This window comes from Hibiscus syriacus, unplaced genomic scaffold (genome assembly GCF_006381635.1).
Source record: "Hibiscus syriacus cultivar Baekdansim isolate YM2019G1 unplaced genomic scaffold, ASM638163v2 tig00111812_pilon, whole genome shotgun sequence".
In the NCBI taxonomy this organism is placed as follows: domain Eukaryota; kingdom Viridiplantae; phylum Streptophyta; class Magnoliopsida; order Malvales; family Malvaceae; genus Hibiscus; species Hibiscus syriacus.
Genome location: NW_024063187.1, coordinates 2,623,465 through 2,695,553, shown reverse-complemented (window position 1 = coordinate 2,695,553; position 72,089 = coordinate 2,623,465). Strand labels below are relative to the sequence as shown.

Below are 72,089 nucleotides of genomic sequence, written 5' to 3'. Positions count from 1 at the left end.
AACAACTATAAAGAATGCATGATAAGAGCTCTAACAGAACTGGCGTAGAGAAGAATATGAGGTCAATATAGTGAGTCTTATTCTGCTAATCATGGGACCAAACCTTATAGAATGACTCGAGAGAAGACTCCTATTGGTGAAATTCCAATTACATATGAAAGGTATGTTGTTAATGCAGTATAGATGCCACAAGGGGAAGCTCGGGGCATACTACAGAGAATTGTGGGGCATTGAAGTGCAAGGTTCAGACTTTGATTGATTCAGGGGCATGGACCCTTAATGAGTGATAGGGCATTCTGATGCAAACCAAGAATGAATCACTACACTCATTAGGAATTTTGATGCACTTGCAATTTTCTTGTTGGATTTATTTTCTTTCTGATTTTAAAGGTTTGTAAGTCACGTGACTATCGAGCATATTATATAAAGTGCTACCTTATGAGGTTATGATCATTGATTAAATTTCAATCTTGAAATTATTTAAGTATCAATTGGATTAAAAACTCTTTAAAAAAATCATAGTTATAGATCTTTGAAAAGTGACGAGATTAAGCCCTCATAAAAGAAGGACCCTTGACCTTACCCCATAAGATACACTCAAACACCATACCCTACTCTTACAGGGACCAATATAGCATTCACCTCATGAGGAAATGATCAAGTGGCTTGGTATTCAGGTATGAATAAGAACTGACAACATGGGGCATCTCTTGTGTATGAAATTGTAAAACTGCCTAAACTACACTTTTGTTGGGGACGTTTAATGATGATCATAATCTTCGCAAATGGAATGGTGGAGTAGACGAATTTAGTTTAGTTTAGTTTTTCATGACCTAAACTTTAAATGTGGGATTTCTTGACCATCAAATACACCTAGGCTATAACAGGTTCTTCTCGATAACCTTAAGAAATTCTAAATCTGAATACTCAAAAGGTTAATAAATTATTATTATTATTATATAGATTATACAATAAAAATGAGCTATTCCACTAAAGCAAATGGCTATAGAGGTAACTCAAAATCCATGGCTTTATGAATAAATTTATTTCAAACCATGACATTGATCGGATACTTGGCAATTCGGTGTTTGCTCCACTATGATTGTCAATTCGAATACTTTGTGATGAGATAAACCCTATAATGCCTGAACAAATTAATAATGAGTTTTGATAATGCCTGAACAATGTAAAACTAAATAAATTCCAATAAATAATGACTATAATGCCTACGGTTAAATTAATAATGAGTTTCGATGGAAATGGACAAAGGGAGTTGAGAAACACATGTTATAGTCGACCTCACACAAGCACTCAGGAATTTTATATTTAGACTGATGTCTCTGCACTACCTTTGCTAAGGGAGTCTATGAAGCTTGAACAAATAGAAGATTTCAGAGAACCGAAATAGAAGTGTTCTAGAAAGTCTAGTAATTGATTATGCTAGTTGTGTCATTTTGTCCGTACTCGATTAAAATACCAAGCCAAGAAAGAGGGGCATGATATAATGTTCACAAGGACCGAGAAAAAAATGACATATTTGATGAATGAAAACTTATGAACTTTAAGGAGCTAACCTGAAACCAACCTATCAATTTTGAAACTTGTCAAAGAGCTATGACTTTGAAAATATTAAAAGAGTTGTTGATTCTTTTGATATTTAGTGAACTCATGTTCTGTGATTTTCTTCGATTATCAGCCTAAAAGAAGGGCACGATTGTTTTCTCTTCAACAAACTTTTCACATTTTTGAAAAAAAGAAATAAATATTTTCAAATAGGACAATCTCTCTAGAGAGTGTATCTTGGAAATGGATAAAAGTCTCTCAGATCTAGAAGCTCAGAATCAGAAACTGAGGTAAAGGATTGGAATGTTAGGGAGTAAGAAGAGCAGGTTTTCACAAAGAAATACAATGGTACACTCTGGTGTGGGAAAAAAATGAAGACGAATAGATCAAGAAGAGAATCAAGATTGCTTGAGCACCTCTTCTTTGCCATTAATAAAAAGAGCATGCATCGGCATACACATACATGATTTTGTATCATTGCATCAAACATCCATCATCTTATGCAATAAAAACTTTGATTTCCCCCTCTTATAAGAATGCATTAAAATTTCTCTCGAAATACTATCATCTTAAGGACATTTTTGCTTTTATGAGGACAAATTCAAAATTCATTTGTAAGTTGTATAAATATTCAGTAGTTACATTCTGGTACACATTCTTTGTAGATCTTTCAGGGAAAAAAATTAAACACAACTAGATGTATTCAACAAGAAGGAGGATTAACTTCATATTCAACATTTTCAAGCAAAGATAAAAATGGATCTCACTTGAGATTGTTTTTCTTAAAATCAATTTCGTATTGTTTAAGACAATTTTCTCTTGAAACACAAATTGTGAAATTGATTCACTTGAAACCAAAATAGATCTCACTTGAGATTATTTTTCCTTAAAATCAATTTCGTCTCGCTTGAGATAGTTTTCCCTTGAAACACAAATTTTGAAATTGTTTCACTCGAAACAAAATTGATCTCACTTGAGATTATTTTTCAAACCAAATTTAGTATTGCTTGAAACAAATTTTCCCTTGAAACACAAAATTTGGAATTTGTTTCACTTGAAAGCAAATTGATCTCACTTGAGATTGGTTTTTTAAAATAAATTTTTTCTTGCTTGAGACAATTTCCTTCGAAACAAATTTTGAAATTGTTTCACTCGAAAAATTACTATCTCATTTGAGATGGTTTCTCTTAAAGTCAATTTCGTCTTTTTGAAGCAGTTTCCCTTGAAAACAAATTTTGAAATTGTTTCCCTTGAAAAAAAAAAAATTACCACTTGAGATGGTTTTTTCTTAAAATCAATTTTGCTTGAAATAGTTCCCATTGGAACACATATTTTGAAATTATTTCACTTGCAATGAAAATTTATCTCTTCTCATATAACTTCTCTTGAAGCAAATTTCTTTTCACACGTTCATTTTCACTTAAATGTTGAGATTTAACAGGAATTCAAAGAGTCAACAAAGATTTCATTTCAAGACTTTATTTCAGCATAAAATCAGTCCATATTTTTCACCGTTGAAAAAATGGATCTCGGCAAAATTGAGGACCATCGGGTCATTACTTTTGGGTGCTTTAAATACAAACCACTAATATGATCATCTTTTTTAGGTTTAAAACTCTTTAAAAGAGGATAATTAGTCAACATTTCTAGTCGAGAGTTCATAATGAGAATAACTCATCCGATGAGGGAGAAGGAGTTCATAATAAGAAGAACTTGTTCAACCTTAGCTCGATTGATCACATATGGAGTTGAATCAGCAACACCTCACTCGAGGGATCAACATTTCCAATGGAGAGTTCATAATGAGAAGAACTCATATGAGGAGGGAGAAGAAGTTCATAATGAGAGAACTTTTTCAACCTTAGCTCGATTCATCACATATGGAGTTGAATCAACAACACCTCACTCAAGGGATCAACATTTCCAGTGGAGAGTTCATAATGAGAAGAACTTGTTCGATGAGGGAGAAGAAGTTTATAATGAGAAGAAGTTGTTCAACCTTAGCTCGTTTCCATCAAATAAGGAGTTGTAACAGCACCAATACATGGCTCATCTATTGCATATAGAGTTGGATCAACACCATCACTTTGTTCGATTCCATCATAGAATGAGGTGGATCAACATTTCCAGTAGAGAGTTCATAATGAGAAGAATTCATCCGATAAGGGAGAAGAAGTTCATAATGAGAAGAACCTGTTCAACCTTAGTTTGTTTCCATCGTATAAGGAGTTGGAACAACACTAATGAAGACAGTGATTTTTCGTTCCACCATATTATTATTATTATTATTATTATTATTATTATTATTAATTATATTACAGGCCCAAATTACAGCCCAGACCTAGTTACATATTTGAACCGGCCCAACCGGTTAAACCCAGGCCCGATAGAAACCCTAAACATATTAGGGTTTCTGGTGACTTTTCCCAATCGTCGCCTTCAGATCCACCGCCAGATCTCTGCAACTGTGATCCACGCGTCCACCGCCCTTGTCTCTTCAGCTGCAGTGGTGTCAGATTCCATCCAAATCTAGAGCATAAAATGATGGTCGGTCCAGAGAAAGTTAGGGGCGATGGACAATACCACACTCGTCTCCAACATGCCAGAAGCCCTATAAAAACACAACAACCATAAAAAATGGGGGATTCGAGTAGAAAAACTCAGAAAAACCCCACAAAGAAACAAGGAGATTCGAAGAGAAAAATAAGAAAAATTGAGAGAGAGGGAAATAGAGAAGCTTACCACTCGAGGTCACACATCTCACTATCGAAGAAAGGAGAAATCACTGAAAATCGAAGGTAACCCCTTCATTCTTATTAGATCTAGGATGATCGACTTTTTTTAGGGGGTTTAAGTTTTTTTGGGTTAAGGGAAGGCTAAGGGTCGGCCGCCAAAAGCTCCAGCGAGCGGTGGTTGGAGACCGTCGGCCTCCCTCCGACGTGGGATTTTAGAGAGAGACGAGAGGGAAAAGCTTTCTCTTTTTAGAGAAAGATAAAAAATGAGGGATTAGGGCCCTTAGAGCCGGTTTTTGGGCATAAATACGGCTCCTCATTCGACGTCGTTTTGGGGAGGGGGTTTCTTCTTATTCAGCGAATGGGTAAATCATCCCTGAAGTCCCTATAGTTTGTAATTTTACATTTTGGTCATTGAAATTAAGTTTTACGCATTATGATTTTGTCTTCAAGTTTTACTTGTGTTCTATTTTAGTCCTTTTATATTTATTATTTTATTTTTATGTTTACTTTAATTTGAGCATTAGATTTTAATAGTTTTCATTTTAATCCTAAAATTTATTTATGGTTAAATTACTTTTCTAGTACCTATTCTGTGTATTATTTTCATTTATTTCCATGATTTTCGATTGTTTACAATTTGATCCTTAAGTTTAATTTTTTTAATTTTGAATAATATTATTAGGTTATTTACGATTGAAGTGCCTAAAATATGAAATGTTTGCATTGGTTGCCTTAATCTTTTGCTAATTTTATAATGTAATCGCTAAAGTTATCATATTTATTATTTTAATCCCTCGTTTACTTATTTATAGATTTCCTGCTAATCGAGGTACTTTTATATATTATTTTATACGAGGGATTCAAGGAAACGCCCTTAACTTACAAGGAGTATGTTTCTAAGAATTGTTCGAATAAAATAATGCCTTTTTATTTTTTAAATAAATTTTTTATCCTTTTAACTTTTTATTTATTTTATTATATTCATTATATAAAAAATAACTCTAAGGGAATATTATTTTGTATGAAATTCGTAAAAATACCCCCTTAACTAACTAGGAAGGTATTTCCGAGGATTGTTATACAAAATAATATACTTTTTTTAATTTATGAATAGGATCACAATTTAAATGTATATTCAAATTTTCCAATTTCAATATTTAGATGACATATAATAGCTTAGGTACCGATTCAGGCGCTATGGGGTGCTAATCCTTCCCCACTCGTAATCGACTCCCGAACCCTTTTCAAGATGAATTTATGGTTAAACGCAGATCATTTTTTATTATTATCTTTTAAACTTATTTTTCTTAAAATTATTTTAAAAGGTATTTTTAGGTATTCGACTTATCTAATCAAAAGGTTGATGGTAACTCCGAAATATATTTTTGTATTTATTTTAAAACCCAACATTTTCCCAAGATTAAGTTGGATCGATCCCCGCAATGAGCCCTAAAAATCTTAAGGATCGTTCTGACAACTTGGCAACTTCACTAGGGACAATTAGAGAGTCATGTCGTAATCGATTATACATCATATTTTTAATTGAAAATGGTAAATATTAATGATATTTAAATTTTGATCCTTAAATTTTGTTTGTATCACATCACATTTGTTGGTCGTACTAATGTGATTGATTTACGTGTTTCAGATTTATAACCTTTTTGGTTTGACTGTTCTTGGATCAAGGAAAAGGATTATGAGTTTCCCCTCACAAAATCATAACCGTTTTATATGCTTTTTCCCGTTACTAAGAGGTGAACGATGCGCTTACGTGAGAAAAATTATCTTTCTCCACATGGGCTTTAGCAAGTAACCTCTGGGGTGCATATGCCTTATGTTTACGAGTGAAACATTGAGTTTCCTCGCATGGACATGGGGAAATGAATCCTCTCGAATTGAACTCGATCCATTTTAAGCCTATAATGGGTTAGGATCGAGGGTCTGGCAGGCTCAAGGGAGCACCAGTAAAGGATAATTCAAGGACCCTGTTAGTAGTACCGAATTTATGCATGTTTTATACTAAATCTCTATTTATGGTTTTTCACAAAGGGGAAACTCATTCTAACCTTTTCCTCGAATCTATTTATTTATTTTTGCAAGAAACATGAGAACTAGAAAAGTATAGGGTTAGGTTTTATATTTTCGTACGAAGCCTGTGAACTAAAAAATGTGGTTAGGATTTAGTTGCCAAATAAAACCATGAGGGTAAAATGTTGGGTAGATTACATGTGGGTAAGGTTTATGATATATTTCGATTATTCATTGTATATACTAACACAATTTTATTTTTGTTTCTATTTTTTTATTTTTTGCATTGCATTATCATTCATTAAGAAAGGTGTTGGTTCAGGAAGTGATCATCAGAGTAGAAGGCGGTCACAAAATAGACAAGAGTTTTCATAACAAGGTAATAAAGAATGTAGAAGTGAGGTCATGGTTTGAAGAAACTCAGATGAAGAAGGGGGATTGTCTGACTGAAGACTACATATCAGTGCTACTAGAGGTCGCTCCGGTTAGCTGAAGCAAAATTATCTGCAAGGGCTACGTGAAATCTGGGAGAGTTGGAAATCTGATATGAGGCATGCATTATGGCAAAAATATGGTGGCATAACTCTTTTTCTGTTGGTGAAAGTAAATGAACCCTTGATCAAAGCTCTGAGCTAGTTTTGGAATCTAGCATATAGTTGTTTCACTTTCAAGAAGGAGGACATGACTCCCATGTTGGAAGAGTACACCTCCCTGTTTCATTTTGAAAAAAATACATTTTGATAGAATCAAATTTAAGGCGACAAGAGTGCAACCCTTCAAAAGTAAGCTTACAAAGATTACTGGAATGGGGGAGAAATGGGTAGCTGACCGAATCCAAAAGAAATGAGAGTTTGATTGTTTTCCTTGGTCGTGCCTTAAAGACCTGATTTTAAACACAGTAATATTGAGAAGAGCATGGAAATGTTCGCCTTGGGAATTTACAGATTGGTGATTTTCTCAAAAGTTCTTTTCCATATAGAATCCGCCGTGGTTGATTTATTTGAGCGTTTGATTTATTGGTGATTTTAATTGAGGTTGATTTCTCGGACTTACAGAAAGATTGTCGAAAAATGAATCGGGCCTGGGAAATTACTAGACTAGGAAAAACTTCAGAGCAGTGGAAGTTGGAACTCAAGGCTGAAAAGGATCGTCGAGTTAAGGACGTCAGAGCTGAAAAAAGAATGATGGGTCAGAGAACTAGAGACAGAAAAGAAGAAAAGAGATCAAGAGCTTGAGATAGAAGATATCTTGGGCTCGTGAACTGAGTGGTGAAAGAAAAAAAGCTAAATAATTTAGACAAATGATCATCCTGAGCAAGAAACGAGAAGAGGAACTCACTTTTGAATTGCAACAAGCTAATATTGAGGAGCTCAAAATGGAAAATCAAAGTAAATTAAGCGACATAAATGAGGGGAAGTAAATAGTAGAACAATTAGAATTTGAGAAAAGTAATATGTTTAAGGGGTTCAGAATGGAGGTGAATAGCATGCTAAGTGAACTTGAAATTAGAAGACAAAGAGTAGAAGAGCTTGAAGCTGAAAAGAGGCGAAGCAGTAAAGAGTTGAAATTAGAAAAATAGCATCGAGATCATGTGCTCCAAGGCAAGCAGGATGAAGTTTTACTTTGGATACAACGATGTGGGACAAAGAACGAGTGAATAGAGGTCCTCAATCAAGAGATGCAAGAGATGGAAGCAAGGCATGAGAAAGAGTTAGCTCAAGCTCAGGCAAAGAATGAAGAGTATAATGCTTAGATTCCCCACCTCAAAAATTCCTTATTTACAGAGAATGGTCAGCTATGGCCAACAGATCTAAGGGTTAGCCTCGAAGAAAAAGCCACTTTGAGAAGAAAGGTTCATGATTTAGAATATGCCTTACGAAGTTGCCAAGTACATATCACTAGTCTTGAGCATACTATCCGAAGCACCAGACGACAGTGGCAGAACGCGAATGATCACTTTGAGGACTGGAAAACAAATGTGAGTCATGTAATTATCGAAACAACGAATCAGTTAAGTAGTGTTTCAAGGTAGTAAGGAGAGATGAATATCCAAGTAAGAGTTATCCATAGCTATAAAAACCAAGCATCAGGTTTAGGAAAAATGGTCACTTGGCTTGTCAATGAGATAGCTAGGTTGAATATTAGGGCTAGGACTTTTTCTGTAATGGATTCCTCTTGTAGCGATGACGTTTTTTCCTTAAATGAAAGTTGTTCTAAGATTGATCACGTTTTATGAACCAATCCCTTTCTACATGCCTTTACATTACACAGTTTGCATTCTCATTTCTGTATTTTGGCATTTTCATTTTTGTATCTTTACATTCACATATATACGTCATACATTGCATAATACACATAGTATATTAATATGAGTCAATCATGAAAACACAAGAGTAACTTTTGAAGGATATTATGACAGAAGTTCTGCAAGAAAATTGAAGTCACCCGGGGTGTGTCTCTAAAAAGGTCGAAGGCAATGAATGAAATATTATCACGTGTTAGTAGGATCGATAGAATCCAAGAGCAACTCATAAAGACCTAACATCAGGATCGAGAGAGAGGGAAATAGAGAAGCTTACCACTGGAGGTCACACATCTCACCGCCAGAGAAAGGAGAAATCACTGAAAACCGAAGGTAACCCGTTCGTTTTTCTTAGATCTAGGATGATCGGCTTTGTTTTAGGGGGTTTGGGGTGTTTTTTGGGTTAAGAGAAGGCTAAGGGTCGACTTGGGGAAATGTTTAGGTCGACGGCAGTCGTCGGTGGCGGTCGGAAGCTCCGAAGAGCAGTGGTCGGAGAACTCCAGCCTCCCTCTGGCGAGGGATTTTAGAGAGACACGAGAGAGAAAAAATTTCTCTCTTTTAAGAGAGAGAAAAAAATGAGGAATTAGGGTCGATTTTGGGCATAAATATCCCTCCCCATGCGACGTCGATTTGGGGAGGGGTTTCTGCGTTTTCAGTGAATGGGTAAATCATCCCCTAAAGTCCCTGTAGTTTGTAATTTTACATTTTGGTCATTGAAATTAAGTTTTACGCATTATGATTTTGTCTTCAAGTTTTACCATGTTCTATTTAATCATTTTATATTTATTATTTTATTTTTATGTTTTTTTAATTTGAGCATTAGATTTTAATAGTTTTCATTTTAATCCTAAAATTTTATTTATGGTTAAATTACTTTTCAAGTACCTATTATGTGTATTATTTTCATTTATCCATGATTTTCTATTGTTTACAATTTGATCCTTAAGTTTAAATTTTTTAATTCTGAATAATATTATTAGGCTATTTACAATTGCAGTGCCTAAAATATGAAATGTTTGCATTGGTTACCTTAATCTTTTTCTAGTTTTATAATTTAATCCTAAAGTTATCATATTTATCATTTTAATCCTCATTTACATATTTATAAATTTTCTGCTAATCTAGGTACTTTATATATTATTTTAAACGAGGGATTCAAGGTAACGCCCCTTAAATTACAAGGAGTATGTTTCTAAGAATTGTTTGAATAAAATAATGCCTTTTATTTTTTAAATAAATTTTTATCCTTTTACATTTTTATTTATTTTATTATATTCATTGTATAAAAAATAACTCTAAGGGAATATTATTTTGTACGAGGAATCCATAAAAATACCCCCTTAACTAACTAGGAAGGTATTTCTGATGATTGTTCATACAAAATAATATACTTTTTTTAATTTATTAATAGGATCAGAATTTAAATGTGTATTCAAATTTTCCAATTTCAATATTTAGATGATGTATAATCGCTTAGGTACCAATTTCAGTCACTGTAGGGGTGCTAATCCTTCCTCACGCGTAATTGACTTTCGAACCCTTTTCAAGATGAATTTATGGTTAAACGCATATCATTTTTTATTATTATCTTTTAAAATTCTTTTTTTTAAAATTATTTTAAAAGGTATTTTTAGGTATTCGACCTACCTAACCCAAAGGTCGATGGAAACTCTAAAAATATATTTTTGTATTTATTTTAAAACTCAACCTTTCCCAAGATTAAGTTGGATCGATCCCCGTAATGAGCCCTAAAAAGCTTAAGGATCATTCCGACAACCAACTTTTCCTCATCCATCATATAAGGAGTTGATTAGCATCATCATTTCGCTCGTCCATCACATAAGGAGTTGGATCAGCATCACCTTGGGTCAACCATCGCAAAAAATAGTGGATTGACATATCCTGCGAAGAGTTCATAATAATAAGAACTCGCCTGATAAGAAGAACTTGGAGCTCAAGATTTCAGCAGTTCATGCCGGATAAAAAAATGGTGCTTATTATCTTTGCTCTATTCCTGTTCCACAGAAATGATTAAAGAGGGGTAGATGTAACACCATCATTTTATTATTTTATTAAAAAAATAAATGAAGAATTGTATTAGTTGGGTTATAATAACCCCCAACCTCCTCGTAATCACCCCCCATTCTCCCCAAAATATTGGAAAAAAATAAAAGGTAAGTTGGTTTTTTGCTCCATTAACTTTCTTTCTCTCTTTCTTTCTTTCTTTCCAACAAAACTTGAAGCATGAAGGGGATTTATTTTCGAAAAAATAAGAGGAAAGGGAGGAGAATGGTTTACCTGAGTCGGGCCGACCTTCACTGGTAAGAGGGTTGTGGTCGGTGGTCATTCGGTCGTGTATTCGGGGTTTAATATTTTATGGGTATCGGTTTAGGCTTTTAAAAGAGAGGGTGGTGGGTTCTGGTTTTAGTTGTTTTTTTGCCACTAGCCACCACAGTTGGTGGCCGAAGGGGAGTAGCCACCCATGAGTGTCATCCGGTGTGTGGCGATGTTGAGCTTTGAAGCTTCGACGAGCTTTTATGCCAAACCGTGCGAAAGTACAGGGTGTTTTGTGTTTTAAAGAAAAAATGTAAATCACGCCTAGGCCCCCTCATTTTACTACCATTTTTGTATTCTGGCCACCTGTTTTAGGGGAAAATTAAATTTTTTTGTTAAAACATGTAAAATCATAAAAATAATTTATAAACACAAAAGTACAATTTACCAATATTCATACATAAAATAGATTTCAACTCGTATATAAAATAAAATACAATCTATATACCCCCTAATCACAAGCACCGTACCCTACAAGCAACGTCAGTGGAACTCCTTTACTGATGTCGATAGATGCACTGATTTAATTCTTTTAACCTAAAATGGTGAGTCAAAGAGTGAGCTTTAGGAAGCTCAATAATACAAAACTACCAATGGATGCAACAGGACATGTAGAGAAATAGAAAACAATGAAATTTCCTTGTTGACTCAGACGTATACATGTTTTTAGGATTAGTTGGGGTTCTACTGGTAGTTTATTGAGTGAAAGTTATGAAGATCTCAGTTCACAGGAAACATTCAGAGTACCATCTTTTCAGGAAATTGGAATAGGATGCCTAGTGTGTTCCAACCAAAACCAATGAAAAGATATAAATATTTTCAAAATAGTAGTGAAACCCTCCAACCGAATAGCTTTATGTAGTTCCACAGAACTACATCCTTAAGGGCTTACCCTAAGCACATAACAAAGGGAGCCACCCTAAGGGAATGCCTTGGGGCCCGAGAGCATACACAAGAAAGTTATTTGGGGTAACAGGGCCTACCCAAGAAGGATCTCGGGGCCTCGAAGCCTACCCAAGGGTCACCTTAGGTCCGTAAGGATTTACCAGTTGGATCAGGGTTGAACCTCCATACTCCAGAATCCTACCCATATAAAAATCCAATATAAATCAGTTTTAACCGTAAACATAATATTTGGATTGTGATCCAGTAAAAGTCTCAAACGTGATAATAAATAAACCATATAATTAACCTCCCCCCGTACGCCATATGTAGTCCCATGATTAACACAAGGGAGTGCTTTGGGGCCTGACAGCTACCCAAGAAAGTTTCTCGGGGCCTCAGAGCCTACCCAAGGGTCACCTTAGGTTTGTAAGGATTTACCAGCTTGATCAGAGCTGAACCTCTATACTCCAGCCTACCCAGATAATATCCCAATAAAACAATTCAAGTAGTAACTAGTGAAAACAGGAAACCATAGTTCATAAACCAGTAAATTCCATGATTCCATAAATCAGGTACTATTATATTTTTTTAGTGAAAATCGTAATCAGAGAACACATATCATGTAGCCATGATTCATAAGCCAGTAAATCAATAAATTTCGGTGAAACATATTTCATAACATATAAAACAGTCATAGTAAATGGGGAACACAATAGAGGATCCAAGTATTTTTCAGAGGCACTTTGCAATTGTCAAGAACGGAAAACATGAAACTTTTGTAATTTGATCGGATTCTAGGAACGAGGTCCTATTGAAAAGGGATCGGTTACTAACAAATATATCACACCATTAAAATTGATACCTTAGGGCCTCTTTTTATTCAGGTGCATTCATGAAGGTGTTCAAGAACCTTTATATCAAAATAATTCTATATTCAGATTTACTGAGAGTGATTCCATTACTCAAACAATCAGGGGTATTCATAATTATGTATTGAATTATCAGGATTTTGAGTCTAATTGAACCAATGACCCCAACTTTGCAATACTTGTCAATCATTTGGACTGTGATACTTCATTATTATTTTTCACTTCTTATTACTGACTACACAGTTGATCTGGTTTTGCAAAGGCCCTTATTACTGTCAATCAATTGAATGATCAGCCCCTTGACCCCTTATCATGAGTACAAATTGAAGGCCCATATTAATATTTTTAACAAAGGTGTAACAACATGTATATATATATGATATGTTTGTTTTGCACGGCGTTTGATATGCATGGTTATAGCCCTTGTTCAATTCACAATGGTTTATTTTGAAATACGGTCTGTGAGCCGTGACTTTCTATATCTTTGTTGTATTTCTTTTCTCATCTTACTCCCTCGTATGTAAAACGAGTTTCTTTTAAAATTGTAAATCCATGAAGATTCACAAGGAGCAGAAGAATGGCGACAAGATGCCTAGAGAGCAGTCTTAGACTTTAGGGTTCTTGGTTCTCCCATTGGCTTGGGATAGGCCACCTTAGTCATTGGTTTGGGCTATAACCATTGCATCTTATTTATTGCTATATTTGTTATGCATGCAATGCATCAAATGATATAATAAGAATAAATATTGATGAGATCAATAAGGGCCTAATATTAAAACAAACAATGATGTTATAATTACGCAAATCCCTCTTTATAATCTAAGTTAACTTAACCGTCCAATATTTACCCTTGTAAGGCTTTGATCGATATTGTGTGGGCTTTGCCAAAGCATTGGCACATAAATCTATCTTGGTTAAACGCGAAGAATAAGCAAGTGATATTCACCGGTTGAAATATTGGTAATAACTTAGCTAGGTTATTCTAATAGGATTAGAAACCTAGAGGTTAAATATTTGGATAAGTCATGAGATGACTTGAACAAAAGTTGTTCACCAAAATGAGGAGTTACATGAGATGTAACTAGTCAAGTGTTACTTACCTAAATAATCACTATCCTAAAAGAAAATCCAAAGCTGATTTAGGAAATTAATGTATTATGGATCCTCACCCACTAGAAAAATTTTCGTTGATTTATTTTGAAATTAAAACAAAGAGGGTTTTTAATTTTGAATAAAATAGTGGGAGTAATTTGTAAATAAAGTCCTATTTATAAATTTTAATTCGGTAAATTTACTGACTTTAATATTTCCATTGTTGTAGATTTAATGGAAAACAACACTTTATCACTGCGATCACTCCTTGAGAAGGATAAACTTAATGACATAAACTTCCTTGACTGGTTTCGTAATTTGAGAATTATTCTCAAATAGGAAAGGAAGGAATATGTCATTGAGGAACCTATTCCTGATGAACCGGCAGTTAATGCTTCAAAAGCTGACAAAGACAAATTCAAGAAACATATGGATGATATGTTAGATGTTGGATGTCTAATGCTTGCCACCATGACCCCTGAGCTTCAGAAGTAACATGAGGACATGGTTGCATATGAGATGATTCAAAATCTCAAAGAAATATATGAAGGGCAAGAACGTTAAGAGAGATATGAGGCCTCTAAAGCTCTATTTCAATGTAAAATTGTAGAGGGAACTCCTGTTGGAGCTCATGTCATCAAGATGATGGGCTACATCCAAACGTTGGAAAAGTTGGGATTTCCTCTCAAAGATGAATTGGCTACCGATGTTATCCTGCAATCGTTGTCAGATAGCTTTATCCAATTTGTCCTTAATTTCAACATGAATGAAATTAACAAAACTTTGCCACAGTTACTTGGCATGTTACGAACCACTGAAAGTAACATGAAAAAGGTTGGACCTAAGCCCATTCTGATGATCCACAAGGACAAAGGAAAGGGAAAGAAAAAGGTAGTGGCAAAGTCTAAGGGAAATGGTAAGACCAAACCAAAAGGGAAAAATGCATTGAAACCCAAAGGGGGAGTTAGCAAAGAAGGAAAATGTTTCCATTGCGATAAGACCAGACACTGGAAGAGAAATTGCCCTGTTTACCTTGAAGAGGTCAAGAAGGAAAAAGAAAACAAAATATTTGTTTCAGGTATTTATGTTATTGATGTTAATTTGTCAACATATACTTCTTGGGTATTAGATACCAGTTGTGGTTCTCATATTTGTACTTCTATACAGGGACTGCAAAAGAGAAGGAATCTGGCTAAAGGAGACGTGGACCTACGAGTGGGAAATGGAGCAAGAGTTGTTGCATTATCTATAGGGACATATGTTTTATCTTTGCCTAGTGAACTTGATTTAAATTTTGAGGATTGTTATTATGTGCCTAGTTTGACTAAGAACATTATTTCTATTTCTTGTTTGGACAAGATTGGCTTTGAGATTATTATTAAGAATAATTGTTGTTCTTTTTATCTCGATAATGTTTTTTATGGTTCGGCACAATTGGTTAATGGTCTCTATATTTTGGATCAAGATAACACCATTTATAACATAAATACTAAGAGATCAAAAACAAATGACTCGAATCAAACTTATCTTTGGCATTGTTGTTTAGGTCATATAAGTGAGAAACACATATGAAAACTTCATAAAGATGGATTCTTAAATTCATTTGTTTTTGATCAATATGATGTATGTGAATCTTGCTTGTTGGGAAAAATGACAAAAGCTCCTTTTAATAGTAAAGGTGAGCGAGAAAATGATTTATTGGGGCTAATACATAGTGATGTATGTGGACCAATGAATACACAAGCCAGAGGTGGATTCCATTACTTTAATACTTTTACCGATGACTTCAGTAGGTATGGGTATATTTATCTTATGCGTCATAAATCTGAAGCCCTTGAAAAGTTTAAGGAATTTAAAAATGAAGTACAAAATCAACTAGGAAAGAGTATTAAGGCACTTCGATCAGATCGAGGTGGAGAATACTTAAGCATAGAATTTGATGAACTCCTAAAAGAATGTGGGATTGTCTCAAAGCTTACGCCACTTGGTACACCACAGTGGAATGGAGTTTCTGAAAGAAGGAATTGAACACTGTTAGACATGGTTCGATCGATGATGAGTCATAGTGATCTTTTGACTTCTTTTTGGGGACATGCACTTGAAACAGCCGCTTTGACACTAAATCGTGTTCCATCTAAATCGGTTCAAAAGACACCATACGAGATATGGACTGGAAATGTCCCAGTATGTCTTTTATGAAGATTTGGGGTTGTAAAGCTTATTTAAAACATCATATGTCTACAAAGCTCGAACCTAAATCTCATAAGTGTATATTTGTTGGATATCCTAAAGAAACTAAGGGATACTATTTCTTCAACCCTAACGAGAAAAAAGTATTTGTTGCTCGAACATGAGTTTTTCTCGAAAGAGAATTTCTCTCAAAGAAAGGGAAGGGTGGAAATATTGAACTTGGAGAAGTTCAAGAGCAACAAATAAATGAACCTAAAGATGAGCATGTTTCACAAGTTGTTGAGGAGCATTCAACAGATTTAGAAACACAATCACTGCTTAGATCCACAAGAGAACATCGTGCACCTGAGAGATTTGGATTTCTCGTTACGACACATGGAGATGTTCTTCTTATGGATCAAGATGAGCCCAAGACTTATCAAGAGGCAATGTCTAGCCCAGACTCTGAGAAATGGCTTGAATCCATGAGATCTGAGATGGATTCCATGTCAGTAAACTAGGTATGGACTTTGGTTGAACCACCTGAAGGGGTCAAACCTATAGGGTGTAAATGGGTTTTCAAGAAGAAAACCGACATAGATGGTAATGTACAAACATACAAGGGGCGATTAGTCGCTAAAGGTTTTCGACAAGTTCATGGTGTAGACTATGACGAAACATTCTCCCCTGTAGCTATGTTTAAGTCCATCTGAATCCTGCTCACAAAAGTTGCATTCCATGATTATAAAATCTAGCAAATGGATGTCAAAACCACCTTCCTTAATGGAAAACTTGAAGAGGATGTGTATATGACACAACCAGAAGGTTTTGTCTTTCCAGGAAATACTGGAAAGGTTTGTAAGCTATAGATGTCTATTTATGGACTAAAGCAAGCTTCTCGAAGCTGGAATCTTCGTTTCAATGATGCAATCAAAGAGTTTGGTTTTATCAGAAATGAAGATGAGCTTTGTGTTTATAAGAAGGCTAGTGGGAGGCATTGTTTCTTTCCTAATCTTATATGTAGACGACATACTCATCATAGGAAATGATATACCTACTTTACAGTTTGTTAAGACTTGGTTAAGTAGTTGTTTTTCTATGAAAGATTTGGGTGAGTCAGCGTATATCTTAGGATTTAAGATCTATAGAGATAGATCAAGACGACTTCTAGGTCTGAGTCAAAGTACATATATAGACAAAATGCTGAAAATGTTCAGTATGGAAGAATCCAAGAAAGGATTTTTGCCTATGAGACATAACACTTCTCTTTCCAAGGAAATGTGTCCTTTAACTCCACTAGAAAGAGAACGGATGAATAAGATTCCATATGCTTCGGCTATTGGTTCTATAATGTATGTCATGATATGTACTCGACCAGATATTGTATGCTCTAAGAATGACGAGTCGGTATCAAGCAAACCCTGGTGAAAATCACTGGGTTGCGGTTAAAAATATCCTTAAGTACTGAAGAAGAACTAAGGATAAATTTCTTGTCTATGAGGGGAGGAAGAGCTTAATATAAAAGGTTATACTGATGCCAGCTTCCAAACTGACAAGGATGACTCACGATCGCAGTCAGGATTTGTGTTTTGTCTTAATAGAGGTGCTGTGAGCTGGAAAAGTTTGAAGCAAGACACAGTAGCTGATTCTACAATTGAGGTTGAATACATTGCTGCCAGTGAAGCAACAAAAGAGGTTGTTTGGATCAAGAAGTTCATATCGAAATTAGGGGTTGTTCCCAACATATTAGATACTGTAGAACTCCGTTGTGACAATAATGAAACCATTGCACAAGCAAAGGAACCAATATCTCATCAACGATCCAAACATATTCTTAGGCGCTTTCATCTCATTCGAGAGATCATTGATCGAGGAGATGTGGAAATATGTAGAGTACACACGGATGACAATATTGTTGATCCCTTGACAAAGCTTCTTACACAGCAGAGGCATGATCGTCACACTGAGTCACTCGGTATTAAATATGTGAGTGATTGGTCTTAGTGCTAGTGGGAGATTGTTAGAGTATGCTCAAAGACCAATATATGATGATTGTAATAATACTTTTATTTACCGATTTTATTGAATAAAGGCATTGCCACTATTATTTTCATTTATATATATGTGTTTAACATAAACTCGAAGATAATAAAGTCCATATAATGACATAATTGTTATTATTAAAAGATCCCTATTCAAGTATTATTATGGGAATGGACAATAATAATACGTTTAAGACTAACATGTTATTGATTGATGACAATGAGTTGTCATTGACATAGAGATGTCAGAATTGATACATGATTATATTGTTAGAGAACAATGTATTGGATTGATTGACCATGAGCATATGTCTTGGATTATTATGTAACAGTCATAACATTGCTCATGGTGATGACTATATGTATGATCCTCAGACTTGAGATCAATACTATCCCAACATATATGCAGGTAAACAAGCTCTGTAAGGTAACTCTCTGTTATTGAATATCTCTATATATGTAGTGGGTGTGTATGATTAAGATAGGATTTGTCCTTCCTACATAATAGGAAATATATCACAGGCCACTTGATTGAGTAAGACTAGAAATGCATGGCCATGCTCGAATAAGTTGATATGAGATATCATAAACTATTCGTTAATTAAAGTCTACTCTAGATATCAAGAAACAATAGATGGGCTATACAAGTGTGACTATTCCAAGACTTGTGCATATTCTAGATATAAAGGACATAAGGATGTAATACATAAAAGAGTAATCACCAAGATGATATGTCGAATCATATTTTCTTGTAACTTAGGTGACAATGATATATTGCTAGATGTCACTCATTGTATGTAATATTAGAATTGTTCTAATAATTACTGCTAACGTTACAAGAATCTACAAGGACACACCCTAGGATTGAAACGAGCAAAGTTGTACAATTTGTTGTACGTTACAAAAACATATGTTTTAATAATCATGAATATTTAATTTTAATTAATTAATAAATATATATTTAATTAATTTGAAATAATAAAATCCCCAATATAATTAGGGTAACTTGGATATAAGAGGATTATTAAATTCCAATTAATTAAATATAGATTTAATTAATTTGAAATAATAAAACCCTAATATGATTAGGGTAACTTGGCTATAAAAGGGTGTGTTAGGTCTAGCAGCCATTTTTGCAACAAACACACAAACCCTTCAGCCATTTTCTCTCAAAACAGTTTTGGGGAAAACAAATATTGCTCCCAATCGGGTGAACTGAATAGAGGCCGAGACGTGATTTCGTGGAGGCTTTCGATTCGAATCAATCTACACCACCGTATTCACTTCTGTTCTTGTTGTTTTCAAGGAACCCACTGTAAGTATTCGCATCTCTTCCTCCCGATTTCAATTTTTCGTACTTGGATCGCTGGTGAGATCGTCGAGTTTTGTTTCCGTTGTGCCATGGGGTGCGCCGACAGTCCCAACAGTGACAACCGGTATCGATTAGCAGCAGTCGACAAGGGGTTTAACGCCAATCAGATGAAGAAGCCACGGAGGCTTTGAGTTTTATGGAGGTCGGTCGTTTGTGAGGGTTGAGAGAAATGGAGATTTTTTTGGAGGCTAGAGTACAAATGAACCCAAAACCAAAAAAAAGGTTTTATATCAGTAGTTTAAGGTCAAATTTCCCATTAGTAGTCCTATATTTGTCGTGAAATTAAATATTAGTCACTAGATTGAGGCTATTTTATTTTTAATTCAAAATTTATGTCGTTAGGATGTTATTTTACATTTTGAATGTCGATAGTTTTCTAGGATTAAAATTTAGGGTTATTTTTGCTTAAGTCCTCAAACGTTTAGCGTGTTTTTACATTTTAGTCCTCTATAATGTTCTTTTTATTTTTTTTTCGAATTGCATGTCCTTATTGTGTTGTTTTACATGTTTGTGAATAGGTGGTCATTTAGAATTAAATTTCTGGTTTTTTTTTTTTTTTTGCATTTATAGCCTCCAATATTAGCCGTGTTTTTGTATCGTAGTCCCTGATCTTGTGTTTCATTTTTTTATGTGCTTATTGCATGATTTTCCTTTTTTACCTTTTGTTCTTTGCTCTGTTTGGATATAAATGGAAAATTTCCTTAAGTGCCTATACTTTTAAAGTTTTTCTTACAAAATAGTCATCATTTTTTATTTTACCTTATTTACTTATTTGATACGATTCTAAACATTTAATCCTTATTTAATTAGTCAAAGTTACTATTTTTTTATCGTTTTCTATTCAAATTTCATTTACTTAGTTACCACTTTTATTTTGGTTTCCTTTTAGTTTATGAGTAATTATTAAATAGACTTACTTTCCATGCCTTTTAGAATCATGAGAGCATTTATATTAATTTTCTTCAATATATATATACATTTCTATTTATAATTAAAGAATACTATTTATGTTTACCCGTATGCTTACTTGATCACAATGTATATATAACATTCGTTGCATACTGTATATATACATATATATATATATATATATATATATATATATATATATACACACACACACATACGTGAGTTTTTATTTAATAATGTGTTGATAACCCCTTTTGTTCTTGGATTTGTTTGGATAGAAATGGAAAACTTTCTTTTTGTCCCTATCTGCCTGTTGGATTATATTTTATGTTTTTCTTAAATTGGATGCTTCTTTCTAGTATATTTTACTTTGACCCTGCACGACATTAATGGTCTTATTTCATTTTCGATACTTGTATGTTATGTTATTTACGTTTCAATCCTTATTCTTGTCATGTTTGTAATTTTACCTTTAAAGCTTCTTATTCTATTCATTTATTTAATCATAAACTTGTACATTTGATTTGTGTAGTATTTCATAAATTTATTATATTAGGTATATTTATATGATCTTCGTATAATAGGTTTATTTATATATCTATATATATTTATACTAAAATCTATACTATTTTATAATCTTTCCATTTCCAATTTATATATGTATAATATTTTTAAAAATTTATATAAATTATGTGTATATAATAAAATTTAAATGTACGTTTTTCAATTATTATCTTATTTATATGATATACTAAAGTATAAGATATGAATTAATTTTCATTAATATTTTTTATATATTTTTATGTTTATGATTAATTATTATATATTATTATATTTATATGATGCATGTACATATAGGTTTAAGTTTTAATTTGAATTAATTTGTATGATTTCCTTCATTAACATTCTTTGACTCTAATCAAATAACTTGACTAAGGGTAATTCCCATTTTATTTTGAAATTGTGGGAAGTGATTGTCTTAAGGTAGAAGAATGTCACTCTCCATGATTTTAAAATAAAGGGGTATCCTACTAAGTGAAACCATAATATTTATTTCACTTAAAACTTGGGACTAAGAAAAAGATTATGTTCTTTTAATTAAATTCACCGAGAAAAGACTGTTAGATTGGATCTAAGGTCTTGTCTCGGTATTTTTAAATCTCATTAAAGGTTGGTAAAATAATTAATTAATTGTATTTGTTTGATGTATGTATTTAAGCTTCACCTTACTTTGTACATGTTTAAAAGGGGTCTCAAATTAAGTTATATTTGAACATATAATTTTTTTTGCAAAGACAACTAATCAATTAATTAGGTACCGATTTAAGACACTGTGGGGATGCTAATCCTTTCTCATGTGTAACCAACTCCCAAACTCAAATTTTTGGTAATGCGTACCATAAAATTGTTGTTTTAATTCAAATTAATATTTTATTAAAATGACAAATATATTTGTAGGTTTCCAATCACACCCTAATCAAATATTGGTGGCGACTTCACGAACCGATTTTATTATTTTTAAAACTCGAGTCCCAAATTATTTGAGGAGAACATTTTTATAAAATCTCGATTTTTAATCGACCTAGATTTTTAAAAAGGAATGTCTCGACACATGCCATCAACTATCATGTATATCCAAGTTCAAACAAAAGCGTGTTCTCAAACAAGCATGACATTCCAAATTATTCAATAAAAACGAAGAATGTCAACAGTAATCGTCACAAGTTCAACTACGGCATACTAGAAGCAAAGAACAAAGATAAGTAAGGGAAAATTCAACCTAATATTCTACCCCTCACTTAAGTCGTATTACCCCAATACATAAAATTAAAGTGCAAGAGAAATAATAGAGAAACTCCCCGTGTTTAGTGGCGACTTTGGCCGTGATCTCGGTGATGGATATTGTTCCCAAGAGACACCGTCGAAAGATGTACCTAAAATTTACTTTTTAAAATGTTCATGATCGACAATGGATATCGGTTGTGGTGAAATGGCAGTCTCGGCGTAGGCAGGGCCGGCTCTGGGCAGGGGCAAGAGGGGCACTCGCCCAGGGCCCATAATTTTAATTTATATTAATTTATCATATTTTAATAAATTAAATTAAAAATAGGGCCCATAAATATTAATATAATATTTTCTTAATTAATGCAAGAGGGCCCATAAACTTATTTCTACTTATTGTTCTCATAGTCATCGTTAAAAACTATATTAATATACTAAATTAAAAGTAGGACCCATAAATATTAATAAACTAAATTAAAAGTGGGCCCATAAACTTATTTCTTATTGACTTATTATTCTCATAGTCATTATAACGTTAAAAACAGGGCCATAAATATTAATAAACTAAATTAAAAGTAGGGCCATAAACTTATTTCTCATCCTAACGTGTATGTCTAGGTTAATCATAATGTTTATTACGGTTACTTTTTATTTCCTATTGTTGAAAAAATTTTGATATTTCGATATAACAAATTAAGTTAAATGAATTTTAAGATTTTTCCAAATGATTTTCTAAGTATATTCGATATAACTATTTGAACATCAAAACATTACTCCAAATCTTTCAAAGATCATTTTTAATCCTTACTCAAGTGTAAAATTAAATTTTAATCCTAAAACAATTTCAAAATAATTTTACAAAGTATTTCGAACCATTTCAAAGCCAAAAATTCCAGATTGCTCAGAGGGAACCGATTCCCCCCAAGGGGATACCGATTCCCCCTGAATGGTTTGGCTCCGAGAATTCCAGTATGCTCGGAGGGAACCGATTCCCCCCCAGGGGGTACCGATTCCCCCCTTGTATAACGGTTGAAATATTTGAATTTTACACTTAGGGAACTGATTCCCCGCACGCTCCAAACTGTTTTATTAATTGTTTTCACACTAAAATGGCTATATTATTTTCTCTAATCATCCCCAACATTCAGAAGTGATTCAAGGTGTATTTAAGCAATCTTAGAAGCCATTGATCAACAACAAGAAACATCAAGCAATTAGAATCAAGAGAGAATCAAAGAGAAAGCATCAAACCTCAAGTTTGAGCATTTCAAGCCTATTTTTCATTCAATATTCATTTTGCTTTCAAGAACACTTATTGTGCTCAATTGTATTTATTCTTGAGTGTTCTTTCTTTGTTCTAGAATTGTGCAAACATATTTGCCTTGTGAGGTTTTTCTTGTAAGTTTGCAAATTTGTATTTCTCTTTGAGAAAAAAGTGTTCTCAAGAATTGGGGTATATTCTTGAGGGAGTTGTAAGGTTATCTCTTTGGCCTCAAAAGAAAGAACAAATTAGTGAATTTGTTGGAAAATCCTTAGTGTGGATAGCTAAGGTAGTGGACGTAGACTTTGGTTGATAAAGTCGAACCACTCTAAATCGCTGTGCAATTTCTTTCAATTTTCTGCAAAAGCTTCCACCAAAATTTTTATTGCCAATTCACCCCTCTTGGCCGATTCAGTCAATCGATTAACTCAACAATTGGCATCAGAGCCTCACTCATTTGAAGGTTTAATCGCCTCTTGAGTCGATCCGGGAAGAGTTAAATCGATAAAGATGGCGTCTACTTCCGGTTCATTCTCCATGGAAGAATCCAGACCTATTGACGTGCCTCCACACTTCAATGGAACAAATTATCGTCATTGGAAGAGGTGTATGATGATATTCATCAAAGCATTTGAATGGGTTAAAAGCATAATCTTTTGAAAAATAAATTTGATAAAAGATACAATGTTTTATTTTAAATGATTGAAAAATTGATTAACATTGCATCTATTTTCGATTTTGCTTGTTGGTCATAAAATAGGGATATATATATATACATGATGTATTTAGATTTTATTAATATGACTATTTTGTGCCTAGTTGATAGGGATGAGCATGATGATTTGTTATGGCATAGGAGACTAGGACATGCTAGTATGAGTGTTTTTGCAATGGTTAATTCAAGGAGACCTAGTAAGAGGGTTGTCTAAGCTTAAATTTGATAATAATAAAATCTGTGATGCTTGTGCTAAAGGAAAACAAAAGCAAGTTTCTTTTAAATCCATTAATGATGTATTAACTAGTAGAGTTTTACAATTGATCTAATTAGATCTTTTTGGGCCAACTATAACTACTAGCTTGGGTGGAAAACAATATGCATTTGTATTGGTAGATGACTATTCTAGATATACTTGGGTTCTATTTTTAAGTACTAAAGATGAAGCATTAGAACAATTCATCACGTTTTCAAAAGTAATCCAAAATAAAAAAGGTTACTCTATAACTAGTGTTAGGAGTGATCATGGAAATATTGGATTTACTGAATTTTGTAAATCTAACGGTATTAGCCATAATATTTCAGCACCTAGAACCCCTCAACAAAATGGAGTTGTTGAGAGGAAAAATCGAACTTTAGAAGAAATGGCTAGAACCATGCTTCGTGAAAATAATTTACCAAAATATTTTTGGACGGAAGCCACAAATATCGCTTGTTATGTTGTAAATCGAATAATGATTAGGCCAATTTTAAAGAAAACTCCATATGAAATTTTCAAAAATAAAAAGCCTAACATTAGTTATTTTCATCCTTTTGGATGTAAATGTTTTGTTTTAAACAACGGTAAAGAAAACCTTGGCAAATTTGATGCTAAAAGTGATGAAGGAATTTTTCCGGGTTATTCCTTAAATTCTAAAGCTTATCGTGTATTTAATAAAAGAACTTTAGTTGTAGAAGAGTCTATACATGTTGTTTTCGATGATAATCCCCTTCCGAGGAAGGATTCTTGTGTGAATGATGATGTAGGTGTTATAAATACAAATGACGTTAGACATGACGTTGAAGAACCATCATCAAAGGAAGAAACGAAAAATGAGGAAACTCATGATCCTCTTGAGAATCCAACCATTGAAGAAAGGGAAGTATCTTATCCAAGAGAGTACAACTATGTCAAGGATGGTGAAATTATAGGTGATCCATCCAAAGGGGTAACTACTCGATCTTCTCTTAGAAATATTTGTAATTATGTTGCATTTATCTCATGCATAGAGCCTAAGAATATTAAAGAAGCATTAAATGATGAACATTGGATTATGGCTATGCAAGAAGAGTTAGATCAATTTGAGAGAAGTAATGTATGGACATTAGTTGAAAGGCCTAGTAATAAATCTACTGTAGGTACTAGATGGGTATTTAGGAATAAGCTTGATGAGAGTGGTAATATAGTGGAAGCAAGGCTAGACTTGTGGCTCAAGGGTATACTCAAGAAGAGGGCATAGACTATGATGAAACATACGCTCCCGTAGCTAGGATGGAAGCAATTAGAATGTTACTAGCATTTGCATGTTTTCATGAATTTAAATTGTATCAAATGGATTTAAAAGTGCATTTTTAAATGGTTTTATAAAGGAAGAAGTGTATGTGGAACAACCTCCAGGTTTTGAAGATTCAAAATTTCCAGACCATGTTCTTAAATTGACAAAAGCTCTTTATGGCTTAAAACAAGCTCCTAGAGCTTGGTATGAAAGATTGTCAAATTTTTTAATTGAAAAAGGTTTTTCAAAAGGGAATGTTGACACTAAATTGTTTCTAAAGAATAAAGGTAAAGATTTATTAGTAGTTCAAATTTATGTTGATGATATAATATTTGGTTATACTAATTATGTTCTTTGTCAAGAATTTTCTAAGCTAATACAAAGTGAATTCGAAATGAGCATGATGGGGGAGCTCTCATTTTTCTTGGGACTCCAAATCAAGCAAAGAAAAGAAGACATCTTCATCAATCAAGCTAAGTACGTCAAAGATATGCTCAAGAAGTTTGGACTGGAAAATGGGAAACCTCGTGACACTCCAATGAGCTCTTCAACAAAGCTTGACTTAGATGAAGGAGGTAAATGTGTAGATGTCAAATTATATAGGTCAATGATTGGCTCTTTTCTTTATCTAACTACAAGTAGACCGGACATTATGTTTAGTGTTTGCTTATGTGCTAGATTTTAATCATGTCTTAAGGAATCACATTTACTAGCTGTTAAGAGAATCTTTAGATACCTTAAGGACACTCCTAGTTTAGGACTTTGGTATCCTAGAGACTCTAGCTTTAGCTTGCATGCTTTTTCTGATGCGGATTATGGAGGATGCAAATTAGATAGGAAAAGCACCTCGGTACTTGCCAATTCCTTGGAAATATGTTAATTTCTTGGTTTTCAAAGAAACAAAATTGTGTTGCATTATCTACCACTGAAGCCGAATACATTTCAGTTGGTAGTTGCTGTGCACAAGTTTTATGGATGAAACAACAACTTTTTGATTATGGAATTGAAGTAGGTACCATTCCTATCAAGTGTGACAATACTAGTGCTATTTGTCTCACTAAAAATCCCATCCAACACTCTAGAACTAAGCACATTGAAATAAGACATCACTTCATTAGAGACCATGTCACTAAGGAAGATGTAGTTCTAGAATTTGTTGATACTTTGCACCAATTAGAGGATATCTTTACAAAACCCTTAGACAAGGAAAGATTTTGGACACTTAGGAGAGAATTAGGTTTGACCAGCCTATCTTCACTTAGTGTTTAAAATAATTTTAGCACTTTTAATAATAAATGAAAAATGCTTATAATAGTAATTTTTGATTGCATTCATTGCTATTAGTTAGGGGGAGTTTATGATTCTTAATGAAAAATTAATTTTATGTTCAAATATCGTTTAAAGATTAGTTTAATTATTTGAACATGATTAATTTTCAATATATGAGTTGCTAATACCACTAGAGGAAATTAATTTAGCATTTTGAGTGTTTAAAATCGGATTTTAGCATTTTGGTGCAGAGGGGAACCGATTCCCCCTTTGAAGGGGAACCGATTCCCCCCACAGGGGAATCGATACCCTTGGGGTTCTGGTTATACACGGGTAGAACCCTTATTTTTGTTCAAAACCCTTTTCTCTCTTCCGTCGTTCCCTCTCAACTCTCTCCCTATCTCCATTCTTGCCTCAAATCATCGATTTTAATCGGAATTCACTTCAAATATCATCTCCTAAACTTGCAATCATCATTAAAATCATGCAAACAACATCAAAATCCACTCAATCTCATCCTTCAAGGTAAAATTTTCTAAACTCCCTATTTTATAGATTTTGAACATAGGACTTGTTTTAATTAGTTCTAGGATGAACTTTATTGATTATTTAGTGATTAGAAACTAGATATTACAACCAATTTCATCAAAAACACAAGAATTTTCCAAATTTTTTTAAATTTTCGAAATTAAAAAAAATGTTAATTTTCAAATTATTGTGTTTTGATTAAATTATGTTGTTTTTATGAAAACTATACATATATTGTTTCTCAAAACCATATTTTTCAAAAGTTTTTCAAAAACTTTGCCCATTAGGATTGATTTAGAACCTTGAAATATTGAGGACTCAATTGAGTTTTGGGATTGATTGAATTGCATACATGTGTTTTCTAAATTACAGGTTATCAATTCTATTCCGATTTCCTAAACCATGTCAAATCCTAAACGTGCTAGGTCATCATCTAGTCGCTCACACTGTCAACCAAATCCACCTACAAATCCTCTTCCTATTCCAATTTCTAATCCTAATCCCATTGATCCTAACTTGACTATCCAAAATTCGTGTTTCAATCATCTTGGTCCTAGAAATCATCGTTTTTGGTATTATCAATATTTCGACTCTTACAAAATCCGGGAAGAACGTATTCCTTCTCGTCAAGCTATGTTAGCTATCAATTTTAAATATCTTCCTCTTTTACAAGAGTGGAAATTTGATAAACTCTTTGACCTTGAACCCATCGTTTACCATCAACTTGTTCGTATTTTCTATTATAATTTGTTTGTGTTAAAAACCAAACTGAAACCGAAACCATAGGAATTCGTTCCTACCTCCTAGGACAATTCTTATATATTGACTCGGCTTACATAGCCAATACATTTGGATTAGATAATGATGGTATTTCAAATGAAAAACAGGTTTTAGGATCTCGTTATAAAAGAAGGGATAGTGCAAGTGTCTTAGACCTTCATGAATGTTTTCGTCATCTAATGATTTCTTGGTGGTTTCGACCATCCGGAGGTCGTTATTCTACTCTTAGAGCCTTAGATCTTTGGTGGTTACATTGTTTTGAAAACAATATTAAAATTAACCTACCTCAGATTATTTTTGCTGAAATTGTTGAAACCGTAAATATTGTTCCTAACAAGAAACTCTATTCATCTCTTGTTTACGGTTGCATTTTGAGTAATCTGTTTTCCAAAGCTGGGCTTAGAGTCGGTCTAGATGTCGTTTTTCCCCTTAAGAAACAAATTAACCTTCTTTCCTTAACGAGAGCGGGATGGATTAAGGATAAGGAAACCGGTGAATGGGTTCGATCTTCTGCAAATACTCCGGGAGCTAGTTCTTCACAAGCTCCACCTGAAGCTGACGAAGATCTCGAGCTTGAGCAATTAATGCGAGACATCGATGAAGCCGAAGATGAGCCTGAGCAGCCCGAGGAGCAAGCACAACAAAAGCATCAAATGCCTCCATATTTTCAATCCTTTATGGAGACATTCGATTTCCGATATGATACCATGGATTCGCGCTTTACTTCTATAGAATCCCACTTATCTACAATGGGAGCTCAACAATTAGAAATTCTTCGGGAGATGCGTGCAAACAACGAAGCAACCAACGCGCGTATTAATGACCTCACTCATGAAATGGCCGCTATGCGAGCTCGTTTTCCTCCTCCTGATCCTGATATGTGATTCTATGTTTTGCTTTGAACTCCAAACTTATTGTTTTAACATTTTGAATGTCTTGGAATGTTTGAATTTGTGGATTGATTGACTTTGAATTTGTTTGGATTTATGAATGGTTAGAAATTATCTATTTGGTGTGATTAAATTTATTCATTATTGCATCATTTACTTCATGATTAGATATATGACCAATTTTGCCATTTCACATTAACTATGAATATTGATTATGAAACTAATGGCTAATGTTTCTCTTGCTTGTGATCTTAGCAGCTTAAAATATAATCAATTGGCTAAATGATTTCAAAACCTTGTTTAATTCTTTAAAATGTCTTTTTGATTTAACAAAAAGGGGGAGAAGTGTTAAATGTGTTTTAAATGATAAATGGGAGAAGTGTTAAAGTAAGGGGGAGTAATTTCAAAACTTGATTTCAAAATCTTAAAATACTAAAATGTTTTGTTATATAAAAAAGGGGGAGATTGTTGAAAACATTTTGATATTTCGATATAACAAATTAAGTTAAATGAATTTTAAGATTTTTCCAAATGATTTTCTAAGTATATTCGATATAACTATTCGAATATCAAAACATTACTCCAAATCTTTTAAAGATCATTTTTAATCCTTACTCAAGTGTAAAATTAAGTTTTAATCTTAAAACAATTTCAAAATAATTTTACAAAGTATTTCGAACCATTTCAAAGCCAAAAATTCCAGATTGCTCAAAGGGAACCGATTCCCCCCCCAAGGGGGTACCGATTCCCCCCAGAATGGTTTGGCTCCGAGAATTCCAGTATGCTCGGAGGGAACCGATTCCCCCCAGGGGGTACCGATTCCCCCTTGTATAACGGTCGAAATATTTGAATTTTACACTTAGGGAACCAATTCCCCCCACGCTCCAAACTGTTTTATTAATTATTTTCACACTAAAACGGCTATATTATTTTCTATAATCATCCCCAACGTTCAGAAGTGATTCAAGGTGTATTTAAGCAAGCTTGGAAGCCATTGATCAATAACAAGAAACATCAAGCAATTAGAATCAAGAGAGAATCAAAGAGAAAGCATCAAACCTCAAGTTTGAGTATTTCAAGCCTATTTTTCATTCAATATTCATTTTTCTTTCAAGAACACTTATTGTGCTCAATTGTATTTATTCTTGAGTGTTCTTTCTTTGTTCTAGAATTGTGCAAACATATTTGCCTTGTGAGGTTTTTCTTGTAAGTTTGCAAATTTGTATTTCTCTTTGAGAAAAGAGTGTTCTCAAGAATTAGGGTATATTCTTGAGGGATTTGTAAGGTTATCTCTTTGGCCTCAAAAGAAAGAATAAATTAGTGAATTTGTTGGAAAATCCTTAGTGTGGATAGCTAAGGTAGTGGACGTAGACTTTGGTTGATAAAGTTGAACCACTCTAAATCGTTGTGCAATTTTTTTCAATTTTCTGCAAAAGCTTCCACCCAAATTTTTATTGCCAATTCACCCCCTCTTGGCCGATTCAGTCTATCGATTAACTCAACACCTATAAATGATAGGAGAACATTGAAGTAAAATTAACTTATTTCTTATTGTACTCAATTTTCAATTTCTCATATTTCTCACGATTCACAAACACAAAATCATAATTACTTATCATCAATTGTGGTCATTGAAGATATTTTTAAAATCCTAAGTAAATTCGTGTTTCCAAATTCTTTTTATTTTTATTTTTATTTTTTATTTTTATATATTTCTAAATTATAGAAAATTATTCTCTTTTTTTGTTTCATAAATTTTGGATATGAAATATCAAACGTGGATATGCAGATACTTCATCTTCCTTCTAAGTTCAATCATTACGGTGTTGCGAATTTGGCGTATAAATACTTCGATCGAGGATCTTCCCATTTCAAGTGTTATTGTTCTTTTCTACATTAGTTGCATTGTTATATAATGTTGCCTAAAAACATTTTTCTGGTAGTGAAAAAAGAAAAAAAGGAAAAAATAGATGATTTAATAGAATCACAAAAGGGAGCTCTTGATAAATTCTTTAAAAGTGGAGTAGGAGAGCCTTCTAATGAAACTTTAAATGATATTGCTGGGAATTTAAATAATCTTGATAGTTCTTCAAATTGTACCAATCTAGGTGTTACTGATGCAAATTACCATGATATTAAATGTCATGCTCCTAAAATAAGGTTAGCTTTGTTAAATTATATGAATATTGTGGTAATGATGCAAAAGCAAAAAGTGAAACAGAAAGTTTAGCTAGTGCCCTTCAAAGTTTTGAATTCTTACTTGGAATGGTTATCTGCTATGATATTTTATTTGCTATCAACACGGTAACTGAGAAATTACAATCTAAATCAATGTGCATTGATACTACCATAAAGGAGTTGGAAGGTGTAATGTTATATTTTGAAAACTATAGAAATAAGGGGTTCGAAGCTAGTGTAGATATTGCTAAAAGTCTTGCATTAGATATAAACATAGAGCCAATTTTTCCGACTAAGCGTCGTATTTTAGAAAAAGACAATTTGATGAGAATGACCATGATGAAGAAATGCAATCAGCAAAGGAGTCTTTTAAAGTTAATTATTTTTTTGTTTTTGTTGATATGGCGGTCACTTCTTTGAAAGATAGATTTGAGCAGTTAAAGATTTTTGAAAATTATTTTGGATTTTTAATGGATTCTATAAGGTTGAAGTTATTGGATGACAATAAATTAAAAGAATGTTGTAATAAGTTTAAGATTGTTTTTTCTCATAATAATTTGTCGGATGTTGATGCAAATTATTTTTTTTCTGAAATGAAAGTGTTGCAATTGACTTTACCAAATGTATTCATGTCAGCGCTTGAAGTTCTTGAGTTTGTTAAAGCTAGAGATTGTTATCCTAATGTTTCAATTGCTTATCGAATCTTATTAACAATGCCGATAACAGTAGTATCCGCGGAAAGAAGTTTTTCAAAGCTGAAATTATTGAAGAGTTACTTGAGGTTAACAATGTCACAAGAAAATTTGAATGGGCTAGCTATGTTATATATTGAGAAAAATATGTTGGAAAGCATTGATGTTGACACTATCATCAATGATTTTACATCAAAAATGTTCGAAGGCAATGTTTTTTATAAGTACTAATATGCTTAAATATGTTTTTGACATTTTTGATATTGTAATGAATTAATATTTATTTAATATAATAAAAAATTAATCAAAATTTTATATTACATATTTTTTAATATTCTTTTAAATTAGGACCCATTTTTTAAAAATAGGTTGTCTCTCATAAAGCGTTTTGTTTAACATCGTTTAGCTCGATGACATGATTTAAAATAAGTTCCTTCATTTTATCCTAGTAGATTCAAACAGTCTCATAATCATTTCTTCAAATCTTTTTTAGCTTTGAAAGCTTATCTGAAATAGTGGCCGACAATACATAATTTTTGCCAAAAGATGAGTTCTTCAAAAGTTTCGACAATTGTTTCGGCTCCATTTCTGGTTCTACAAATGGAAGATAACAATTTAGTTTTTGAATGAGTTAAGCACAAATCTGATTCAACAAACGAAATATTTTTCAACTCCCTGATATCTCATTGTCGTTCTCCAATTCCCTGTAAATATCAACAGACAAGTTAGTCTCTACAAATTCATTCACTAGGAGATCAAAGATATCAATAAAATTAACGCTCAATATTATCAGGGTATTTTATGGCCTTATATACATCAAATTTAACGGCCTTATTGTTTCACTACATGGTAAGAATACCTCTTCGAATGTCAATTTTCGTATATGTTGTCCTCATAAAAGAACGACCAAGGATAATTTCCAAATCAATGCTAGTACGACCATTTTCCATGTCAATAACATAAAAATCTGTTGGAAAATTAAATCTTTTACTTTTACCAGAACGTTTTCAAGGGATCCTTAAGGATAGATAAACGATCTATAGGTGAGCTAAATTGTAACCCTTGTTTCCTTCAAAGGCACAATGGTAATCAAATTATGGATGGAGAGAGGCATTACATTAATAGAGGCGCCAAGATCGCACAAAGTGCGCTTAATTCCAACCTTACCAATTTCACAAGGTATTGCAAACATACCTTGGTCCTTTATTGTTGGAGGGAGCCTGCGTTGGAATAAGGTTGATACGTTTTCATCTAATCTCACCTTATCGCTTCCGGTAAGTCGCATTTTATTAGTGCAAAGGTCTCTAAGAAATCTGGCGTATCTCGGTACTTTCCATATTATTTCAAGAAGTGGTATGTTTATTTCCACTTTCTGAAAGACATCAAGAATCTTCTTCTCCTGCACTTGCTTATCACATTTTGTCAGTCTTGAAGGTAAAGGAGGTGAAACTTCATATGGGGATGACGCATGAATTGACATAGAAAGAGCTTAAGTGAATGAAGATGATGTTTCATCTTTCTTCTTTGTCTGCGATTGTGCGACCTCCTTCTTTGGGATCTCTGGTGCGACAATTGTTCCATGTTGAAGGGTAATGACACTAATATTTTCCCTCAAATTCGGCTCAGTTTGAGATGGAAACCTTGTTTGCAACTCTAATCTCCCAACAGTTTGAACCAATTGAGTCATTTTCTTTTTAAGTTCTTGGAAGAGAGCTTCAGTGTGATTCTGAAAGCTCTCCTAGGATAGAGCCAACCGCTCGACAATGGACTCCAATAAAAATTTCGTTAGTTGATACTGTTGTGGTAGAGGTGGGCTTAATTGATAAGCTTGATTTGGTCCGAGATTTGGTCAATAACTAAAGCTCGAATGGTCTCTCTTCCCTGAATTATAAGTATTGTCGTATGGGTTGTAAGGCCTTTAAGGAGGTCCCGAGAAAGTACTCACTACATTCACATGAGCGTCTTCCTGTAACATCAGGCAGCGATCCTTCGAGTGGTTTGGCATGATGCATATTGTAACACCCATTTCCCGTATATGTTTACGTACACACGTCATAAGTGTCACATGACTTTTAAAAACATTTCTTTATTTGTAAACTCATAAAATTTTGTTTCATTAATAAAACATTTTTAATATCATAATAATAAAACGTTTATTGTAACATATTACCAAAAATGATAACTTTAATACATTCCAGAGCATTTTCTTAAGTCCAAATACATGCCATATAATTTATCAAAAGTAGACACAATTGTCCTACAGTTATTGATGAGTCAACCTTGGATTGATGATCTCTGCTGCACTCCTTACTCTACTAGTCTTTGTTATTTCGTACATGTGAAATCAACACATGCTAAGTATTTACTTAGTGAGGCATAATAATGTAAATGAACTGTAAGTCGTACACAAGTACATAATGACTATAAAAAAATGGAATAATTCGTATACTTCATAAGAATCATTTAAAATCATCTCAGCTAAACCAAGTTTCTTTCATATAGTCATCGAAACTATTCTTAGTATGCCCAGCATACATATCTATCAGTATTTTTCCAATTATCTTTTATTTTGTCCAATGTATGTCAACTAAGAATGCAAGGTACATGCATTGCACCGAAGTGCCGAAATGGTAATTCACCTCATTATGAATACCATGGGTGGCACTTTTTATGCTGAAAATGCACCGTTATGCATTAAGCAAAATCAATCGATAACTTTCATACATGAAGTATGTCGAAATGGTAATTTACCTCATTATGAATACCATGGGTGGCACCTTTTATGCCAAAAATGCACCATTGTGCATTAAACAAAATCGATCGATACTGTCACACACAAAGTATGACTCTCAATGCACCTATAAATCTCAATGCACATACAATGGGCTTTTAAGTCAAATCCACATATTTAAACATTTATTTCTGCAACATCGATAACTATTGAACAACATCAACATTCATCTATTTATTTTAAGATGTTAATACTCTAAGACTTATTCATAATATCATTCCCAAACACATTATGAAAATATATCAAAATACTCTAAAACATACATTTAACAAAACCTTCGAGGTTGACTCATCGCGAGTCTTCCTCATCTCATATAAGTACAATAAATGCACTCACCTGATATGCATCACTAGTATGCTTAAAGGATGTCCAGCTATTCGACAACTTTAACTTTTCCCTTTTCTTGCTTGACTTTGGAGCTTGGTTACGATATATACAAGCATTCATTATTACACATACCATACAAATGTTAGTATACTTTCTAACATTTATTCTTTTGATAATACTTAAAAAGTACTATTATTTTCAATTTCTATTAAAATTCATCCTATCTTAAAGTTCCAGGCTCAATAGTATAGGTACCCCTACTATGATATTGATACTTATATAATATGGTACCGATACTCCTTTCAATATCGATATCATTTTTACATTCTGGAATCCATAGTATCGATACCTTCCTATTAGTATCGATACTACTTACATTAGTATCGATAATGTTCATCAAATTTCCTCAAAATTAAACTTATAGTATCGGTACTGTTCTTCCAGTATCGATACCCTTACCCATATTTTTCATTTTGAATTTTTACCAAAATTTCGTTTAATTCTTTCTTTTACCTCCAACAATACCCTTAAACTTATCATCACTTAACCCAACTAACTTTCCTCCATTTAGCTTCTTATAACTTTCCTCCATTTACCAAAAACTCATATTTCAACATATCACTCAAAAACCATTTTCTTCAATCTTAAATAAATCATTCATCTCTTAGTTTTAATCCTTTAAACCTTCAATAAGCTTCCACATCACTTAAGGTTTCAAATCCAAACCAAAAACTAATGGAAAGCTTAACTTTAGGAAAATCTTACCTTAGTTATGGGGAAAACGGGGGACATGGGAAGAATGAGAAGAGAACCATTTACTAGTTTTTCTCATTTCCCCTTTCCAACCATATTAGATATCCCCATTAAATGAACATTAAATTCATTCACTCAAAAAGACTAAATTACCCTTCCATTATTCCATTCTTAATAATTAGTCTTAACCAAATTTCCTAATTCATTTCTTATACTTTTCAATTTACTCACTTTAACCCACCAAATTTTAAATTCTTTCATTAAGGTCATCGACCCGATATTTGGGGTATTACACATATTCTACAAAGAATTGATGTTATGATTTTACCTAAAATAAGAAAGTTAACCACATTAGTCAACCTATCAATTTTACTTTCTAAAGAATGTGTACTTATCTCGTGAACTCATTGAATGCATTCACTAGAAGGGTGAAAATATTGGAAGTTAGCGGCCATAGTAGAAATCAGGTTCCTCGCCACATTCAGAGTCATATTCACAAGTGCCCCTCCATTGGCTACATCGATCATCTTCATTTCTAACAGGAGTAAACCTTCGTAAAAGTATTAGAGGAGTGATTGTTCTGAAAGTCCATATTGTGGGCAACTAGCACATAGCTTCTTAAATCGTTCCCAATAGTCGTAAAGTGACTATCCATCTTTTTGTCAAATTTTAAGGATGTTTCTTTTAAATTCACTTGCCTTTGTCGTAGGGAAGAACCTTTCAAGAAAAATATGAGTCATGTCATACATGTTGTCACATAATTGGGAGGTAAATAAAATAACCATTCTTAGCCAAATTGGCTAAGGAAAATGGAAAGACTCGAAGTTTGATTTGATCTTCGGATACTCCCTGAGGTTTCATGCGTAAACAGACTATGTGAAATTCCATGAGATATTTATGCGGATTTTCACTTGGTAATCCATGGAAGGTAGGGAGAAGATGTATGAGTCCAGTTTTCAATTGGAATGGAGTTTCGCCATGAGTAAAGGTGATGCACAATGATTGTTGAACTGAAGGTGCCTTAGCCAATTCCCAGATAGTTTGATCTACCATCAGAACGATCTTTTTTGTGTAAAATTGATTTTTGCATCAGAGGTGGGATCGGGTATCGGATCCGATTGTTGGCTTTAATGTTGTTACTACTTTCTCTTTTATCGAAACATTTGTCCATTAATTATGCATCCTCTTGCTTCAATTTCTGGGTCACAGTCAACTAATTCGCCCGAGTTTCTTCTGGTCATAAATCAAAAACAAAACTAAATTAGTAATTTGTCGAAGTCCCCAGCAACGATGCCAATTTGACAAGCGTTATTTTACTGTCAAATAAAATCCCTTTAATCTCAAAATAAATAAATAAGGAATAAGCGTATTAAATAGAAGAAAGGGTCGATCCACTGGAACTTAGAAATTTTCAAAGTATAAGTGAGACGATTCTGATCCAGGTAACTTATAACTTCAATAAAAGAAAATGAGGGTTTTGGTGAAATAAATATAAAAATTGACTAAGTAAAAATAACTAAGAACGAGAGTAAAACGTTGAAAATAATATTGATGGAAAATAGCCTTAGGCTTCGCATTGCCTCAATTAGCATTGATCATCAAAATAAATTTTACTTCAAGATTTATGTCGGTTACATTATACAAGGCTCAACCCCTGTAACTTGCTTTACTCTTTAGTAAACCGATATTTCCAAGACAAACTTTAAAATTCTGTCCATGATTGGACTAACTGCGGCTATCGTCGTTAGCACAAAAATAATTTAAAGTTTTGGAAAAGCCCGACTCGGATTATGTTGTCTCAATGAGAATTTAATCCTATCTCAAATTCCCTTAGAGGACGTCGCTAAGTGTGTTCCCAGAAAGTCAAACTTGCTACCGATCGATTCTTCCTCCCAACTTTAAATTCGAATAACATCCAGACCAACGTAGACATTTTGAAATGAAAGTTTTTTGATTTTTAAAAGTAAGACTAATTGCCAAACTAATTTTGCAAAAAAACTGAGAATGATATTCGAAGATATTAAGTGTTGTTTCAATTCTCACTATATGAATTAAGTCATCGGTAAGCCATTGGCTAAATGAAGAAATTAGCTATTAAGCATGATAGAAATCATTCTTAGCATATTTTTAAAAGAAAATAAAATAAAGTAAAAAAGCAAAAGTAAAAAGAAGAAGAACTTTTATAAAAAAATAAAAACTAAACTTAAATTAAATTCGAGTATATTAAAGCTTTCCCCAAAGAGGGTATTTATAACTTTCTAAAACCTTAAAGATAGAACAAAATAAATTCACAATATAATCTAAAAATAAATCCCCAAAGTATTTTAAATTCAAACTAATTCCTATGATAAATTCATTTGAAGCAGCTATGTCTGTCCACCTTCCAGAATTTGTTGACTGGAACTTCTAGAAGTTGTTGTATGCTAGATCTTCTAGAAACTGTCAAGTCAGACTATGTTATGCCCCATGTCATGCCCACTTATCCAATCATGATTCTAGAAAAACTGCAGAATTGTCCCTTTTAACATCGTTTCTGAAATTAAAGTTCCTGCACAAAAATGATTCAAAACAGTCGAAATCAGTAGCATGAAATAAATAACGATGAATATTTATCAATATAATATATTTCCTTTGTCCCATTAAATCTGTCTACTTTTGATTTTTTTGGTTCATTTTTTTAACTTTGACTCTTTACTATTTAAAATTTATTATTGATAAAAATATGAAAAAATATATTTTAAAATTCTTAAATGTAGTTGTTTTCAAATATATATTTGATAAAAATTAATTGATTAAAATAATAATTGTCAAAATTTTAAAAATTTTGACTTTTTAAAAGTTAATAATAGACACATTTAGTGTGATGGAGGGAATATACAAATTAAAACACTCATCAAATGTGTAAGAGAAAAGGGGGAAAGACAAAACGCGTGAGTAATGACAATTTGTCTGAAGGAAAAAGAAGGGATATTTCTTAATATTTGTGATGCAACCACAATCCCAGATCTTCAACAAAAGGCGAGTAGTGAAGTGATGGCAACATTAGCAGTTAGAGCAGTCGTAGGCATGGAGTTTTGTGCGGTCGTGGAAGTAGTAGTTAGCAGGTTGGAGGAACTTGATGCGTTGGATAAATCATAATCGATCTGGTAAGGCTATGTATTTTATATGTGTTTTGTAGTTCTAAATATGTTTTGTTTAGTTCTGACATGAAACGTTAGGGGGGTGGCTAAATCAGAAAAAGTATATGTTATTAATCTTGTGATTTCGTCTAGCAAAGCTCTAGTTGTTTTTCTTCAGGAAACGAAATTATCAAATGATAAATAGTGGGTAATACGTCGTTTGTGCGAGAGGAATTTCAATGATTCCGTTTTTATTCCGTCTGAAGGAGTGTCTGAGGGTATTATAGCATTATGAGATTCTAAATTCTTCATAGCGAGAAGGAAAATAAATCAGAGAAGAGTCACGGTCTTTGTTGGGCATTCTCCCCAACTTAACATGCAAATTGGTCTTGTGAATGTGCAAGCACCAAATGAGCATGGTAAGAGGCGAGATTTCTTCATCCAGCTTAACGATTTAATCAAGAAGATAGGTGTTGGTAATATTTACTGCAAAATTACATTGTTAGCACTGATTGGAAAATAAATAAAATAAATAACTTGAATCAACCGAAATCGTGTCATGGTGAAAACCACTACCTTAGAAACGAATTCGCCCCAATGTGTGTAATCGCTCCAATAGCCAGATTGTCCCCTAAGGTTAGCATGGTCGCTCAAAATTCCGTACACTCGGAACCGGAGTGGACTGTTGGTGGTATTGCTCCTTTGATCGTCGGAAATTTCTTAATAGTTGTGAGAGCTTTTTAGAGAATTGTTTGCTGAATGGGTTATTGTGGGATGAGTTGAGAAGCAAATGAGCTCTCTATTTGTAGGATGCATACAGGGGTAAAATCATCCAACGTAAATCAAATATAAAATTTGATTTTATTTCTGCATTAATTCTTTGTCTTAAGTTGTTATACATACGAATGAATATGGCCTCAATTTTATCCAGGTTCGCGGATTTAAAACCAGTCGTTTGTAACTCATGCAATAAAGCTTTGCAACTCTTGCATTCATTCTGTAAAACGTCCTGAACATAGCCTGATATTAGTCCAGGTTCATCCAACATTTACATATTTGAATTCAGACATTGTCTGTTTGAATTTTAAATTTCAGAAATTAAAAGACAGCTAATTAATCTCAGTTGTTACTCTCTGCAAATATAAAATTCGAACAGACTTGGTATCTTATAAGTACCACACAAATTCTTTCACATTTTCTTCATTTGTTCTTTCAGAGAAAAATTTCTTACAAATTTTCTCTAAAAATATAGTTTCTGCGCGACGTGTAAAAGACACGTATTGCCACGACCACAACCACGAGCTGAGCCGAGACAAGACGAGACGGACGGACAGTGGTGGCGGCGATGCGCGAGAAGCCCTTTTGTTCTATATCACTCAACAAGGAATTGGAGAATGTAAACCTTAAATATCCAATCCCAATGTATTTCCCACTCAGGATTGAGCATTACCAACATGCCCCACTAATGCGAAAGAATTCTTCTGAAACTCAAAAACAATCTTTCCAGAAGAGCAATAGCGAGATTAGTTGCTTAAGCACTAGTGAACGTATTTTGAACTAGTAAATAGTGATGATGAGCAATCCTTCTCTTAAACAAGTGAAACTAGTCTTGAACTTTCTAAGATAGGGGTAAACTAATAACAGACAACTAAACCCTTCATCCAACTGAGCCTTGATGTGTAAGATATATATATATATATATAAAGTATATATTTGGCCATCTTACCTCAGGATTCTAGTACATGTACTAGAAAAATGGCCAATTGTTTTTCATAGAATGTGGCTAACCCTTCTCACTTACGTAGGTTATTTCATCAGGTTTATCTCGACATAAACTACCCAAAATCAGACTATGAAATAATTAAGAGCTTATACAACATCTAAACCTTGCAAAGGTAGGGTGATTTTCTTCAAGTTTATTATAATAAACCACTCAAACTCTGGGATAAAAAGTTATTAAGAATAATATTCAACCTCATTATTTGGTAAATCCAATAAGTCATTCTCACTAGAACCATCCAAACTTTTTGATTTAAATTCAATAGAGTTTATATATAACTTAACCTTTCTAGAAGTAAGTTAATTATGTCCTTCTCAATAGGACTACCCACTGAACTTTGGGTTATGAACTTATTAAGAATAGATATTCATCCAAAGCCGTTAAATTCATCAAGCCTTTCTCACTAAGACCACCCAAAGCCTGGATTATGAATTTATTAAGAGCAATTAAGCTCAACCTAGGCATGTACGTTATTTTTCATAGGAATGGATAGGGAGAAATGTACATATGAGTATTTCCATGGTTTCGTTTGACCACATTGAACTTAGATAACTAAGTTGGGTATCAACCATGAATTCCTCAACCAATGGGCTTTAGACTCATCCCCTCAATTAATCTAGGACTAGCTTCGCCTTAACCCTTTGGTAAGCAGATCTGGTAGATTTCTTTTTGACTTCACATACTCTAAGGAGAGTACTCCATTCCTTATCAAGTGTCTAATAGATTCATGCTTTATGTGAATGTGTCTTTCTTACCATTGTAAGCTTGGTTTTTTGCCACACATATTGCATCTTGTGAATCACACAATAAGAAAATAGGAGGAGTCGGTCTTCCCTGCAACGGAATTTCTGCTAACAAATTTCTGAGTCACTTAGCTTATTGCCCAGCTAAGTCAAGAGTTATAAACTCTGACTCCATAGTGGAATGAGCAATACATGTTTGCTTTGCAGATTTCCATGAGATTGATGTTCCACCCAAAGTAAAAACATACCTGCTTGGAGAGCTTACTTCACTATTGTTAGAAACCCAATTGGTGTCACAATATCCTTCTAGTATCACAGGATAGCCAAAAAACTCAAGTTTTTAGTCCATTATACCCTTAAAGTACTTAAGTAAGCATCTGAGAGCAAATCAGTGCTTACACTCGAATTATGGGTATATCTACTAAGTCTACTCACGACGTAGACAATATCATGTTGATTATACTTCATTAAGAACATTAGTTTCTCGATCACTTTAGCATATTTAGTTTGGGAAACGCTACTTCCTTTATTCTTAAAGAGATGTATGCTAGGTTCATAAGGTGTTCAAACACTTTTGTATACTTCATATGATGTATTCTTTAACACTTTTTCAATATAGTGTGCTTGATTTAAAGAAAATCCATTTTCAGTTCTGGTAACTTTGACTCCTAAGATTACGTCAACTTCTCCCAAATCGGTCATCGCAAATTTAGTAGACAAGAAATCTTTTGTTTTGTTAATGAACTCAATGCTAGTACTGAAAATCAACATGTCATCAACATACAAACTTATGATGATGCAATCAGCACCAACATCCTCAAAAACATGTATGCATCTGAACCATTCACAACAAAACAAAAACTAAGGATAGTTATGTGAAATTTCTTATACCACTGTTTAGGAGCTTGGTTGAGGCCTTAAAGAAACTTTTTAAGTCTGCATACTTTGTCTTCAATGAAATGCGCCTCGAAACCAAGAGGTTGCTTAATATAGATCTCCTCGTCTAGGTCTCCATTCAAGAATCCATTCTTTACATCCATTTGATGTACTTGCAACTTGTGAATGTAGGCTAAAGCAAATAATACTCGGATCCTTGAGCTTTTTATTACGGGAGAGTAGGTATCGAAGAAGTTATACTGAACTTTTGAGTGAACCCTTTGATGACTAGCCTTACTTTGTACCATTGAATAGAATCATTTGGCCTCAACTTCTTCCAAAAGACCCATTTATTGCTGATAGTTCTAAATCCCCTAGCCAAGTCAACCAATTACCAAGTATGATTAGACATTATCAATTCAAGTTCATAATTGATAGTGGTTTTCTAGAAACTAGCATCGATATATCGTATAGCTTCCTTATAAGTCTTAGGATCCTCATTAATATAAATATTTGAGCTATAGGATCAAAAAGACAACCTAAATCATTTATCTCAAAAATAAAGGAAGTTATGAAATCTGGTCCAAAAGAGGTTTCGGTTCTTTGTCTTTTACTTCTTCTAAGTTCGAATTCAATTTCTTGAGTAGACCTATACACTAGAAGAAAAAGATGAAAAGTTTTTTATTTTTGTTTATTCATTCAGTTTAGGTTTCTTTAAAGGAAAAAAATCTTCGAAGAAAATGACATCTCTCGACTCACAAATACAATAGTCTTGTAGAAGCATGAATCTGTATGCAACGCTATTTGTATCATACCCTATGAACACTGCATCAATGGTTTTAGGTCTAACGATGGACTTCTTAAAATATGGCAATCCTAATTTAGTCAAACACCCCCCACACTTTCAGGTATTATAGATTTGGAATGTATTCTTTCCACAACTCGTATGGAGTAGAATCTAATTTCAGATAACCTAGAACTTATCAACAATGAGTTCATATCTCTTTTAAATTTCTATTTTTCCTTTCGACTATACCGTTTTGTTGAGGAAAATAAGGGGTTGAAGTTTCGTGAATTATGTCATTCTTCTCACACACCTTTTTTAAGAAATTTGATTCGTATTCACCACCTCTATCAGATCTAAGTTGTTTGATTCTCCTATCTAACTTATTTCAGCCTCCTCCTTATAAATAAGGAAGAAGTTTTCAGCCTCGTCTTTAGTTCTAAGGAGATAAACCTTTGTGTATCTCGGGTAATCATCTAAAAAGGTTATTAGTAGTTTTTCTTCCTTTACTTTCAATGTTTCTAAAGTCTGCTAGATCAGTGTGAACAAGTTCTAATAATTCAGTCTTTATGTTAGAAACAGTCTTAAAGTGGGGTTTAGCATGCTTGGCTTCTACACAAATTTCACATTTGTTAAAGCTAGTTAAGACTAGTTTAGGTATAACATTCATTTTCATCAATTTCTTTAAAGCATGAATGTTAACGTGTTCTAATCTAGCATGCACATATCAACAGATTCAATGATATAAGTAAAAGTGGTAGCTTTATTCTCATTAAGTTGAGTTTCTATGAGAAATAAACCCCCATTTAAAAAACATTTCCCAAAAAAATAATCATTTCGGGAAAGTACAAGTTTATTTGCTTCAAAAACTAACTTAATGCTTGTTTTATTCAGAATTCTACCACTTATTAAGTTTCTACTATATAGGTACATACAGAACATTGTTTAAAGCTAAAGTTTTACCAGAAGTTAGCTTGAGTAAAACTTTGCCTTTACCCAACACTTCAGAACTGCTAGAGTTCCCCATGTACACTCGTTCACCTCCATTCTCATCCTCAAACTTGGTGAAAAAATCCTTCCTTGCGCAAAATTGTTTGGAAGTGCCAATATCAACCAGTTACTCAAAACTATTCTCCACCAGGTTGACTTCAGAAACCACCGCAGCAATGATGTCATCATCCTTCTCTGCAACATGCATCTATGGCTTGTTTTCATTCTGGCGGTCTAAGCAATGTTGCATTAGTAGGATTTGTGACCAGCTAGACCATAACACTTGAGCATCTTTCCATCAGATTTGGTCTTTCTTGGCTTCTTGAAATTCATGCCCTTTTGAGGTTTCACCTTTTTATTCGGATTTTGTCATTTCATGGTCTTTTTGAACTTATACCCTGAGACACCACTAGTTGCAATCAAGTTAGACTTAAAAGACATATTATTAAAGGAACCTATAACCTTACCCTTTCGACAATTGGCCTCTTCGATCTTCATGTGGGCCACCAGCTCCTCAAGTGAAATATCTCACTTCTTATGATTGAGAGTGTTTCGGTAGTCAGACCAGGACTTGGATAGCTTTTCGATGAGCGCATTGTCCTGGAGTACTTCACACATTTTCATTCATTCGGCAATGATGTCGACCACCAGATTCTTGTAGTCATGGACTTAATCTATGATTGGTTTATCGTCCTTCATCTAGAATTTGAGCCATTCTCTGACAACATATTTCTTTATGCCCATATCATCAGTGTTGTACTTCTTCTCCATAGTGTCCTATATCACCTTGGCATTTCTTTCTCTCAAGAACATGCCGAACAATTTCTTATACATGTGACTGAGAAGATGTCCTCACACAGTCTTGTTGTCCTTTTCATATTTTTTCAGTAGTAGCGGCAACCGCAACAGCGACTAAGGCGGCATCAATTGGGATCGCATCGGTATTATCTCCAACAACTAGGGTAGTAGGCGGCATGACACGTGGTTGCAATCTAGGTCAAGCTGCTCGAAAAATATTAGTATCCGCTGGGACCAACTCCGGTAATTTTTTCCATCAAGTGTGTTGAGCTTGGGAAGGTCGGGGATCAGCTTGCTCAAAGGTGATGACATATTTGTAATATATGAATTCGTTTCTAAATTGTTGGTAATATTGACTGCAAAATCACACGTTAGCACTGACTGGAAAATAAATAAATAACTTGAACCAACTGAAATCGTGTCGTGGTGAAAACCACTACCTTAAAAACTAATTCGCCCCAATGTGTGTAATTGGTCCAATAGGCCCCGAAGTTAGCACAGTCACTCCAAATTCCATACACCATAACCGAAGTGAACTACTGGTGGTATTGCTCCTTTGATCGTCGGAAATTTCTTAGTAGATGTGAGAGTTTTTTAGAGAATTGTTTGTTGAATGAGTTATTGTGGGATGAGTTGAGAAGCAAATGAGCTCTCTATTTATAGGATGCATGTAAGGGTAAAATCGTCCAACATAAATCAGATATAAAAATTTGATTTTATTTCTGCATTAATTCTATGCCTGAAGATGTTATACAAACGAATGAATTTGGCCTCAATTCTGTCTAGGTTTGTGGATTTAAATCCAACCATTTGTAACTCATGCAATAAAGCTTTGTAACTCTTGCATTCATTCTGTAAAGCATCCTAAACATAGCTGATATTAGTCCAGGTTCATCCAACTTTTATAGATTTGAATTCATACAATGATGTTTGAATTTTAAATTTCAGAAATTAAAAGAAAGCTAATTAATCTCAGTTGTTACTCTCTGAAAATATAAAATTCGAAAAGACTTTGTATCCTATAAATACCAGACAAATTCTTTCACATTTTTTATTTGTTCTTTAAGAAAAAATTTCTTACGAATTTTCTCTAAAAAAATAGTTTTCACACAAAGCAAATAGCCACAAACAACAGTGGCAATGCTTAAAAGTCCCCTTATTCTCTATCACTCAATATGAAAGTGGAGAATGTAAACCTTAAATATCAATCCCAATGTATTTCCCACTCAATGTGGGATTGCGAGTTTCCAACAATAGGTGTTCCGTTATAATCGGAGGTGACTTTAACACTATCAAAGATGAGAATGAGATGACTGGGCTGAGTGTCAACTCTGGTGCGATGCGAATCTTCAATGATTTCATTTCGAATTGGAATTTGGTGGATCTTCCTTTATCAGGGAACTGTTTTACTTGGTTTAAAGGATGCGAGTCAGTGGCAGCAAGCAAACTGGATAGGTTTCTTATCTTGACTGAAGAGATTAATATGTTCCTGTTGTTGATTCAAAAAACCTTGGATAGAGTGCTGTCTGATCATAATCCAGTGTTGTTGAAAGAAGAAAAGTTGTTGATGGGATCTCGTCCATTTAAATGGTTCATCTATTTGGGGATGATATAGGGTTTGTTAAAAAGGTTAAATCAGCAAGTTCTAAGTGCCAAGGGAAATGAATTAATGTGATGCTCAAAGAGGTAAAGTATGCAGCGAAGGAGTGGTGTAAAGTAGCTCGTGAAATGAACCAAGAATCAATTGAAGCAATAGAAAGGAAGATTTCTGAATTAGAAGGGGTGGCATTATCTAATGATAATAACAGTGATGTCCTTAGTGAGATTCATGTCTTGAAGGCTAAATTATGGTCGAAGCTTAGACGAGAAGAAAGAGAATGGTTGCAGAAGTCGAGATTCAAGTGGTTTAAGGAGGGGTCAGAGATATGAAGTTCTTCCACTTAACTTTCGTAATGAGAGGTAGATGCAATCATATCTCGTCATTTCGGGAGGGGAATATGATGATAAGTGGGCAGTAGAAAATTTCAAAGACGTTTGAAATCCATTTTCATAAAAGCTTTAATGACGTAAAAACAATTCAAGTGTAAGGATTTGATCTTCATTTCAAAAAGTTGAGCTGCCAGGAAGCACTATTTTTAGAATCGAAAATTTGGGAAGCTATTACATCAGCCGACCAGTCACGCGCTCCTGGCCTGATGGATTCAATATGGATTTCTTTAAACAGTTCTGACACTTAATCAAAGGAGACATCTTGGATTTTTTTTCTGAGTTCTATAGGGGTAATTTGAACGATAAGACTCAATCATTCATTCGTCAACCTTATCCCGAAGAAGAGTGCTCCGGAATGTGCATATGACTAAAGACCCATCTCGCTCGTGGGGAGTGTATATAAGATCCTAGCTCAGGTTCTATCAAGAAGGCTAACAGGGTGCATTAATTAAGTCTTGAACAATTGTCAGTTTGAATTCATTGCAGGGAAACAGAGTACAGATTGCTCGTTAATTGCAAATGAAATTATCGATAAATTTAAGCGAAACAATAAAGAAGCAATCATTTTCAAAGCAAACTTTAGGAAGAGCTGTGATTCGGTTGATTGGAATTTTTTGGGATTTGTGTTGAAGAAGATGGGATTTGACAAGAAATGGAGAAAATGGATTAACCTCTACGTTTCAACTCTATTAATTTCTGTTTTGTGAATAGGTCCCTGTCGAATAGGTTCACTATTCAGAGATGGTTAAGGGTTTTGGTATCTCCTTGCTATTCAACCGAGTTAGAGAGGCGTTGAATGGGTTGTTAGTTAAAACTACACTAATGTAGGGCTTTATAATGCGGTGGTGGTTGGTAAGAGGGAGTTGTGTATTTCCGATATCCAATTTGCAGATGACTTAATAATTTTCAGAGGCTAATGTTGAGATGGTAAAGAACATAAAGAGGTTATTGAGAGTCTTCGAAGTTATTGTGGGTCTTTCGTTAAACACAAAGAGACTAAGCAATATGGTGTGAATATTGAAGATAGCTGCATTAAGCTATAGCAGTTATTGTTGAATGTTTTGGTTTAAGGAGCTTATTGTCTCTGTGTTTTCGACATTTCATTCCTTGATTTGTGATTTTCGCATGGTTTTTATTGTGACTTATCTTCACTGTGTATTTTTTTCTTAAAGTTGTTTGGTTGTCGATTGTTTGTTCTGCAGAATCGGAGATTCTAGACCGCTAGCTTTGGTGTGGTTTTTGCTCTCTTGTTGCCTGTAAAGTTGTTTTTGGATGATAACCGTAGCCATAGCGCACTCTTTTTTCTCCATTCAAGATTAGGGAAGTTTTTTAAAGAGGTCTATGATTGCGTTTTGGGACGTACGAGTTAATTCAATAAAACCACACAAATCTTTTCTCTTTTTTTTAAAGGAAAAAAACTCCCTAAATTTGTTCTAGATATTATAATCAAATCTAGAGGATTACGAAGTTCATGAATGACTAAGTTTAAGATTAGAAACTTAATAACAAGAATGAGTGTTTTTACTTCTACAACATGATGAGTTTAACAGTTAAAAGATATAGATAAAAAAGCACTATTAAAGTATTGAAGATAAGCTTAGTTTGACAAGGTATGATTAAATAAGCAATTTAAGGTTTGAGGTCTTTTATTATATAAATTTTGCCCATTTATAGAAACATGGAATTATGTAAAATCTTTGCTTATTAAAGGTATGAAAGATATGCTCGCAGTTTAACGAACATATGGAATGTAAATCTCCAAAACACAAAAATAATTCATGCCACAGTCTACTAAATCAATAGAAGGGAAAAAATTAAAAAAAGTACCCAAAAAATGGTTAAAAAAGTTTAGGGTTATAAGCTATCGAATATTACAGTGAATTAATCATTTTTTCTTAATTATTGTTGGTACAAAATATATGCCATTGTTAATTGAGGAAAGTATTGCTAAGCCCTATTGACCATTACTTACACCATAAATCATAATATTATATTTAATGCAAAAAAAGTAAAAATAAATAAAAATAAAAACCTCGATTACATTACAACCTGCATTTATTTGAAGACAATATAAGGTGTAAAAGATTTTTGATCTCTAAAGCTGTTCCTTATATGAATATGTCTTCTTCATGGGACATAGGCAAACCTTTTAGCACGTCTCGTAAAGCGTACAAATGGCTATCGCACCTGTGATCCGATATTAAGTTGTTCGACAGTACTATCCTCTGGAAATGTTCCCCTGGATTTCTCCTCCAAAGTGTGAAGTACTCTTGGCCCCTATTATCACCGCTTCCGGCATCGGTTTCGACGTTTCTCTTCAGGTAGTAAACGGTCCCGGGAACAAATAATGGCACGTTATAGGCACCTTTTAGTACGGCAACGTTCTTCGTTTCAAATTTAGACGCCTGAGGAACAGATGTTGCTTCTGTTTTTGTGGCACCATCTGTTTTCAAATAGTGCATTTGTTAAAGGAATGCACAAAATAGTAACTGAAATATAAAAGCAAATTCGATTTGGAAATTCTTTGGCCTAAAAGTTACAAAGATAATGCATGTTAACTTCATAGATGTAAATAACCTGGCACTTGAATCTTCTCTTAAAAACTATTAGAGCTTGCTTTTATGTGTTATAGATGGGTATAGAATAGGTAATGTGATATCCATTGTACTTGGTTGCTACAAATGGATAATAGTTTCCAACACTTACCGGAAGATTCTTTTTTACTATTAAAATGCGCATAATCAGAAAGTTTCCGAGCTACGTCTTGTACGGAAGACACAACCAGTTTTGCATTTGTAACAAAATCTACTACAGTTTTCCAGTCTGCTTTCTCCACTACACTCATCCTGTTAAGACAGAAGCATGGGATTAAATTCTCATTGTGACTAAATCGAAGTTTGCATATCAATCTATCTTGAAAAACCAAAATACCTTAATCCGAAAAAACAAATGTCACTCTATACAAGATATGTAATAAAAATCGAAACATAACAAGAAAGATCAGATTCTAGCTGTGGGTTATTCTACTCTAGCTATACTGTTACATTTGAGTACTCTTTCTTCCAACATCGACAATGTTATTTAGCAGCATGGTTATTTGTCGGACCAAGTTATCCAATCGAGTGTTTAGGGATAGGACGTCAATTTTAAAAACTGACACACTTGAGTTGAATTAGCATAAAACTTGAGGAATTTTGTGGAACTTACCCCAAAATGTGAAGAGTTTGCTAACTCTAACAATTTGAATTCAAGCTAATACATAAATGCAAGCACTTTTTATGAAAAATTTTCCCTTGACATCAATGATAAATTAGGTTGGTAACATTTCGGTTACTCTGAAAGCTTTTGTCCTCCAAGTACCTTACATGTTTGATCTCAAACTCATTAATGTAATTTAAAGAGGAAACTTCACATGTTCATTAAAAGACATTTGCCTGCTTACCAGTCTGTTTGAAGAATTTCATTCCTCAGCTGTGCTAGAGATGCTGCACTTAATCTAGGCACGATGTCATCCTTTATGGAACGAGAAACAAAGAGCATTGGGAAACAGAAGTCGAAAGACATACAATATGGAAAACTACTGAACTGGGGAACCCAATTAATACAAGGAAACGTTCCAGTGCTAGAGAAGCTTCTTCAATGTACAAGTAGAGGAGTTGGGTTACCTGCATTACAATGGTTGTGACAAAATCAGAGCAGGTCTCAGCAAGTTCTTTGGATACACAAGGAGGAGTCGCAAATCCAACAGCAGAGACGATGTCAGGGCTAAACCCAAGTTCCTTTTTTGACTTCTTCCGAAGCATAATTGCCAGTAAAGAAGCCGTCGCAGCTCCAAGTGAATGCCCCACCAGCCTTAACCTATATCCCTGTAAATGAAGTAGGTTCACTACGACAACAAAAATAGAACTTGGGTTTAAAATTAACAAGTATATCGGTATGGGAAGCAAAGGACAGGAACGCTTAGAGAGGCCTAAAATGGATTAAATCTTTTATTTATTTTTTTTGCGGAAGTCAAGCAATTTATTATTGCCGTGAATGGTTTGACGTTAAAAGAAAGCAAAACCATGATTGAAATACCACAATAAAGCTATAACCCTTAGGTCAAAGCTTAGAACCAAATTGAAACTCTCTAAGAAAATGATTCTTCAATCCACTTATGGAATCCCTAATTTAGCACATCAGCCCTTAATTAGCAAGCCAAGAAAACACATCGTTAGATAGGGAGGAAAAAAAAAACAAAAATGAGACCTAACTACAGATTATACATTATAAAACGTCCATCTATAAACGCTGTTCCTCGGTACACTACTAAACTCCAAACCATAAATTGTTCACAAACTGGTACTAAAAAAAACACCGAATAGAAACAACAGAGATATCCAAAACAGACCAATTAAAATCATAGAGAAAAACTTAACTGTTGCCTTAATTGGAAAGAGATGAATCACCGCAGATTTAGCATCACCAACTATTGATGCTCCTATCAAAGAGGCTATTCAATTTCAACCACCCGCCCAGCCCCCATATTGATATTGCTCATCACTCCTAAGAACCACAGCCTTATATTCATGGGGGTACTACTACTTTACTGATCTAAATTAATGCTTGTAAGCCGAATTTTAAGTTTATATACATATAAATTGAAAGAGAAACAACAGGCAAGAAAATTCAAAAAGAGCTATACAACAAATGAAGGTTAGGCGATGATACTTTTCCAGCATCATTAAAATGATCACATTTACAAGCTCATTAAAATTTTGAATGGCTTAAACACCCTAAATGGCACTAAAAGTAATCACTACACACATTATTACCACTTAAGAATAACATCTACTGATCCAAAAATTGGACAGAATCCGGATCTGTCTGCCTACTGCTTATTTGCGTGTGCGTTTCATTCATTCATAGAATCTAAAAACAAGAAGATTTATAGGTACACCAATCCTTATAGGCAAAGGTTTTCCCCAACAACAATACAAAACCTTTAACTTCAATTATTTTCTCCCGATAGTTGATTATAGCCAAAGAACAAGAAAGGTTGGGAAGAAAACCAGCCCAGTTAAATGTAATGCTTTGTTTATAAACAAGTATCTTCCATAAAATGAGAGCTAAATTCTCTGTATCTTCTACTAAAGTTTTCAGAATGCAAATTGTAAAGGGCTAGAGTTTCGCAGTAGAAACGTTATTCATAGTTCACTGAAAATGTAAGCCACAAAAAAGGGTACAATGACAGAATCAGAATGCAGAGCACCGTGATGATAGAAATAAAGGACACATTTAATCATTCATTATGAACCAAAAAACAAAACTAGGGTCTCCAATGATTCAAAGCTGAATGAGTAAAGCATAAGGCCTTACAAAGAATACAGCAAAAATGAGTAGAGGTATTTTCATGTCACTTAGCAGAAACAATAATGATGGTAAACCACACAAGTCTTGGAACAGGAAATTTTCACCCATAATGCTTAGTATATTTTGAAGAAGATAAAAACAGAAGAAAAAAGAATGTATTTGAGGAAAGAAATGTATTTCAGCAACTCATTAAGATTCAGGGGTACCAAAGTATGGTACAGAGCAAAAGTAGAGGAATTTTCATGTCACTTTGCAGCACCAATATTTTTGGTAAACCACACAAGTCTTGTAACAGAAAATTTTCACCCTTAATGCTAAGTACTCGAAATATATGTTTCCATGAAAATTACAACAGAAGCACAGGAAAGTATTTAAGAAAAGAAAGACATGTATTGCACATGGCATTTATTTATTCAACAATTCATTAAGATTCAGGGGTAACCAATTAAGGTAGAGTTAAAGTCAAGAGAGGAGGATGCTTTGAGATTTATAAGACAGTAAGTTAATCACCTCATATTTCTCCAAGCACTTCCTAATTGTCCCTATTTCATGCTGAAGAAACCATCCAGCAGATTCAGCTGTGCCAAAGTGAGTTGAGTAGCCTTCAAATGTAACATCCCCATCACTTGATGTAACAATATCAGTAAAAAGGTCATAAGCGGTATGAGTTCCACGGATTCCGAATATTACAAGTTTCCTTCGAGGATCAATTCCTATATAATATCCGGGCCTCATTACACTAGAGTCCTTTACGAATTTCAAAACATTGCTTTCTCTAAGCATGCTGGTCCTTGCAAGGATGGCAGCATTGCTCTTATAACATCCTCTTGCTAATTCCATATGGTATATCAGATCTTGGACCTGCATCACAAAACCATCTTAATAAGACCCTTTATCATATCTACTAAAATAAAATAAAACCTTCTCCAGATACATTTAGTGTGTTCAGCAATTACAATGGAATCTGATGTTATCTTCACACCCTTAACATCCTCGAACGGATTCAAAGATGCCTGACGAAGGTAAATAAGATATAGGCCTAGAGTAAGATCACTCAAGCTCCAACCTTCAATGACAGTCTTACTCTTCTGAATGCTAGATATGATTTCTGAGACTGATCGAGTGCTGGACGGGAGCTTATCTCCTACGTCATTTCCTGCATATACATGTTCGATATAATCGACCCTTTTAGCCATAAAACCAAAAAACCAATTGCTACTCAAGATGCAATGAAACTTCATAGCTACCTAATTTATAATTCGAGTATGATCTTGAGTTTCGAAAAAAAACTAATAATGACAATGCAGTGATCAACTTAGCTAAAACAAGATTCTGGGACAAGAATCGACATAAAACAGACCTATTGGCAGAGCCCACCTACACAATTGTAGAGCTGGTTCAAGAGCCTTTGTGAGCCAAGCAAGCTCTAATTTCCACTTGGTATTATCAACATTATCTTCATCACCGGAACTAAACTTGAAAAACCTGGTATCGGCATCGGATACGGCCTTCTTATCAACTTCAGCCTTCAAAGAAACTTGAGCCACTGTTTTTGCCTCTTTCTCTTTATTGAGTTCTTTCATTCCATCTGAGTTTGACCATTGTGACTGACAGCGGTTAAGTATACCATTCACAACTCTACCAAAAAGTTTCTGCCTTCTAATCAAAATGTTCGTATTATCTAAATCCACAAATAAAAAACCAAGAAATACAGTATCAAAATAAGAACAAAAAGATTGAAATTTTCCCTGTAAAGTTTCAAGAAATTTTACTCTGTTTGCATCACAACTGCAGAGAAAGATGAGATTTTTACTAAAGGTCTGGTTTTTAAAGAAGAAAAAAACAGGTAGAAAATGCATTAGAAATGACAAAAGTGTGAAAGGTTTAAGTTTTAAATAATTGATAAAGAAGAGGTGAAGCATACTTACAAAGCTGGCGAAAGAAGCGTTTGCAATATTGATTAGCCATTAATGAAGATACAGTTAAAGAGAGAAATGGGATGTTCTGGTAGTGAATTTAAACAGTGGTTCTGGACGAACTTCAGAGGCGGCGCTTGGCCATGCTCCGTGGCGGCGAGCACGTATTTCTGAGACTGATTTTGGGCCCATTAGTCTTTTTTAAATCAGAGAGTTTGGGCCATAAGTCAAATAATACTTTTGGACCTAAAACTACATTCAACAGTCTTCTAAAGTTTCAAAAATAATTTGATCGATAATCTTTTAGTAGAAAAAATAAATGGGTATGTACATACAATGATACAAATTATTCAATGACATGGCACCATACATGAAGGGATGGCATGGGTTGGGTCGAATCAGATATTTGGTCGATCAGACCCGAGAAAAATAACTCCTCCACCCCAAACCAGATATGCATGAAATAAGATTTCAGCCGATCCGAATCCAACTCTATTTATAGTTTATAAACTCGAACTGAACCCGATCAGATTTATTTTTTTATTTCAAAAAAACAATAAAAATATTTTTTAAATTAAAAAAAACAACCAAATTATAATAAAAACAGTATGCAATCTTTAGTGAAGGTAAAGTGATGGTTTAAAGCAATAGAAATTCGAACCCTACAAAACAAACTGAAAAAAGTTCTCCGATCTCCGTAGCAGTTTATGGGTTCCATAAATAGTATATTTTTCACATATTCAAAAGAGAAAATAATCTCAGTGACCAAAAATCCTTTATAATATACGATTTTAACCATTTTTTTTTTTTGGATTTGCCAAAATGACCAACTAAATCGCAATGCGATCGATAATTCGCAACGCGATCTCCGGTACGCAAAAGTTTCCAGATTCACAAACGCGATTCTGACTATCGCATTGCGATTTTCCAAATTCGCGTTTGCGATTTCCTAATTCGCAATGCGAATACGTAAATCGCAACGCGAATTTGGAAAATCGCAATGCGATTACGTAAATCGCAATGCGAATACGTAAATCGCAATGCGAATACGTAAATCGCAATACGAATATATAAATCGCAATGCGAATCTGACTATCGCAATGCGATTTACATAGCGCCATTCGTATCCAACGCGTATTTTTTTTTCAAATTCCAAACACGAATATATTAATATATCGGAATACTGAACAGTCCACAGTATATCCGTAATCGCAACTCATAACCTAAAACCCTAAATCACAACTCAGTCTCATCTCCATCTCTCACTCTCTAAGGCGACATCCGTCCCCATCTCCGACGAAATCAGTCCCCATCTCGACGATATCAGTCTATCTCCGCGAAATCATTCACGGTCAGAAATGGAAAATCAATCAAATCAACCACCGAGGGTTAGTTTTTTTAATTATTTTTTTGAAATTTTTGCATTATTATTAGGTTTTTCATATTGAAATTGATGATAAGTTTACTGGTGTTTTCAATAATAGATTAACCATTTCACTTAGATTGCTTATTATATTCATTCGATTGCTGTCAATACTGCTAAACTGTTAGTCTTTAACCCTGTGAAGTTAGTATTTGTCTTTGTTTTGTCTTTGGTTGAAGTAATACAATCCATTCAAGTTTCTTCAATTTTAGTATTTGAAACCGAGAATGACTATCGCAATGCGATTCTGTCGTTGTGATTTCATTTCGCGTTGCGATTCTTGCGTTGCGATAGTCAAATTCGCGTTGCGATAGTATTTTCATGTTGCGATTTTCATTTTCGTGTTGCGATTTAAGTTTCAGAAAATGTTCTTCTTCTGCAAATGAAACTTGAATGAATTGCATTATTTCAACCAAAAAACAAATACTAAATTCACAGTGTTGCAAATTTAAGTTTGAAGAATAAACTACTACTCTTTATGTTTATTGTTCATATCTTCACAGTGTATTTTTGGTATATCTAAATTGGTATGTTTATTGTTTTTGCAGAACTTTTATTCGGCTCAATTGACCTTAGAAATAAAGTAAGCCTGGCCTAAACAATTGCGTCGAAGCTTTCACCTGCACAAGAAAAATATTTGAGGATACTTGCTTCGGGCCATGGCTGAAAGTACAACATCCGGGTGGAGATGCTATGTTGACCCATCTGTTTCTTCAAACCACGCCTATCATGGTTTTCCTGGGTTTTTCCTGAGCTGTCAACGGGAGTCGAATTTACACGGGAAGACTTGACGAGATTATTGAATAAGAAAGATGGTTTTACTCGGATGGGATGACGTCGATGTTGTCCGAGTATGCCTTCTAATACTTTTTGCAGTCGGCTTTTTAGGCAGAGAGGCCCAACCTATTCCTAATGATCTAATTAAATTGGTAGAGGACCTAAATGCATGGAACTTGTTTCCGTGGGGTTCGTATCTATGGAGAGCTACATGAATAAGTTGTCGTTTGCCTTTAATGATCGGAAAAGTTTGCATGGCGATGGTTCCAAATACACTTTGTCAGGCTTTATTGGGCCTTAAGGTAATAATTTTTATAATTATATTAATTCTTTAACAATTACTAATGTTTGTATTATATTGTTTGTAGATTGGATATTTGAGGCCTTTCCCGCCATGCAGACATATGCATTAAAAACTTCTAATGATATCCTAGGGCTATTTACTGGAAGAGGAAACGATCCTTGCAGCAATGGGAAGATTTACTACCGTATACTACAATAAATAATGTAAGTTAACACAAATACTACCATATGTTTATAAACAGTTATTACTAGTACGTTTAACTTTGTTTGAGCTTTTATATTGTTAGGAGGCCAACACTCCTTACAGAGGCTGACACCCACGGAAGCTGAGCTTGCCACTGATTGGTGGCAAGCTATAAGTTTTTTTTTATGGCACGGATGAGAGACAGCCACCAATTCGAGAGCCGTCACCTCACCTAAGCCATCACCTGATCGACCCGAATATACACCTCCACAATGAGAGTCATCACCTATTATGTCATTACATCGAGCCTCTTCTCCACCATCACCTCATGATAGGCGACCGGCAAAGATGCCACGACGTTTATCTCCCTGTTCTCCACCTCCACATCCCGGGATGAGTTAGGGGAGTTTACGTAATGAGTCAATGCCTTACGTGAGAGGTCGGTACTTTACGCGATGACATGGTGCTGGCGTGTTGAGGTGTCTACTTTACGTGGTGAGGTAGCAGCTCTACGTGAGATTGTAGCATCGTTGTAGAATGAGGTTCATACTCTATGCAATGAGGTAAGTTTAATATTTTTCATATTTAACTTGATGATAAATTTACTCGTAATTTCACTTAGATTGCTTAGTAAATTCATTCGGTTGCTGCCAATACTGTTTAACTGTTAATTCTTTAACCCTGTGAAATTAGTATTTGTTTTTGGTTGTCTTTTGGTTGAAGTAATGCAATCCATTCAAGTTTCAATTTGCAGAGAAGAATAGTTTACTATCGCAATGCGAAAATGACTATCGCAACGCGAAAATGACTATCGCAACGAGAGAATCGCAATACGAAATGAAAATCGCAACAACAAAATCGCAATACGAAAATGACTATCGCAATGCGAAAATGACTATCGCAACAAAAGAATCGCAATGCGAAATGAAAATCGCATTGCGATTCTGGTTCGATAGTCAAATTCGTGCGATAGTCATTGCATTGCGATAGTCATTTTCGCGTTGCGATAGTCATTTTCGCGTTGCGATAGTCATTTTCGCGTTGCGATTTTAAGTTTCAGATTCTATTCTTCTTCTGCAAATTGAAACTTGAATGAATTGCATTACTCAACCAAAGACAAATACTAACTTCACAGTGTTAAAAATTTAAGTTTCAAGAATAAACTACTACTCTTTATGTTGTCATTGACCTCACTAAACCTATATGTTGTCTTTTAAATGTTTATATAAGTGCTTACTTCTGGAATGTTATCTGATGCATTTTGTGAACAATGATATAATAATGACTTGGGTGAATACCGTGCAAGTTTGAAATATATTTGTCTTTGTTTTCATTGTTTAATATCATGTCTGTTTATTTACTGATTTATGTATTAATTTATTTTTAGCGGCCCGCTAAGGTGGATGCTCTACGTCGGGTTTTTCTTACAAGACGGAGTTTACGTATCAGACGGCGTGCACGTGCCATTACATCTCCGTTCACCCCAATAGTGCGAAGAATCCGTAAGAAAAAGCCCGACTCACCTGTCATCGTTCAAGAGGCCTCCCCTATCGTTCAAGAGACCCCTATCATCCCTCAAGAGTCCCCTCCCACCGTTCAAGAGGCCACTGTCATCGTTGAAGAGGTCCCTCCCAACATTCTAGAGCCCGATTAACACGGCGTAATATATCGAATTATTGAGAACCCCCTCACGTACCGGACATGATGGATGACTGTTGGCTTTCATATAAGTTACCGGCCAGTACCATTCCGGCAGATGAAGTGGAGAGGAAACAACTACCGGAAACAATTCTGGATAATACTCTTTGGGCTAAGACCGCAGTTGATTTTTATCTACATGAGCGGAGCCAAGGGTGTTACGCTGACATATACAAACTCAACGATGATATGCATTTGTTGATTGAACGGTGAACGGTCTTGGTGGGGTGTATTATTAGGGGTTGAAGACAACGACTATTTTGAGGGGGGGTAAGTCTTATATTTCTTCTTATATTTCAGTTTAATTAAATTTTTTTAAAATTTATGTAATTCACTAATATATGCCTTTTTTTGTAAAACAGCATATTGATGCATGGGTGACACGTCTTCTAATTGTAAGGAAATTGAAGAAAAATATAAAAAAAATGTGATATACAATTATGCCGACATCTTTTCACGTAGTTCACTTGAAGAATCAATGACAGGAATCATATGTGTTGGCTAATGGACAAGCTACACTTTATCCTGCATGGTGGGAGGTCGATAAGGTTAGTATATTTTTTTAAATATTTTGAAGGTGTTCATAAATAAGTACGCAATTTGAATTATTACATTCGATACAGGTGTTTATCCCTGTTTTGGACCGTACTCATTGGCTTCGTCGAGCTTCAGCTCCCATCCCTAAAGACAATAGTATATGACAGCATGATAAATTACATATCATTGTCTGATTTGAGAGATATTATTAAGGGATGGAGCTCTCATTTGGCTAAATTCTTAGATGCAATTATTATTGGACTAAGTCTGGAAACAAGAAGCCAAAGAAGTTCAATGACAGTTATCAGAGACGAGACCGCGCCACAACAAACGAAGGAAGCCAGAGGGGATTGTGGTCATCTCATATGCATATGCTTGGAGCGTTTGACGACAGGAAGTACACAGTTTCTACCTCCCACCGATAGAGATAGAGGTGCAGTAGGCTTGTGGTTTCAGCATTTTATGGCTAGAGCGATATATGCGAGACGCTGCCTACCTGCATCCGCGTTATGAAAGTGTCCATAAACAATTTGTAAGTCAAATGCAAGTGTTGTTAAACATATACTCTTTTTGGTTTGAAAATGTTTGGTTAAGTAGCTAGAATTTAATAATTTGCTGTTTGTAGGTTTTAGATGTGTAGAAAGTGTTGTTGATTCAATGTTTGGTTTCTGCAGGTTAATCCTGAAGTGAGCTGCTTGAAATGGATGTATGGGTGCCAAAGTTGATTCAATAATTGATGAGGAAATAATTCATTATTATTATTTGATTGTTTAATTGATTTGTAAAAGATGATTTATAAATGTTGATTTGTTTAATTGATGTGTACATAATTATATTTGTGCTTGTTTAATTGATTGAAATGTATAGTTGATTTTGTTGATTTCAATCTGTATTATGTTGAATGCAAAACAGACTATCGCAACGCGAAAATGACTATCGCAACGAGAATCGCAATGCGAAATAAAATCGCAACGAGTGAATCGCAATGCGAAAATGAAAATCGCAACGTGAAACTAATTTCGCGTTACGATTTTCATTTTTGCATTGCGATTCACTCGTTGCGATTTTCATTTCACATTGCGATTCTCTCGTTGCGATAGTCATTTCCGCGTTGCGATAGTCAATTCCGCGTTAGGATAGTCATTTTCATGTTGCGATAGTCATATTCGCATTGCGCGCGTTGCGATAGTCAAATGAATGTCTAATAAGTGATAACAACTGAACATATCATAGCAATGTCAAACTCAAGTTACTAATACATGCCTAACTGAAAATGTTAAAAGTTCACACATAATACAATGTTTGCATATAAAAATCACCTAAGTTAACATCCCAAAAGGTGAAGTCGGTGTGATTGGGATTTGATGAGGATCCATATTTTGGTAGAGGAAAGATGATTGTGATGGCACTGGTGATCCACATGTCAACCTTGTATGACCACTTTCCATGCACCGACTACATGTAGATCTCTTCTTCTCTTCACCCTTAGACGGTATACGATCGTGACTTTTTGTTCGGCTAGGTAGCCTTCTGTCCATGGCTGGTGGCAAAACTGTTTGTAAGTCTCTGGTATGTCCCACTCAGAAGGATGTGGAATAGGGTAGACAATCTCGCCATAAGTCTGTCGATATACTTCTGTAGTGTAGCATCCATAGCGTATGCGCTTGAATCATCTTGGTTTAGATGAAGAGAAACTTTTATAACATGGCCACACGGATAACCAGATGTTTTCCATTTCATACAACTACACGTCTTTGCATTTAGATCGACAAGCCCATTTAAGTTATTATCCAGTACTTCAAACAAAGTGTTTGAACATGGTTCAACTCTCCATGACGTTGACTTCACAACACGTTTCGTTATCTTTTTTTCAGTCCATGGTGTACACACGATGTTCCAATGTTCCTATAAATTTAAATAATAATACTTAGTAAAATATATGATAAGTTACGAATTTAAAGAAAAATACATGCATGGTTTCTTTTCTTGTAGTACCACTGTTGAATAGAGGCTTGAAAAAACTCCATTAACATAGAAATGGGTAATTTCCAGGAATGACGACTTAGAGCGTTGATTGATTCTGCACTATTAGACATCATGAAACCATATCTTTCTCCAAGTTGATGTACTCTTGACCATCTTTCAAACCCGACATCTTCTAGTGTTTGAGCACACTGAGGCAAAACACGTCTTAAACAGTTATATGCTTATTAAAATCCACTTCCCGATAAGCTTTTACAGCCTTCCAGTATGTCCATTTGTGATTTTTTATACCAGCAGACCTTGATTTTAGATTTCTATACAAATGAACACCACAAAGTCCATGAAAAGCATCTGGGAAACACCTTCTAACAGCGTTGTCAATTGAGTTTGCCCTATCGGATATGATTGTCAGATTGCTAATAGGACCTATGCAATCCCTAAGATGCCCCATAAACCATGTCCATCAATCAGAGGTTTCAGATTTGCCAACCCCGTAAGCTATTGGCAGTATCCCATTGTTAGCATCCATGTCTACTGCTAATAAGTTTACTCCAAGGTATCGACCTTTTAAATGTGCTCCGTCAACTATAATAACTGGGCGCATGCAATTAATAAACGAACGAATCTACAAAATCATATACACAAGAAATATAATCATTTAAATGTGAAATGCATGTAACTAACAAAAATGAGTCAACAAAATTATATTGATTTACTAACCGCAGCACCAATGGCGATAAACAGCAACTCAAAGTGTTCATCTCTATCTGTTTTGATATGAGTTACCGACCCAGGATTTTTCAGCTTTAAATTGTGACAATAAGCCGGCAGTTGGGCAAACGATGCTTCTGGCGACCCCCTCAACAATTCCAAGGCATAACATTTGGCTCTCCAAGCTTGAGAATATGAGATACTAATCTTGAACTGATCATTCATGTCAGTCATAATTTCATGTCCCCGATATACTCTGTCATTCAAAAACATTAACTCAGCCAGAAAACCACCCAACACCTTTTTGTTTGTATGTCTATGGTGAGGAAAAAATTGGGTTCTTGAACATGTATGTTTATCAATAAAAGTCCTAACTTGAAATATTTCGCAATCTTTTATCCTCTTTGCAATCATACGCCACGTACAGTTTTTGTCAATCATACACCTTGTTTCGAAACGATCTTTGCTTGATTTGTTAACTTTTAGTTGATAGCCATCTTCCACACATTTCGTATACAAAGCTATCTTCAAGTCTTCCTTTGTATCAAAACAATCATCTTTCTTGATACGAATAATTTTTGTGTAATAATCAATTGCTATCTTTACCAACTCTTCTTCCGGTATCTGAAGTAATTCTGGCATATTCCAGTTATACTCCCGTGATATTTTCTTCGGGGACTTTTCTTTGGGGATTTCTTCTTCTTCGTTTTCTTCTTCAGTGTTATATGAATTACAGAATGGATGTTCAACATGTTCATTTACAGTCGTAACTTCCTCCTCATTATCATCAACATCTTCCTCGGCAACGGCTGTTTCATCATCAAAATTTGGGTATTGACCAATATCAAAATTATTACACGCAGGGTCTGTTTCTTCTTCTGAAAAATCATCAAAATCCGAGTATTGACCAAGATCAAAGTCCGGGTATTGACCAAGATCAAATTTCGAATACTGACTAGTACTCACAATTTTTTCTGTTGGCTCATCATCGTCTAACTGGTCAATACGAAAATCGGAATTTGGTGCTGAAAGTTGATTGGGATTGGATTAGGGAAAGGTTTGTGGGTTTTGAGATTGTTTTTGGTATTGGAAATGTGGTGAAACAATATTTGCTTGGTGATGAAATTGTGGTGGAACCATTAAATTTTGAGCACCATAAACTGGGGTTGAAAAACTTAGTTGACTACCCGCTACTGACCCAACTTCACTACTTCTAGGTTCAACAACATACAATGTAACATCATCACTTGAAACACTAATGTAAGCAATGAATCGTTCAACATCTTCATTGTCGGTTAACAAATAAACTTTACCATTTCTCTGATAAGATAGCCTAAATCCACTTAGGGGCTCTAAATTCAATTTATTTGCAACACGTAACATTAGAGTTTTATAAGTTAACTTTTTTAATGAAAGTTTTAGTTGAAGATTCATGGGTAAAGGCATATATTGTAAAACACCATGAACATTCTCCCATGACCCTCCAAAACACAAGTCTATCCAAACATGATCAACATTAGATGATTTCATTATTGTAAATTAATTTACTAAACAAACGAGCTGCGAAACTAAAACCTGTTGCCGGATGGGGAAGGATGTCGTTGGATATAGGAACGAATGTCGTCGGAGAGAGTAATAGATGGAGATGAATGAGTTGCGATTTAGGGATTTAGGTTATGAGTTGCTACTGCTGCGTAGTTATATACCCAAAACATTTGTGTTGCGAAACTAAAACCTGTTGCGAATTTAGAAATCGAGTTACGAATTTAGAAATCGAGTTGCGAATTTGAAATTCAGTATTGCGATAGTCAGAATCTCGTTGCGATAGTCAGATTCGCGTTGTGATTTACATATTCACATTTCGATTTACGTATTCGCATTGCGATTTACGTATTCGCATTGCGATTTACGTATTCGCATTGCGATTTACGTATTCGCATTGCGATTTACGTATTCGCATTGCGATTTTCCAAATTCGCGTTGCGATTTTCCAAATTCGCGTTGCGATTTACGTATTCGCATTGCGAATTAGGAAAATCGCAACGCGAATTTGGAAAATCGCAATGCAATAGTCAGAATCGCGTTGCGAATCTGGAAACTGATTTACGATACCGGAGATCGCGTTGCGAATTATCGATCGCATTACGATTTAGTTGGTCATTTAGGCAAATCCAAAAAAAGTTGGTTAAAATCGTATATTATAAGGCATTTTTTGTCACTTAGGTTATTTTCTCTATTCAAAACTAACAAAGCCAAAAATCATGAAAAGAAGTACTTACCTTACTAAAAATTAAAGTTTTTCTACTCTTAAATTTAGTTGACTTACTGTTGTCGATTACTGGGTATCAACTCTACAGGAAGAACCGATAAAAGTATGAACCGAAGAAGATTGAGACTTCTGATGGAATAGAATGAATATGAAATTGTAGGATTGAATCTTAAGCAAGAAATGGCAAGAATTTGTGAGAAAATTGAAAAGGAATTAGGGTAAATTTAAGACTATTCAGACTGTTCTGCACTTCTATTGCAAATACAATCGTGGATCTGAGATTACAAAGGGAAAGTTAAAAAAAACTTTAAAAAATAACTAAAATACTTCCTTAAGTACCCGGGTCGGGTGGGTAGGGTATTTTTAACTCTAAATCTGATTTCGACCCGAACCTAAACATTTTAATTTAAAATCTGACTCGACCTGAGTTTGAATTTTTTTAAAAAAATCCGATTAGGTCTGATCAGAACCCGTCGAGTACGGATCTTATGCCCATCCTTAGGTGGGATCGAAGTGGTTCACAACCCCAAACAAGTTTTCTCAAGCCTCCTAATCATTAGTTTATCTCATTTGTCTGTATTAGGATGTAAATCAACAAAGTTGTTAATAAATTATTCATGAACCGTTTATGTAACGATCGTTTATGTTTGTTTATTAAACTAAGAAATAAGTATGAACATAAATTTTATTTTTATTTAATAAATGAAAGAACATGAATGAATGTATGTTCGATTCGTTTATATTTACGAACAAACTCGTGTATTGACTCCTTTATAAGCTCATTTATCAACTCATTTATAAGCTCATTAATGTGTGTCTCGTATTTGCTCATTTATAAGATTGTTTACACAATGCTCTTTTTCTTTTGATTTCTTACATTTTAAATATTAATGAAGAAATAAACTAAATTGAACATAATGTAAATTGTGGAGTTCAAACTGTGAAGTCTAAAGAATTTAGGGATTAATGGTATAATTTCATTAGTTTTCTTTGGCTTGCATAGAAAAGGTAAAAAATGTATTGATTGTTGAACACCAAACGAATATTTTCGTGAACATTAAACGAATATGTTCACTAATATATTTACGAACACTAAACGAACGAACACAAAGTTATTCAAAAATAAATAAATAAACATTAACAAAATTATATAATTTAAACGAAGGCGAATGAAACATGAACACTTTGAAAGAAGAAAACATTTTCGATGAAGAGAGGTAAAAACTTTGTTATATGTATTAATGAAGACCCAAAAAAGGTTTAAATTTAGGTTTAATTGTGATATGTATTTGTCACGACCGTCTTTCAGGTGGCCCGGAATTGGGCTTCGAAGTGAAAGAAATGGTTAGAGTCGCCACCGATCATTTATTTTAAGAACAAAATGGGTTGATCGGATACCTTGGTTTCTTACCTGATCTGCATCTTACTAAAGATATGTCAGATTCGGGAGTCGGTTACAGTCAATGAAGGATTAGCACCCTTGAACTGCCCTTTTGGTACTGAATAATTTACAGTTGTCTTTAATTAAGAAAATTGCATATTAAATTAAAAGGTAAAATTTTGATCCAAATTACTTACCTTCAATTGGATTTTAAAAAAACATACCTTTAAAAAAGTCTAAAAATGTTAGATGTAAAGTGTAGAATCGAATTAAGATAAAAATGCATACTGATGAACTAAAAGAAACAAAAATAAAGTGATCTTATTAAAACACGCAAAAAACAATAAAAATGTCTATTTTAAAACATAAATCCTAAAGAAATAAAAAAACAATAAAAGGCTAATCTCTAAAAAGCAAAATAATAAAATAAGCAAACTAAAATAAAATAAACAAAACAAAACAAAACCAAATAAATAAATAAATGAGGGAAATAAAAACAAATAAAAATAAAATATTGAAATTTAATAGAATAAAAGAAAACTGAAGCAAAAAAAGGAAAAGAAAAGAAAATATAAAAATGAAGTAAAAATACAATATATATAAATGTGGTATTTAATAAATAAACTAAATAAATACTATAAAAAAGGAAAAACACAATAATGATAAATATATATATATATATATATATAAATGTTAGGAGGAAAACAAATAATGAAAAAAATAAAAAATAATGAAAAAAATAGAAAATAAATAAAAATAAAAAAAGTAAAATAAATAAAAAATATGTAATAATAATAATAAAAAAATAGAAAATAAATAAAAATAAAAATAAGTAAAATAAATAAATAAATATGTAATAATAATAATAAGAGTAAAAAAGAAATAAAAATAATAAAACATAAAAAATAAATAAAGAATATATATATATATATAAATTAATAATAAAAGGGCTAAATTAAAAGAAAAATCAAAATTGAGGGTCAATTTAAGAAGAATTTGGGATACAATTGAATTAAAGGGGGCCAAAATACATGTGTAGAAAACACAGGGGGGCTAAAGTTGCAATTACCCCATTCCCAAGCAAAAATAGGAACCGTTAGTGGGGTCGATGGGTCTCTACTGGTCCAGTATATAAGTTAAAAACCCAAAACACTTTTCATTTTCCTTACACAAACGGACCAAACCTCTAAAATGTTCTTGGGTGTTCTACATTAGTGAAGAACACCGCCGCCCCAACCCAGATTCCAGCGGACACCACCTTGTCGACCGTCGTTCATCGGCGGTGGTCGGAAAAAAATTTACATCTTTTTAAAGCTCTCGTCATCCCTTGTCTCAAATATCAAAACGATTTTTGAAATATAACCTCGGGGAAGGCTTGATTTGAGGAAAACTCCTTAGTTGCCCTCCTCTCCGATCATTGGTCGATTGGGTTTTTTAAAACCGAAAACAAAGAAAGAGCAACATGCAAGCAAAAACCGCACGAGGTAAGAATGTTACCTTTTTATTTCTCTTCAAAATTTTTACAAATGCTTCGAATATTTTCATATTTTCACTCGTATCTCTTGTGTTTACTTCGTATGATTTTCTTGTGTAACTCGTGTGTGTTTTTAGTGTGAGTTTACATCAATTTATAGCCTAGGAAAAAGCTATTTTTAGTCCCTATTTTGGGTCCTATTCAAACTAAATCTCTTGCTTTGTTGGTTGTTGATGAGTCCTACAAGCCCACGATGCCACGTTCGTTGTTGCGCCGGTAAAATTGGTCGACATGGAGCAAGAAGAGACTTCGAAGGAGCGGCGCTATGGAGGGAAGGGGGATGCGATTGGAGTAAAGTGAGGGTTAGGGTTTTAAAACCCTAACCAATTCAAGTTGACAATTGGGTCGGTTCGGGTTACTGGTTCAGGTCGCGGGTCTTGTACTATGGATCACTGTTGGGTTGTGGCTGGTCCTCGGGTTTTGGGCCTATCCATTTGTAACATGACTTTGGGATTTGGACATGTAAATGAATAAATATAAATATATGTACAGTAGAAACTCTTTAAATTAATACTCGGTAAATTAATAAACTCTCTAAAATAATAAATTTGTCTGGTCCCGTTTTGGGCCAATATAAAAAATTGAAAAACTCGATAAAATAATAAGATAATAATTTTTCATGAGATCCCTTTATAATTTTCGGTCCCAAGGAAATCATAAATTAATAATTCACAGAAACTAAAAAAAATATATTACACTCTATTGAAATATGATTCAATAGTTGTCTGTTTTCCTTTAAAGTTCAAGTCTATTTGGAGATCATAGACTAATTTGCCTTTTTGTTTGGTATGTACAGTATAATTACTTAAAAACTCTTTAAATTAATAATTATTAATTTATCGATAAATTAATAACTCTCTAAATTAATAAATTTATCTGGTCCTGACATTATTAATTTATAGAGTTTTAACTGTATATGTATTATACCATAATAACAATAATAAAATGGACGAAAATTAGTGTCCACAGTTGCCCCTCTTTGCCCATAGTCGTGTAACGATAATAGGGCAAAGATCACAAGACACAATTTTCGTCTATGAATGTATCACTGAGCTTAACATCCTTTATCGAATATCCACCATTGTAGAGTTGAAATTCGATGTTATGACTGGTTTGTTAATTTGGATTGTATCGTGAAATGACTCCCTTGCCGTGAGGTTGAGTTGAACTGAAAAATTCTGAGCACGATATCTTTCGTCGTGAAGTTGAAATCGAACTCAAAGTTTTGGCAAATAGCTCCTGGATCGCCTTCTAGCCCATGACCTGAAGACTTTGGTGTTGATGTGTTACAAATGACTCATTCGTCGTGAAGTTTGGTCTATCTTTTGGGTACAATATCCTTCGTCGTGAAGTTGAAATCATAGGAAAATCGGGAAGTGACTTCTTATTGCCATTCTTGACCTTGGTCTTCTTCTCGACTTAAAGACCTTGATGTGAAAATTTTGACCGTAAAGTAGTTCCTTGCTGCTACCTTGCGGTAAATACATCCTCGAGCTGAATGGAATCGATCTCGAAAGTTCTTATTGACAGATAACTCTTCTCGCCTTTGAATCATACTGTACTTGGCCGAGGAATAAACCCCTGTTGTTGCAGATGACTTATTTGATGTGAAATCAAGTCAATCTGTTGGGCACAATATCATTCTTTGTGTGAAGTTGAAATCGCGGGTGGCTCCTTATTCGTGAAGGTGAGCTTTAAGTTGGATATCCTTCGTTGTGAAGTTAAAATCCAAGTATTGTTTCACCAAATTGGCTTTGAGTTGGATATCCTTCATTGTGAAGTTAAAATCCAATCTTGAGTAAGTTTCACTGAACTGACTTTGAGTTGGATATCCTTCGTTGTGAAGTTGAAATCCAATCTTTTGTAAGTTGTGTTGCTTCGAGTTCAATGTTGTGAAGTTGAAATTGACTCTAACAAGAATCTGTAAAATTATGCATACATGCGATGCTATGGATGCAATGCTCTTAGGTGTGCCTAAAATGCATATGCAAAATATGTTATTTTGGGCTCTGGAGAGTATTCTGGAATCTTGAATTTCTAATTCCCGATCTTGAATTCTTTGAATGTTTAAATCTGAAGTGCATACTTTATTTTTTATCCTTGATTTGGGAAATGCTTCTCAACCATCTCAAGTATAGTGCATGAGCCTTGATCGGCTTCTGAGTACCTGTACTTTTCAAAAATCTTTGTACAGTAATAAGCAATTATCTTTTTTAGAAGTGAATAAATCATTAGGTTTAAATTAAACCCAAGATGCTTAAAAAGGAATTAGTTTAGAGAAATGATCGTCTTTATTCATAAGGTAAAAAGAACAAACCATACATGACAAACATTCCGGAAAATGAATACATAAATGAAGAATGAATGGATGTTTTAGATCTCAATAATGTGGGCACTTCTTGAGCTGATATGTCGTTAGATGACCTTGAACGCAACCTTTGTCAAGGGATCTTCAAAGATGCGACAACGTTCAGGAGAGTGCAACCTTTCTCTGACTCATTAAGTCTGTAGAAGATTCAGATGTCGGAATGCTTTACTGTCTAGATTAAGGACCTTTCTTGAATCAATATCCAAATCGCCTTTCGGGCTTTCAATTTGGACCCATCATTGGTTTCAAGACGCCCTTTATGGATTTTCATCTTGAACCCACCTTATTTTTTCCTTTTTCTTTTTCTCTTTTTCTCTTTTCTTTTTCTCTTCTTTTTTCAATTTAGGGCGCCCTTTTGGGTTTCCACCCTAAACATTTTTTCCTTTTCTTTTTTCTTTTTTTTTCTTTTTCGACTTAGGACGCTCTCTCGGGTTTTCATCCTAATTGAAGTACTTCTTGACTGCATACGAATTAACAGGATTTGGCAGCTTCGACCCGTCCATTTCAGCCAGGACAAGTGCTCCTCTGGAGAAGACCTTTTTCACAACATAAGGCCCCTCCTAATTTGGCATCTATTTTCCTCTGAAGTCTTTTTAAATTGGCTAAATTCTCTTAAGCATAAGATCTCCTTCACACAATACTCTCGGGTGCACATTCTTGTCACGTACTTAAATTATTTGTTTATGATATATTTGACCGTGATAAATGGCTTTCAATCTCTTTTCATCTATTAGGTTATGCTCATCATAACGGGATTGCACCTATTCTGCATCATCCAGTTTGACTTCTGACAAGACCCGGAGTGACGGAATCTCTACCTCAATTGGCAGCACTGTTTCCATCCCATATGTAAATAAAAATGTGGTTGCCCCAGCCAAAGTTCACACCGAGGTTCGGTAAGCAAACAAAGCAAAAGGCAATTTCTCGTGCCAATCCTTGTAGGTTTCAGTCATTTTCTCCACTATCTTCTTGATGTTCTTATTTGTTACTTCTACTGCTCTATTCATTTTCGGTCTATAAGCAGTAGAGTTGTGATGATTTATGTTGAATTTCTCACAAGAAACATCCATCATTTTGTTGTTCAAGTTTGTAGCATTATCGGTAATGATCCTTTCAGGTAAACAATACTGACATATGATTTCTTTCTTCAAAAACTTGAAAATAGTGGACTGAGTGACACTGGCGTATGATGCAACCTCTACCCATTTGGTGAAATAATCAATCGCCATAAGGATGAATCGGTGATCATTTCAAGCCTTCAGATAGATTTGCCCGATAACATCCATGCCTCACATAGAGAAAGGCCATGGTGTCGCCATCACATGAAGTGGATGAGGTGAAACATTTATTTTATCTCCATAAATTTGACATTTATGACATCTTCTAGCATAGTTGATGCAGTCACTTTCCAATGTGGGCAAAAAATATTCGCATCTCGTTATTTGTCTTGGCATCATATGCCTGTTTGCATGCGTTCCACAAACTCCGTCATGTACTTCTTCCACTATCATCTTAGCCTCTTCTGCATCTACGCACCTTAACAGGACTTGATCATGGCTTTTCTTGTATAAGACCTCCTCGTCAAGGACATATCCAGCTGCCATCCTTCTAATGGTTTTTTTATCAGTCTCAGTGGCTTCCTCTGGATAACTTCGATGCTTGATGTATTTTTTACATCCTTGGTTTCCCATTCTCCATAGAGCTGATAGATTACTAAGGCTGAATCATCATATACTCGCAGGACCTTTTTATTTTGCCCCATTGCAGCTCAAATCCCCAAAACACAAGCCTCATATTCTGTCATATTGTTGGTGCAATCGAAATTCAGTCTGCTAGTGAATGGGTAATTATTCCCTTCTGGGGAGACCAGTATAGCCCCGATGTCATGTCCTAATGCATTTGATGCACTATCAAAATACATTCTCCAGGAACTATCTGTTGAAGTACTTGTTTCTTCTAAGGATATAGCCATCAAGTCTTTGTCTGGGAAATCAAAGTCCAGCGGCTCATAATTTTCATCCGTTCTGCTTGCCAAAAAATCTGATATGTCACTTCCTTTTATGGCTTTCTGGATCACATATTTGATTTCAAATTCATATAAGAGCATATGACATCGAGCTAACCTTCCAGAGAGAGCACGCACCCCTATCATGTATTTTAGTGGGTCTAACTTGGAAATCAGCCAAGTGGTGTGATACAACATGTATTGTCCGAGTCTTCGTGCAGCCCAGACTAAAGCACAACAAACCTTTTCGATGGGAGGATATCTAACCTCACAATCAGTGAACTTCTTGCTCAAGTAGTAGATGACCCTTTCTTTCCTTCTGGATTCATCATGCTGACCCAGGACACACCCCCAATGAATTCTTGATTATGGATAGATACAAGAATAGAGGTTTGTATGGGATAGGGGACATCAGGATTTGAGTGTGAGATAAATACTCCTTTATTTTCTCAAATGCAGTATGTCAGTTCTCATCCCATGCTCCAGGGTTGTTCTTTCGGAGAAGGCGAAAGATTGGGTGACATTTGTTGGTTAATTGAGATATGAACCATGCTATGTAATTCAATATACCCAGAAAACCTCAAACTTATTTTTGTGTTTATGGAGGAGGTAGATTCTGGATAGCCTTAACTTTATCAGGATCAACCTCTATGTCTTTCCTGCTGACCACGGAGCCTAACAGCTTCCCAGATGTTACCCTGAAGGTACACTTACTAGGGTTCAGTCTTAGCTGGAACTTTTTTAATATCTGGAAGAGATTTTTCAAAT

At 34.3% G+C, this 72,089-nt stretch overlaps 1 protein-coding gene and 1 long non-coding RNA gene across 2 annotated transcripts; one reads left to right on the top strand and one right to left on the bottom strand.

The window, feature by feature from the left end:
• Positions 1-48,877: 48,877 nt before the first annotated feature.
• Positions 48,878-54,325, bottom strand: LOC120171113 (diacylglycerol lipase-beta-like). Its single transcript, XM_039178904.1, has 8 exons — positions 54,161-54,325; positions 53,593-53,913; positions 53,189-53,388; positions 52,743-53,093; positions 50,546-50,746; positions 50,323-50,393; positions 49,587-49,726; positions 48,878-49,323 (listed from the first exon to the last, which is right to left on the bottom strand). Exons 1-8 carry the CDS (start codon positions 54,198-54,200, stop codon positions 48,989-48,991), a joined length of 1,659 nt encoding a protein of 552 aa, XP_039034835.1. The 5' UTR covers positions 54,201-54,325; the 3' UTR covers positions 48,878-48,988.
• Positions 52,151-52,526, top strand: LOC120171114. The gene is made up of 2 exons (XR_005520850.1): positions 52,151-52,264; positions 52,467-52,526. It is a non-coding gene; the product is annotated as an uncharacterized LOC120171114 (long non-coding RNA).
• Positions 54,326-72,089: the final 17,764 nt, after the last annotated feature.

What these genes read in the sequence shown, in the direction of transcription:
- LOC120171113 (XM_039178904.1), bottom strand. Translation starts at nt 54,200, where the DNA reads ATGGCTAATCAATATTGCAAACGCTTCTTTCGCCAGCTTT. An exon ending in AGATAACATCAGATTCCATT is followed by an intron (nt 53,094 to 53,188) that starts GTAATTGCTGAA and finishes TTTGTGATGCAG; the next exon opens with GTCCAAGATCTGATATACCA. An exon ending in GAAATTCTTCAAACAGACTG is followed by an intron (nt 49,727 to 50,322) that starts GTAAGCAGGCAA and finishes CTGTCTTAACAG; the next exon opens with GATGAGTGTAGTGGAGAAAG.